The following is a 63488-nucleotide window of genomic DNA, read 5'->3' on the forward strand; positions in this document are numbered from 1 at the left end:
CATGGGAAGAGCTGAAAGTGTTTGGAAAGCTTTCTTCTGAGTATATAACCTCTGTCCGTACGAACTTATAGCAGAAATAGGAAACAGCAACAACAACATACCCAATGTAACCCACAAGTGGGTCTGGGGAAGGTGGTGTGTATGCAGCCTTACTCCTACCTACTAAAGGTAGAAATATTGTTTCCGATAGACCGTCGGTTGAGTAAAGAACTACAACAATTAGTAAGAAAAGGAAATACAGTAGTACAGGAGCCAAAATAGTGGAGAAAAGAATAGTAACAACAACAGATAACAACAATAACCGAAACAATGGAAACAATAGCAGAAATAGAAAGTTGAGGAAAATAAAAGAGGAAAGATGTTCTCTTTTGGTCAGATTAGCAAAAAGAATCTTGCATGGTTAGAGGTGGAAGGGGGGGAGAGAAGTCAAATTGTTCTACGTAATTTTCCCGAAAACATACTCTGTTTGCTTAAAAATGATCTTGTTATTCTGGTTTACATCTGCTAAATAATTCCTTTTCATATTCTCTTGACCTTGTGTCTTTTGTGTGGTGGGTGAGTGACCTGAAATATGGTTTTTAATGGAATTCAATGTGGTACAGGATGATTATTTATCATGATCTGTTGCTGAAGGTTTGACTCGGTGCAAAGTTTTACTCCATTGTTGCTGTTTGCAGGAACTTGGTGTAAAGTTTGATATCTAATGGATAGAAAGGATACTTCTGGATTCGTAAGCGGGGGTGGGATGTGCTCTTTTTGACACATCTAATCTTAGTTTAGCCACTAACTAATTTTTAGGCCGGAAGGCAGGCGACTGTTCTTTTGCAAATTGCAATTGAGATTTGGTTCAATAGGAGTGTTGCATCCTAGCTATTAGGTCATGGACTCCAGATTCCACTATTTGGGGTTTTCTGCAAACCCTTCATTGAATACATCCAAGAGTCTGGGAGACTCCATCCGAGTTAATGGAGCTGGAGCTGAAGGTGCTGATACCACCCTGCAACTTGATTCCGTTGGGTCCTTAATGCCTTTATTCCCTGCCACAAAGGAAATAAAACACAACTGGAGCTTGATTCGTGGATCTATTGATCAGCAAATTGGTTCATCTTTGTGTCTAAGCTTAGGCCGTTCATCAAGTGCCTCGGAAAGTAAGTGGAGTTCAGGCATTGTATGTACCTCAATATCTCCAGCGAAAGAAATTGGTGAGTCCTCGATGGACCTGGAGGTGGACTTTGGTCTTTATCTTGCCAATGATAAGAAACTAAGGCCAAAAAGTTTGATCAACTCCGATCCAAAAGTACTTGATGAAGGGCCTGCAATTGATCTGGAATTGAGTCTTTCCAGTGGTGCTGCTGAATCTGATGTTACCAGTTTGCATCTAACCTCCACTTCACCACAAAGTGTCATAAAGGTGTCACATGGTTTTGGTGGAGCTCTTCAGACTGATGAAGTATCAGCGGTTTCTCATTGGAAGACCAGTAGCATTTTTCATCCGTTAGATGTGCCACAGGACCAAGGGTCTAGTTACTTCTCGAAACAGGTGACAAAAGAAGTTGAGCCATCTTCAGTCTCTCTTGATCCTTCCTCAAGTATAATAACAAATCAAAATAGCTCAGTCACTTGTACTTCTGAAACAAAGAAGCAGCAACGCGGCAGTGGCATCAAACAATGTCAGTTCAAGGATTGTATTAAAGGAGCAAGAGGTGCTTCCGGCTTTTGCATTGCCCATGGTGGAGGACGTAGGTGTCAAAAACCAGACTGCCATAAGGGAGCTGAAGGTCGAACTGCCTTCTGTAAAGCCCATGGTGGTGGTCGGCGGTGTGGATTCCTTGATTGTACCAAGAGTGCAGAAGGACGCACTGGTTTCTGTATTGCACATGGGGGTGGACGCCGTTGCAGTCATGAAGACTGCACCCGTGCTGCCAGAGGGAAGTCCGGATTATGTATTAGACATGGTGGGGGCAAGAGATGCCAGGAAGAAAACTGCATAAGAAGTGCTGAAGGACTCTCTGGCTTTTGCATTTCACATGGAGGTGGTCGGCGGTGTCAATACCCCCAGTGCTCTAAAGGGGCACAAGGAAGCACCATGTTTTGCAAAGGCCATGGGGGTGGGAAACGTTGCACATTTGAAGGGTGCAATAGGGGCGCAGAGGGGAGCACACCTTTCTGTAAGGGTCATGGTGGAGGGAAAAGATGTTCATTTGAAGGAGGTGGGATTTGCCCAAAGAGTGTTCACGGAGGGACTCTCTTCTGTGTTAGACATGGTGGTGGTAAGAGATGTGCCATATCAGAGTGCTCCAAGAGTGCTAGGGGCCGGACAGATTATTGTGTGCGTCATGGTGGTGGTAAAAGATGCAAGTTCATAGACTGTGGAAAAAGTGCTCAGGGTAGCACTGATTTCTGCAAGGCGCATGGCAGCGGAAAAAGATGTTCTTGGGGTCAACCTGATTCCGGATTTGGCCAAATGGATAGTCCTTGTAACTCATTTGCAAAAGGGAAGAGTGGACTTGTTGAATCTCATGTGGAGCAAGACAAACGCGTTCATGGTGGTGGTGATACTCTAGGGGCTGCGATCTTGGACTCAACACCCCTAAATCCCGGGAAGATGAAGGAGATCGATATCATGAACACAGGTTGGAAATATTTTGGATTCAATCAAGCTAGTATGCCAGTAGGTGGAAGCTCATCATCAGTTTCCGAAGGAAGAGTGCACGGAGGAAGTTTGATGGCAATGCTGGCAGGTGGTTCATGCCATACCTTAAACAGCAGCACAGGCACAGTGAATACATCCGTGCCAGGCAAACCTTTTGTAACGCCAAAGAACTGGACGTGAGGTATTTCATTTCGATTGTAATGCTTCGAACTTCTGCAACATTATTTGTGTAATTTCTGTTATATAGCTTGTTCACTATTATGGTTATTGAGAAGCTGTTCTCTGTCATTTGTTTAGTCGGTTTCGACTCGAACTTGATACTGTTAATATATATAGTGGTTATAATGTGCATAGCTGTTTTCTTGTTGCTTTGGTCTTGTAAATATTTTGGAGTAGTATGAGTAACTCATCATAAAGATGTTTCTATAAAACATCATTTGTATACCTAAGTTTTGATTTTGATAACATTGCCATTATTCTGTAGTTGTCATGTTAAGGCTCTGATCTGTCACTTGGATTCTTCAAAAATGTTGATGGATGTGTCAGTTCCTCCAAAAGTAACACATTTTTGGAGGATCTGACACGAATGGGACAACTATCATTACTTTTGGAGGAATCGACACGAATGGGACAACTACTTTGGAGAGTGTCTGTTCATCACTATTTTGTTGACAAGAGATTGCAAATTAAATTGCCAAATATATTAAATTGTATGCAAATTTTATCCCCTCATCCTATTTGAATAAATGACGTTGTTATGGAATAAATTATATGGACTATTCTATTTATTCTTTAACAATAAATAATTTTTTTCCTTGACTGGGAGCTGTTTGATGACATAACTCAGTTTGATTGTTCCTTATTTTACTATTCCTAATTGGCAAGTGGCAACTAGCAAATCAAAGAAGTCATATCTCACAATTATAAAAGTATCAATAAATAATTGCAAAGAATTTTTTTTAAAAAAAAATGATTAAATTATACAAATAAAAATGACTGGAAGGTTTTTTTTTTCTTATTCCTAACTGGCAAGTCAAATAAGTGTTATCTTAAAATTTTATAGGTAGAAAAGGAAACAAATACAAAAAGAAAAAGAAGAAGATTTAAGAATGCAAATAAAAAACATTAGAGGGGTAAATGTGTAGGCATTTGAAGTCGAAATAGGAGAGTACTCATCTTGAAATTGTAGATGTTTAGGACATTTATATCCTTTAAACTTATTTGCGCAATTCTCGTGCGTATGATAATTGCTACAGTTGAAAATTAAAATGCTTTCTTTCTAACCTTCTCGTATTAAAAAAGATTCTTTCAATACTTTGATGTTCATTTCGAATATTAACCAAATTTGTCAACTACTTTCAAGTTCCAAATTTGTCAACTACTTACAAGTTTATCACGATTTTTAACTTAGCTCCCAAAGGTAATCCACCTATAGTCCCTTATAATTTTGTCTTATAATAAGATATAGAAAAACTCCACGCATCATTTTCACTTACATTACAATTCACACTAAAAAAAATTTAAGCATTTTGAATAAGAAGTTGCTAACTATTTCACTATACACTTTGTAGTATAAGAATATCAATTATAATCGAACTTTTTGATATCCTTATTTTGTATAACAATATTTCACTATAATATTTGAATTAATTTCTTATATTATGTTATATTACATGTTCTTTGTAATAACATTTTGATATATCAATAAAAAAATATCCAGTGCAAAAGCTTAATTTTGTCATTTCACCCCATGAGTAAAATGTTAGAGTCTTCAGACCATAGGCCATAAATATCTCTGTGTTTGACTGAACAGTCTTCACAAACTCCAAAAAAGAAAAATGGGCAACTGTAACAGCGTATCTTCCGACCAAGCCGCCACCACTTCCTCCTCTGCCGGCGGTGGCGGCGGCGCCACTTCAGCGCCGTCTACCACCGGTATCAGAATCATCCCTTCCTCACAAACACCACCTCCACGACCATTCTCCGGCATCGGCCGTGTTCTCGGCCGGCCAATGGAGGATGTCCGGTCCATCTACATTTTCGGCGGCGAACTCGGCCGCGGTCAATTCGGAGTCACCTACTTAGTTACTAACAAAAAAACGCGCCATCAGTTCGCGTGCAAGTCAATCGCTTCACGAAAACTCATCAACAAGGACGATGTCGACGACGTCCGCCGTGAAGTTCAGATCATGCATCACCTTACCGGTCACCGGAACATCGTTGAGCTTAAAGGAACTTTTGAGGATAAACATCACGTTCATCTCGTCATGGAACTTTGTGCCGGCGGCGAGCTTTTTGACCGGATAATTGCTAAAGGACACTATTCCGAGCGAGCTGCTGCTGGAGTTTGCCGGCAGATGGTGACTGTTGTTCACAATTGTCATTCTATGGGAGTTATGCATAGGGATTTAAAACCTGAAAATTTCCTGTTTTTGAACTCCGATGAAAGTTCACCATTGAAGGCTACTGATTTTGGACTATCAGTCTTTTTCAAACCAGGTATTATTCGATCACCGATCAATTGCGCCTTAATTTTAAGCTAATTTAGGTCAATTTGAATACTTTTGCTTTGTCCATCACCACTCTGAAAGAAACTAAGCATCAAACAAAGTTTTTAAGGCAGTGTGTGCAAAGGCAGAGCCAGGATTTTTAGCAAGAATAACAACAACAACAACAAACCATTGTAGTCCCATAAGGGGGTCTGAGGAGTGTAAAGTGTACGCGAATATAACCCCTATCTCATAGAGGTAGAGAGGTTGTTTTCAAAAGACTCTCGGCTCGAGTAACGCACATCAGAGTAGTTAAAAGAAAATATACAAGTAAAAAGGACATGGAATATAACAGGGAAATCATAACATAACATTAAAAAAACAGGAGCAATAACAATAACCAACTAATGAGATAATTGGAGCATAGTAAATAGCAAGGATTTACAAAATTGTAAGACAAGCAACTTCAAGAAAAATGTTACTACTGATATGAATGAGGAAACAGTACAACGCATCAAACTACCACCAAATCTATCCTGCCTGAAAAAAGAGATAATGCTCCACTACCTACTAACCTTCTACCCTAATATGCGACCTCCAGAACCTCCTATCTATGGTCATGTCATCGGAAAGTTGGAGTTGAGAATATTTAGCAAGGGGATTTAAAATATGAAAAGTAAGCATATGAAGAAGTCAAGAGCTTTGTTAGATTTTTTTGCTGGACCACTTGTTTACAGCTCTTTGGGATATATTGGTGAGCTATTCAACCTAAAAGCCACTTGTGGCTGCAGGTGATGTGTTCAAAGACCTGGTTGGTAGTGCATATTATGTCGCTCCTGAAGTTCTACGCCGAGAATATGGACCTGAAGCTGATATTTGGAGTGCTGGAGTTATTCTATACATTCTACTCAGTGGTGTTCCACCATTTTATGGAGGTAATTTCATCTGCTACCTCTAGAATTTTAGCATCAGAATTTTCTTAAGCTTCTTCGTCATTATTGATTTCCTTTTCATGTCAGCACCAATAGAACTATGGTGAATTCTTGCATGCACCATATAACATCTTTTTATTTCCTTCATGCTAAAATATGAAGAAGAAATTGAAGAAACATGTCATTCAGGAATTGTAGCAGAATGCACTGGAAATATTAGGAAACACGATGAGATGGCTTAAAAAGTTGAAGAATTTCATACGTATCTTGCAAATATATTTTTACTGCATGTTTTCTCCATTTTTTTCATTTTTTAAAAAATTATTTGAACAGCATTAGCGTGTTCCTCTTGTAATTGCCGTAATGTCACAATATAGAAAAAATTAACTTATATGGTACCTTGCATTAGTTAGTGTTCTCCTTAGTACCTGAGCATCATAGTTTTCCAACTCCATATTTGCAACTGGCTTCCCGTAAAATTAGCAAGGGGATAACTGCTCCAGTAATTAAAACCTCTTCCCATGTCAAACTTGGGGAAGCATATCCTATTTTTAGGCAAATGATTTTTAAGATGTTTTACAAAATTTTGCTGAGCCTTTTGTTTCTAGTGCTGAATAGCTACCAGTTTTCTTTGTACGCAGAGAATGATCAGAGTATCTTTGATGCTGTTCTTCGAGGTCATCTTGATTTTTCATCTGATCCTTGGCCTTCAGTATCGAGTAGCGCTAAAGATCTTGTTAAGAAGATGCTACGATCTGATCCTAGAGAAAGGATTTCTGCAGCTGAAGTCCTAAGTAAGATTCAGCTTTGATCAAATTCTGTCATAATACACTGCAGAATGTCTTTCTTATATAGTCTCTATTTGGTATGATCTGTTATATTTGTAATTATAAGAGGATTACTTTTATTTGTATAGCTGTAGCATCCAGAATTCCTTTAGCTAAGTAATTAGTCTATAAAGTCCAAAAGATTATCCCAATCAGCTATAGTAGCGAGTTTGTACGAAGACCCAAAGATAGTTCACATCTATATTTCAAAACATGGACTTACTCGGATTTTCTTTCAAAGCATCCATGGGTTGTTTTCCTTCCACACATTCCATAGGAGACATGCTTATGCTCATAGAACTCAATTTTTTTTAAGGAATAACTCTGGTCCTTGCGATAACTCCTACTGGTAGGTTCTGGTGCGCATAATTGATGGTTATAATACTTATAATCTCTGGAACGGCCATTTCACACTGTACTATAACTGAATTAAATATTATATGCAAATGCAGATCATCCATGGATGAGAGAAGATGGTGATGCATCTGACAAACCTCTTGACATTGCTGTCTTATCTAGAATGAAACAATTCCGTGCTATGAACAAGCTGAAGAAAGTAGCACTGAAGGTCAGAGCTGTATATTCCATGTTCTAATTCTTAACGAGATAGGAAATTTCTCTCCCTTTCATGTGTTTCCGACAACTGCTCTGATCTTCCGTTTCCCTGAATTTGTAGGTAATTGCTGAAAATCTTTCTGAGGAAGAAATCATTGGCTTGAAGGAAATGTTCAAATCTATAGACACAGATGACAGTGGGACAATTACATTTGAAGAATTGAAAGCTGGTCTTACAAAAATGGGTACAAAGCTTTCTGAGTCAGAAGTCAGGCAGTTGATGGAAGCGGTATTTTCCTGGCCATTCCTTATTTTATGGTTACTGTTCCCTCTCTTTTTAGCTCATATCTCCTTCATGCAATTATTCGTCATGTTCATTTTACAAATTTGGAAGCAGTGGATCACTCGTTGAGATGTAAATTTCTGAGAACTAAAAGCTTCTCGGTGAAGTGCATGAACAAGAGATTTACATAGTCCTGAAGAAACTCTTCATTTTGGTGATGTGTATCTTGCTAAGTGGCGGTATTTCTTACCCATTAGCAAGTCCACAGCTCTAAATGAACTGTGTTTTAATTATTAGATGCTCCTGAAAATGATGTATATGTTCTCAATTCCCTTAAAATCATTTGACATAAAAAATATTTGGCTTCAAAATACCATGAAGATTGCATGCATAGAGTGTACTCATTAATGCATAGTCGATAATACAGATATTTGGTTGTTCTTCCAGGCTGATGTTGATGGAAATGGAACAATTGATTACCTTGAGTTCATAACAGCTACGATGCACATGAATCGCATGGAAAGAGAAGATCACTTGTACAAAGCCTTTGAGTATTTTGACAAGGATAAGAGCGGGTATGAAGCTAACCATCTGACCCCCTACATTGGTTTAACACTTAACTGTTTTCTAATCTTGGTCCCTTTAGGTATATTACGATGGAAGAATTGGAGCATGCGCTGAAGGAATACAACATTACTGATGAAAAAACAATAAAAGAGATCATTGCCGAAGTTGACACAGACAATGTACGGCATCCTTTTCCTTATGCAAGTTTATATGATATTTCTATTTACAACATCTAAACATCTTGTGTTTGAGAGAATTTCTTGTTGGAGAAACAAGGAAAAATACACAACTGTAAATTTAATATTTATTTATAAGCAAGTACAAGTAATGCATGAGTCAGTGCTAGCACTATCCTAAGAAATTATATAAGCAATGTGAAATGTTTCCCTAGGATTAATCAAACTTTCTCTATAAGAGGAGCAGGAACAACAAAATGAATATAATACAAAACCAACAAGTTGCAAAAGAGGGTTATGATAGGATAATGATCCTCTAATAATCATCTATATTGAGATGATATAGATATCTTTGGTCCATTTATAGTGGTGTGTGGCCGTGAATGGTTTCTTTTGGACTGTCATGGATAAATATTTTAAACCAATTGCAGGATGGAAGAATCAATTACGATGAGTTCGCTGCCATGATGAGGAAAGGTAATCCCGATTTTGTCAACAATAGGCGCCGCAGATGAGACACACAAAACTCGTAAAGCACACCTTTTGATTAGCACTGCTGCTCCAGTGAGTTTTTACCAGTGGAACCTCTATAAAGATCCAATTGATGTTCCTTGTTTTAGCTATCTGGGATTGTGAGAGTTTTGGCTCTTCATTCATATCAAACAAAAGAAGTTTCGGCTTTTTGGTTAATTGGCGGTATGAGTTCCTCGTTGGATTGAGGTTCTGATTTGGTGAGTGGTACAAATCTGAAAAAGTATTTAATGTATAGTATACAATTGATAATGCTATGGTATTTGCTTCTTTGGTTCATACTTCAGCCTCTTTGAAACAAATGAAGAGAAGTCCATTTCCCCTCCTCTGTGTGCTTTTGAGCATTGTGTTTCTTGTTCTGGAACTATCAATAATTTTGTTAAGAGGAATGTATTTGTTGTCCCACATTTGGTAACAGTAGTTTATCTCCAATTATGGGTATCCAGGGTGAGTTTGAGTTATATACACTGTCATTGTAGAATCATGAGGTCCCTCAGGTTGCAAAATCACTAGGTGATTTCTTCTTATCTGTCCTAATCTTGGTGGACAGATCTAGTTAGTTGATACTTGTTGCTAGTGAGCTCTCTCACGTCGAATTTCTAGTAGAGGCGAAATCACTCTCATTTGACCTAGTGTTGGTTAACAGAGTTATTTGGTACTTGTTGAGAGGTGATAGGTATCCTTTGGAATTAGTAGAGCAGCATGCAAGTTGGCTCAGACAACACGGTTATTAATATCTCAGATAGTCACTTAACTTAACTGGGAATTGTTTTCTCATAAAGTCACTCAACTTGATTTTTATCTCAAAAGTCACTCAATTATGAACTTTTTTCATAGAAAGTCATTTAACTATGAATGTTATTCTTAGAAACTCACTCAACTATGGATATTTTACTTACAAAATTGCTCAACCATTTATTTTATCTATTTCCCCCAAAAATATTCTCCTATCTCTTTTTTAAAAAAAAACAATCGAATGAAGTGCATGGTTTGATAGGTTTAATTTTGGACTTCGAATTTAACACAAAGACAGTTATATAATGCTCTCAAATTAAACAACAATTTTCAAGTTGAACTGTACAATTTATTGCCAATTTTTTATTTTTTGGAGCAACAAATTAGTAACTGCTTAATTATTACATTACATTTTTGTTCAATAAGATACCAAAGTGGATGATTGACTCATTCCATATGTTGTTAACATCATTAATTAGGTGCTAAAATTATATGTAAATCAAATTATTAGTATTTACTGGTCACTGGTAAAATATTAGATATAATATTCTAAATAATTAATAGTAAAAATATTAGACATAATATAAAAATAATTATGCATCATTACAAATATTGGGACGTCATTACGGACCATAATGTTCTGGTCAGAACCATCTATTATATTATTGATTAATAATAGGAAAGAGAGAAATTGATTTGTATCGTAAAAAGTCCCAATAATTAAGGAAGTATAATGTTAGGATAATTATTAATTATCACTTTTAATGAGATTGTGTATCTGATTATATTTTTTAAAAGATACGGTATATTTATTAAAAAATGGTATTATAAGTAATATTTTTAAATTAGTGGGAATATATGTATTTATGGTATGAAAGTATGTTTATATAGGTAGTTTTTCCTTAATAGTATCCTAATTTTTTCTTACAAATGTAATTCTTAATTTAATTATCTTGCTTAACTAAAAAAAATATAAAGAACGCAGAAAGAGAATAATTTTTGGGGGGAAAAGGGTTAATTATTATATTTTTAACGGATCGGATCAAATGGGTGGACATTAAATAGTTCAAATGGATGTTTATTTAATTTATAATATTTTAATTTTAGTATAGATCTTATATCAATAGAATTTAGTTAAAAAATTAATTAAATAGATTGAGTAAATTTGTAAGTAAAACATCCATAGTTGAATGATTTTTGAGTTAAAAATCAAAGTAGAGTGACTTTCTAAGTACAGCATGGGCTGATTTAAAAATAATACAATAAAAATATAGCTATGTTTTATTTACATAAAAATAATAGCCAAAAGTCATAGAAAGTATACACTAATTATACATTGTAGCTTGTCAAAAGTCATAAAAAATATACACTAAACTACACAATACAATTTATATATACATGAACTATGCATTGACTATATATTATGATGACTCAAAAAACTGAATATAACTTAATCATACAATGAATATATACCGACTATAAAATATAGTTTACATATAATATGAACTATATTCTAATTATATATTATGATACGCTAAAAAAATAAAATAAAATATAATTATACATGAAATAACACAAACAATTTAATCTCGATTAATTCAAAATCACCTTTAACAGTTCTAAAATTTTAAATATGAGATCCTCTCAATATTTCGAGTCTTTGAATATATAATTGTGTTGAAACTATTGATAAAGGGGAAGCAACAAAGAAGAAAGTGTTTACGAGCATCATAAAAGAAGGCCAAATGGCCATATTTTGTAAAATTTGTAAATTGGACTAGGAAATACTAGTAAATAAAGTTTATGGGCTAACATTTTATATAATTTGTCCCTTTTATGGAAAAATTATTTAAATACATAATTTATTAGATCATATTTGATCATATTCTCTAAAATTTCTGATCACTTTAATTTTTTTTCTAAAAATCCCTATTTTACGCAATGTATTGGTCAGATACATCACTTTACACAATGTATTGGTCGTATACGTAACTTTATACAATGTATCTATCGAATACATCATTTTACGCAATGTATCGGGACGTTTTGGAATTTCATCAAATTTAAGAGATTTTTGTAATTTAGAAAAAAATAGAGATATGATAATTAGTTGTTAACACTATAAGATTTGTGTGAAATTCCCTTAAAAAATTGTGCAAGGCTCATTCTAATCTGTCAAAGTTTTCAATTGTCCTACTTTTCCTATTTAGACAAAAAGAAAACTAGTTACGAAAATCTCCGTGTAAAGATTTAATATTTGTTAACAAATTTATTTTTTAAATAGTGTTAATTAAATAAGTTTAAATCATCTTATAATGTATAAAATAAACAAAACATATAAATAATTCTTGTATTCATAATTCCGCTCCTCTTTCTTCCACTTCTTTTGTTGGCTAAAATATGCCCTAATTTCATATGTAACCTAACGGAGCATAAATAAAAGACTTATTATTATAATAAATTTGTCATCTACATTTTTTCTTAAGGAAATTTTATACAAAACTATAATAATTATAATGTCATAAAATAAAATTGTTCAATTCCAACATAAATTTTGAATAAATTTTTTCATCTTCTACTCCTTTCTCCTAAACCATTCGTTTTTCCTAAGCTCCGATCTCACTAAACTAGGTATCTTCATAGAGTTACCTCCTTACTTCAATAATTCAAACTCGAAGGGTAAATATTAAGAATTTTATATATTTTAAGGATATTTTTAATTAGGAAAAAAGATAAAAAATATCCTTAATCTATTGATTTTTTTAAAAAAATACCCTACTTCTATCTTTTGGTCTAAAAATATTCTTCATTTTTTTTGGTTCAAAGATATCCCTCCTTTCATTTTAAATTAGACTTAATTGTTTTAAATATTTTGAGATGAGCTAAATATTAAGAATTTGAACAATAAAAAATTATTCTTTCAAAACAAATAAAAGAATTAATTAGTAATTTTTTTAACTTAATTAAATTGGATCGAAAGTATTTTTAGATGAAAAGGTGAAAGGAAAAATATTTTTGAACCAAAATTAATAATGAATGTATTTTTAGACCAAAACGAGGATGTAGAGTATTTTTGAATTATATATATATAAAAAAAAAACTTAAATCCCAAATTACTATTTTGTCCCTTACCCTGCACCAGTTTCAAAAACAATAGTACAGCAGCTCCTTCTTCTTCTTTTTTTCTGCGCCGTTAAACTCTTCTTCTGCAACTTTTGCTTTAAAAGCTTTGGAATTTCTCTGCAAAATCCATTTTTAGGTCTCTATTTATCTCTTCAAAGCATTGAAATTTGTGGGTTTTAATTCAAAAATATGCCTCGTACTACTACTGTGGAGAGCTCTGGTTGCCCTCCTCTTAGAGCTTTGACGTTTGACATTCTTGGACTTATTAAAGGTAAAGACTTGAGCTTTAATCTATTGTTTTTTCAATCAAAGTTTGCTTCTTTTTTTTCTTGCCAGTAGTATTGTTAGCAACAATCATATGGCTCAAACTAACTTATCTGGGACTGAGTTGTAGTTGTTGATATGCTGAAACTTGGGTTTTCTCATATAAAGATTGTCTCTTTTTGTTTTTTTTATAACCATGGTGTTTGCACCTCGACTAATTCCACAAGTACATGCTACCAGCCATTAGCACAAGGCCATGTTCGTACTAAACACAAATATTGGATACCGGATAACTCTATCTACTCTTTCTTAGACAGAAAGATGTCCCTCTTTTAGCTAGATCGTTTTTTTAGTACTAAGCGGTCGTTTGGTGTGAAGGATAGAGGATAATAATCTCGGAAAAAATGCAGGATTATTTTATTGTGCTTTTTGTTAGGGGTATGAATTAGTTCTGGAATTATTTATCCTACTATTTGTACCAGAATGATGGAATAAGCTATCCCATCTGATATCCCAATCCATGAGTTAACTTTATCTATCCCATCCCCATACCAAATAGCCCCAAGAGTCCTTTTTTTTTTTTTTTTTTTTTTTTTAAAGTTTTTTTGGTGTAGTTATTGAAGGTAAAGATTTGAGTTTTGGTCTATTGTAGTTCTTGGAATAATTTAAGGTAAATATTTGAGATTTTAATCTATTGTTTTTCAATGAAGGTTTGTTCTTTCTCTTTCTATCTTTTTTAGTAATTGTAGCAATAATATCTTGCATCTATGCTGAAAATTGGGTTTTCAGATACAAAGACCGTCCTTTTTTTCCATATTTAATTGTGGTGTCGGGGCCAGTTTGTGTGCATCTGACTAATTTCATAGGGTACTGGGTAACTCTATCCATGAAGGCTTATACAAAAATATGGCCCCTTTTTAGCTAGAAATTTAGTACTAAGAGTTCTATTTTTATAAAAAAAAAAAAACTTGGTGTAGTTGTTGAAGCTAAGGGTGAACAGAAGGAAGCTCCAAAGGTGGTGGAGACATGGGGGGAACCTGATGCTTCAAGGTGTGTGCTTGCGGCGTCACTTGTTGACCGTGAATTTGACCCTGTAAGTTATCTCTGTGAATTTAGTTACTGTAGTCTCTGTTGCACATATATCCTATGATATTGTAAGTAAAAAATCTTTACTCAATGCAGTAGGAAATAATGAAGTTATTTTATTAATTGAAAAAGATCACACAATGAAAATAAAGAAATAGTGAAGTTTTCAAAAGTTGATTGGATGTTCCAGTATAATATTTATTCAGCTGATATGGATGTTCTTTTCATTCACAGCGTTGGTCTTCTTTTTCTTTTATTAAGTAAAAGATTTCAATAGTTACAAAAGTAGTATATCTAAACATGGGGTAACTGTTAGCTCCACTACAAATCTTCAATTTAGAGTAAAGGAACTAACAGAGTTCAAAAAAGTTTCTAGGGAGTCTAAAGGGGACAGATAAGCCCAACTATATACATACATGAGACATCTAACTTTAAAAGATTGGTAGGTAGTTGATGTCCCATCAAAGCACCTTATATTCCTTTCATTCCAAATATTCCAAAACATAGCAGCAGGTATCATCTTTCAGATTTTCTTGATGATGCTATCAACTTCCCAGCAGCTTCTACTTTCAAAGGCATCCCCGATGTTCTGTGGATGATTCATCTAAGCCCAAAAAGTGATATAAGCATGCTCCATAGGTCTAATGCCACTGAGCATTGTAGGAAAAGGTGCCTGTGTGATTCTGCATACTTCAGGCACATACAACATCTCTTTGCAATTTGATACATCCATGCAACTAAGTCGTCTTGTGTCAAACATGCTTCATATAGGGCAGTCCAGCTGAAGCAACATTTCTTGGGAGGTAATTTCACTTTCCATATTGGTTTCCATGGCCAGTGGTCTGTGATTGGATTCTGTGGACCTGACAATTAGTAGGCTGCCTTTACAAAAACTTCTTTCTCTTGCTTCTCCCCATTTGAATTGACCTGGCACTAGGTTGTAGTAACACTGTGAAGTTAGCAAACTGACCAGCTATTAGAGGAGTATGTTCCTTCTAAGGATGATGCTCCATGAATTCCCTTCTCTGTTCTAGTGTATTTTTGAGTCTGTTTCACTGGCTTCTGGAATAGGCTGGGGTCTTCAGTCATTAGAGGAGTATTCCCCAACCACTTTCCCTTCCAGAATTTGATATGGTGACCATATTCTACATTTCTACTGCAAGATAATGGAATTGTTAGAACTCCCATAAATTGCAGATGCTTTTACAGACTCCAACCCCCATATGGTTCTCTTGAAATCTTTGAGCTCCAGTGATTCAGTGCTACATGATTGGCAATCATAACTTCCTTCCATAAGCTTTACTCCTCATGTGTGCATCTCCATAACCACTTCATTAGTAGATATTTATTGTGCAAGGCTAAGTCCCTGATGCCTAAACCATCTATCTTCTTTGGCAATTTCTCAGCATTGGACTTTTGATGTTACTTCCTACTTAACAGGATGAATAGTTCCTTTCATTAACTCAACACTCAAACCAGAAAGAAAAATGTGTAGAAAAGAGAAAGATCATTCCTTTCATGCCTTTGTTCCTTCACAATGGACTTTAGGAGCGACAGCTCGCATGAACTATGGATATTACGTACTCTACTGTATGTAAACATGTCTTTCAATTGTGCAAGTTAAATTCCACTCAACATGCCACTGTGAATTATCTTGCTAATCATAGTTCAAATTTAGCATGGATGTAATAAAGGATTTTTTGAAAATATTTAATCAGTGTAAATGCAGTATAAGGTATTATAATGAACTTAGATATTTGTCTTCAAGTGGTTGTGTAGTCCTTGGGTGTTTGCTGCTATAAATGTACTTCCAAAATGAGGCATTTGACTTTTTTCTTTTGGTTTGTTGTAGCTACTAGGTGTAGCAAGGAAAAGCGGCAAGGTGAGGCTGTATGTTTGATCAAAGTTAAGATAATATGAAGCCATGTATTTTTTTTTGAGTGTTGAGCCTTATTTTTGCACCCTTACTGCTTTATACTGCAGATTGAGGTTCTTAGTCCTGTCAATGGAGATGTTCGTGCATCCATTTCAATTGAAAGTCAAAATCATCCAGGATCGGCTGATAATTCTATTGTTGGTTTGCATTTATTCAAAGGAGAAAGATTGGGCTCATCATCAAGGTATTATCTTTTCCTGCTTTAGTATGAGCAGGAAATGTCTAATTAATCACCTTAGTTATCTTATGGAATAAGCAACTAGTAGAAGTAGACATATTGTTAGACTCTTCCTACGATTACACCCTAGCAGAGTGCAAATGGCAAGTTGAATGGTCTGGTTATTCTTAATGATATTCGGGCTTCTACCCAGCAGAGTCTTCCATAACAGAACTTTTCAAAATGTGGGTTGAAAGACCACTTGTGTAGGTCGGGGTTGAGAATTAGGGGCCCGCACCCTACCCCGTCAGCCTAAGCCTCGATTGCACCTCAGACACGCCTGATTCAGATATACTAAGAACTAGGACACACATCTCTTACACATTAAGATGCCATAACTCGACTATCCAAGTCGTAAGTACGAACCACTCAATGAAGAATCTCAAGCCAAACTAGATCAGGTTCAGCACTTGGATTAAAGAATGTTGCTCAATATCTTGGCCCTTCTCCTTGGCGATTCAAATATTTAAATACTTATTTTCTCAAATGCTTACTAGACTATCCTGATTTATGTGCTATTTGCTCGTGAATTGGCATATTCCTGAAATTGTTTGGCTTTTAGATGGGATGTGGTGTGGTTGTGATGTCCATATATACTAACGAGGGACAGCATGTTGTCTTTATTTGCTGTACATATGAGGAAGAGGAAAAAAAGTACAATGCAACAGGTTATCTTCCCTTAAACTAGCCAAATGTTATTGCTATTTCTGATGTTAGTGCATGTTAGCAAGATCCTTGGCTAGCTTATGGGGGACAGAATATGAGACAAATGTGGATGTTTTATTACTCCTGTGATGCAGCCCAAACATGAACCTAACATGGAATAAGAGTTGATACCCTCTTATCTCATTTTGGCTATCCATGAACTGAGCAACCTCTTATGAATATCCCTACACAAATGTAGTTAATAAACTTCTGAACTGTGCCTAGAAGATAGAGATATAGTTGATGGTTACCTGATTATCATTTCATAACCATAGTATCACATTATTGATGGTAGTGATCGGAACATTTTGTGCTTGAAAATAGTTACTAACTACTGGTTAGTGACTAGCTTTGTGAGTGGTGTGCTTGCAATGTATTGGCCTCCATGTGGCTTGGAAGATGAAGCTTGCTTGGACATCTGGCATACATTTATGAGGAACTTTCCCCGGATTAAATTAGGCTTGTTTTCTGATATTCTTTCTTATACATGTATAGGTCATGCAACCTGCTTACATGCACAAGCAAAGGACAAGCAAACATGACTTATGTTAAAATGTCCAAATCACTTGAAGATTCTGGTGGTGAAAGTACTCAAACAACGTGGAATGTTTGTGGTTCAGGCAGTATTTTGTGCTCTAAGGTAGATGGAGATGAAAGCTATGCTCTGTTTGGTGGGTGAGTAATCGTGAATACAGGGTTCTGGGATATAACATTGATGGCGGGAATAGCAAGCTAATGAATCTTTTTTTGATATAACAGGAAGGGTGTTGAGGTTAATATCTGGGATCTGAACCAGTGTGCTAAAGTTTGGTCTGCAAAATCTGTGAGTTTCACCATCATTCTCTTTGGTGTTTTTCTGTGTAACAAAATAATGACTGTTCTTAGTTGTACTTCAAGAATTTGACACATTGCATCCTTATTCCAGCCAGCCAAAAACAGCCTCGGCATATTCACCCCAACTTGGTTTACATCTGCAACTTTCTTATGCAAAGATGATCACCGCAAATTTGTTGCAGGCACTAATAGTCACCAGGTATTTTTTTCTTAGCTAATTCGTTGGCTAGAATAAGCATGATCTTTTTTCTTTTGTATCAAGAGGGTAATTTTGGTGCAATGGCTTCATAGTTCCTTTTTCTAAGAAGAGCTTCATGTAGTTTTCCTTATAAAAATTACAAGGAAATTTAGGCCACTTTGGTGCAATGGCTTCATAGTTCCTTTTGACTAACGCATCTAAAAATTATCTGGCATTTCTTAGGCCATAAGAAAAATTTAGGCCACTTTTTTCTTGTAGTGTGTGGATGGAGATGGAGAGGAGGAGAGGTGGGTTCTAGAATAACCCAATAAAGGTGCCAAATAGGTGAGCTGATTCAAGTGTTGGATGTGCTTATAACTTTCGGCTCTCAAAAGTCGGAACACTACAAAATTCCGTATGTTCTACACCAGTCAATTTCAGTTCTGAAATGAATTTGGCCAGCCTACTAGTCCATTTGAACCATTTTCCTTCCTTTCATTTCTCTCTTCCTACATGCTGCCATTTTTTTTGCTCCAGAATCGGTAACCACTTGTGCTGTGTCATTACCTGATTCCAACCACCATCCTCTTATCTCATTATTAACTACTGAGACCCTAACTCTTACCCAGTACTAGTACACTCAAATCTCTAGCAGTGGGAAAGAAGTCTCAATGGGGGTGGAGATCCACTCAATTGCCTTGTGTAATCTGCCAAAATAAACAGGCTCAGCTAATCTTGAACTTCAGCCCACATCCTCACCTTGCAAATCCTACTGTTCTTATTCCCTAGAAGTTTTCTGGTTACATAGATATAAAGTGTCTGGATTTCTTCAGATTCCAAAATGTTGTACCATCTTTTACGCTAGAATGCTCTTTTGCTCCTTTCAGCAGTTGCCGGTTGGTACATCTTGAAGTTAATGGAAAGAAGTCTATTCTTTTTAATTGCAATTGGTTTGTTTAAATAGCATAATTGCTTTCAGCCTATTAAAGACTAAAATTGATCCATATAAGATCCACATGTACCCGTTCTGTTAAGTATCTTCACCTGCGGAGCCTTATTAGGTTTTCTCAAATTATTATGATATGACTCATTTTGAGTCTTAAATTTGTTGTTGATTTACCTGTCAAAAGAAATTATTGCTGATTAAACTATGTCTGTACCAACTTGGTAATTTGTAGGTGCGTCTTTATGATATTTCTGCTCAGAGAAGGCCTGTTGTTTCATTTGATTTTCGTGAGACCCCTATTAAAGCTGTGGCTGAGGATGTAGATGGACATACGATATACATAGGAAATGGGTCTGGCGATCTTGCTTCTTTTGACATCCGCACAGGTAAACGGCTGTCTCACTATAGTTATTGTTGTTTGTGCTATTCGTTATACTAATCTTCATATATCATACTTTATTATTTGAGGAAAAAGAGTACATTGAAAAGTGCAAGACATCCTTAAACCAATAGTCAGACTTTTAAAAAATTATTGAAGATATTGCTATAAGAAATTTATGATTGTGCATGTACCACATTGTTTCTATCCAAGTCTAAGTGTGTTCTCTCATTTGATTCTGGCACGGAACTTGTGTCGTTTATGAAACTAAGCCAACTCATGTACGTATGTACGTGGTGAACAGAATACATAAGTTCATTCTTGTGTTTCTTCTAGGAATAAGATTTTGTGGTTAACTTGACCACTGTACTTTGTATGTATATGAGCTCGTCATGTGTAAGAATATCTAATGCAGGTTATGATTTCAGTTTCACATAAGAAGTTCCACGCAGACAAAGATATTGTCTATCAGTATTATTGATGAATTTCTGCTGTTGTTTTAGTTCTTAGCTTTTACTCTTGCATTTCTTTCAAACCATTTTCTGGAAAACATTTTTTTTTGATCTGAGGGTCTATCGAAAATAGCCTCTCTACCCCAAAAGGTAGGGGTAAGGTCTGCATACACTCCACCCTCCCCACGCTCCATACACTCCACCCTCCCCACGCTCCTGGACATGATTCTTGTTCTTTATGATAGTTAAACTCGTAAGTTCATGTAGTGATTCAGATGTCTAGACTCATTTAATTCATTTTGTTATGGATCTCACGCTTCAAGTGCATCTTTTTGTTGTAGGGAAACTTTTGGGATCCTTCTTGGGGAAATGTTCAGGAAGTATAAGATCCATAGTTAAGCATCCAGAGCTTCCAATTATAGCTTCATGTGGTGAGTATTTAAAATCACAGTTGGCTTCTTTATATCGTGATGCACTTCGTCGGAGGTCCATGTATATATAGCAGTTTTGATCTCGATGTATGTTTCTTAAGATTTGTTGTATGAAGATATAATCTCATAATAGAAAATCTGAAGCTTTTTAAACCTCTTTCAAATTGTTTTAGCTCTGGAATTTTGGATCACACGTCTCTTTATAGAACTGAAGTTATGTTTCTTCTATTTTGTTCCTCACAAGCTATTAACTTGAATAGGATTGGACAGCTATTTACGCATTTGGGATGTCAAGTCACGACAACTTCTGTCTGCGGTATGTTGTTTATCTATACTGTAGCTTTTTAAGAACTGAATGGACAATCCAATAGACAGCTACATTTCTGAGCTACTGCTTCGAGAAATGAGTGACTGTTGATGATCCTCTCTTTTCAAAATTCAGTGAATTTCAATATTTTTCAACTTAAACTCAAATATGACGATGTCTCTTTGTGATGGTTCAACTCTTAGGTCCGTCTGAGTTTAAAAAGTCAAGATACCATATAGAAGTATAGACTACAATTTCCGGTCCTTCCACATTAGACTAAATTTAAACTGAGCTTTTGTAAGGTTTCTAGATATTCTTTTGTAATTTTGTCAAAAATAATCATGAATTCGTAACACTTCCTTTGTGCATCTTTTGGTGAAGATAATTGTTTTGTCTAACACAATATGGCGTTTCCTAGACGTAGTCCTTCCGCCTAATGTGATGATAATTATTGAGTTCAATTCTTAATGTGCTTCAACACACATCTATTTCTTCCCTCTTGCATATTACAAAGAAATACTTAGCGGGTGCGCTTAAAGACATTCAAGGTTTAACATGTGCTGCTTACCCATCACTAGTGTCATGTATTTAGGATCAAGAGTACAACAAAACAACCACATACCCTGTGAAATCCCACAGGTGGAGTCTAGGGTGGGTAGAGTGTACGCAGACCTAACCTACCTCGTGGAGGTAGAGAGGCTGCTTCCGAAAGACCCTCGGCTCAAGCAACACATATCGAAGTAGATTTAAAAGAAGTATTTAGGATCAAGAGTGTGGAGTAAAAAAATTCTTTAATGTGAATTTGGATGAGTATTCCTTGTATTTTTAAAAGCTAGAATCTTTGGCTGTTAATAACAGAGAATGAAATGAATTTATTCTTCCATGGTAACGGTTGGGGTAGATCGAGGGGCCAGCATAAAAATAGTTGAACTATGAACAAAGGATTCGTATTTCAAATAGCCAACCTTTAACTGATTTGTGATTATGCATAATTGATGAATGATGAATGCACGTCTTAATTTATCTTAAATCGGTAGAAGAAAGGACTCTCAAGTACTTAACAGCTAAAATGTGGATGCAGGTTTTCTTGAAGCAGCATCTCAACAGTGTTGTATTCGATTCAAAATTCTCTACAAGAGGTATGCTTTTCGTTTCCTTGTTTGCCTTCTTTTATGGCCGAAAGAAAAAGTTCCTTTTCAGGGTACTCTGGGAACAGATCCAGTGGAGCCTGTAGCTTTGGACCCCCGACATTGTGGCTATGAACCACGGCATTGGGGGTTCAAAATACTCCTCGCCCACAATCGGCCCAAAAGGGAAGTACCTTCCCCTCTGGGGGTAGGAAAATCATGATCAGATAGCAAACCAAAAGCTAGGGAACTTGAGTGTGGGTCTTTTGTCGAAATGGAATGACTATTCTTTTTTCTTCTTATTTGCTATTTATCGTGAATGGGGACTTTATTTTTTGTTTTACGCCCAACTATCCTAACAGTAAGTTATCATTATGCTTGTTCAGAAGCTCAGGTACCTCCTCAGCAACAAGATACAGATGAAACATTACAGACGGAAGAAGAGGAAGAGGAAGAGGAAGAGAAGACTGTTAAACGCAAGAAGGCATCAAAAGAACACAGCGGAAGCAAGAAACTGAAGACCAAGAAAAAAAGTAAAAGGTCGAAAGGAGACAGTAACGACATTGCCTAATTGTTTTGCTTTCCAGAATCCCTTATTATCGATCACATCTCTAATGCACGAGTTCAGCTAAGAGGAATACCACAACATACACTAGAACATGGTGAGATGCTTAGTGTGAATTCATGACATGGCTGCATTCGTCCAAGTTAGAAGAACTCGGGAACACGAGTTGAGTTCTTTGTTAAATATAAGCTTAGCTAGTTGAAGGCATACAACAACAATTATGACTCGATCCCAAACAGGTTGGGGTCGGCTTTCTGAATCCTGATTGTCCATGTGCTCCAATTAGCTTAGGTCACATTTCAATATTGTGAAGAACTGAAATACAAATATCCATTAATGCTTGCATATGTTTTAACAATTTTGAAGTTTGTTTAAGGAAAAATTACATTAGTTCAAAAGTAGTGATGTTGTTTTTCTCATTTTGGTGAAAATATTTTTGTTTAAAAAACATTTTCAGACTTGTGTACGAGATACTACCGGTACCGTGGGACGAATGAGATACTTTCATTCTTAATCGTAAAGCTAGGAATTAAGACAAAACCTTCAAAGGGTATAGTGGGATGAAAGAGACCCCTACACACTTGACTAGAGGTTTCGGTTCAAGTCCTTGGAAATGGAGCAACTATTTGCAAGGAGTGTTTATCTCGCTTTTCCCTATCGAATCAAGTACCTGATAATTATTTAAAAAAATAAAAAAACTTATGACAACCCAAGTTAACGAGATCTCTTCACCTTTAGTAATAGAGGTTTTGGTTAAGTTTTTAATAGAAAAATCATAAACAGCAAACACTTTCCTCTTTAATGGATCTTTTGCAACAAGAATCAACATTAGTCGAGCCAAAAAATATCGGATACTATAAGATTGTACCGAAATATAATAGATTAATAGTTGTAGTTGTGAGAAATTGATTAAAGTATAAAATAAAAATAGGAAAAGAATTGTCAGAAGTGGGATTTGAACCCACGCCCTCTTACGAAGACCAGAACTTGAGTCTGGCGCCTTAGACCACTCGGCCATCCTGACAAGATTGATAAGTTTAATCTCGATTAAGGTATAAAACATATACAAAATATAAGACTTTTTGTAAAATCTCTTTAAATGAAAAGATAATAAAAAAGAAGATAAAAACTTTGAGGAAAAAGGATATGACTTTTTTTTTCTATATGTTCTTTTTCATGAAATAATTTCTCAAATAAAGAAGATAAGTAATTAAATAACAAGTTGTATAAATAAGGAATTAGTCAAGATTACTCGTGTACCATAAAGAATGTGGTTAGATGGTTGGAATTATTTCATCCTTATAAGTTAGAGGTTTTGATATCACTTGTCAATCATTTTAAAATCAAATGTTTCCCTTTTTTGTCTCTTTGAGTGCATATTTATATTTATGCAGAACTAATGCTAATATATAATCCGTTTATAATAATGGAAGTTATAATTTGGTACTTTCTAATTAAAAAAACACTCAATTAATTAAATCCCAGTATATAGGAGACAAAAAAGATAAAGTCCTTACATATATCACTCCTATCATAATCTCAACTAAGTATACTACATAATATAATAATTAAACTCAAATATCTTATCCATATATAATAGTCAAAATTTCACAGCTCCAACTATAGTATCACATGTTCTAATTCTAAAAACAAACGCTTCAAAATCAAATCAATACCACTGAATCCACGTAACTAAAGAGAAACTTTCCTCTCACATTCAATATCCTTAACATCTTGCCTTTGTAAATCTACCACCATATTACAATTCATCCTTATATCAACACTCTTCTTAATCACACCTAAATTAACCTTTCCATTAATATTTGTGGACATACTTACCGGCAATTCCCCCGCTATCAAATCACTCGTTAATCGAGGAATCACGATTAATTTTTCAACCATAACCATGACTTTCACGTTCATACTAAACGTCCGTCGAGCCCTAGCAGACCCTCGTGGAAGCATGGCTTCCGCGATGATTCTATCGCTATAAATCAAACTAGCAGTCGCAGGCTTAAACTTAAACGACACCGCATTAGGATTTTTAATAGACATATCAGCAGAAACTGTAATATTCATATTGGTTTGAAGATTGGAACTACTAGTAAGGGAACTCAACCCCTCGAATCGGATCGAGTTCATCCTTATCGTTGGATCTTTCACCTTGAAAACCGTGAGAGCAAGGATCAAGATGACGATACCTATAATTATCGTCGTGATACCACAACAACCACAACATTTTATACACCTCCTCCTACGACGTTGCTTCTTTGATAACTGTATACTGGATGTAGACGTGTAATTAACACCTTCTTCATTTTCGATGTGTATACGATGAGATGGTGCCAAAGGACGAACTTGATCTCTAGATGAATTTGGAGATTGTGGTGGAGACATTTTTTTAGAGATTTTATCAATTGGAAGATTGATACTTTATTTTGTGTACTATGATATGAAAGGATGCATTTATTATTTATATGACTATAGTGTATGTATTAATTAAATTAACCGCGTTAGCACGACTTTGAATATGGACTTAATGTGGGACATGTGATGTAATTGTGTTGAAATTTTTTTATCGTCTTTTTTCCTTTTAAATAATAAATTTATTATATTTAGTACTAATAATTATATATATAATAGTCATGGAAGCTTCTCCTTGTGAATTATTATCATATTTGCCAAAATAAAATACATTATGGATTTATTTATATTATAATAATTGCATCCTATATTGAAGCTTCTATATATCTTTGCAACATATAGGTGATGGCATGAGCGAAGCTAGAGTGGTGAAAATAAAGGTGGATTCAGATGTAAGATTATATCTAATTAGTACATATTTATATGTTTATATTTCGTATAAAAGTTGTTGATTCAGATAAATTTGTAGTTAGAGGCTATATTTCTGAGCGGAAGATAGTATATCAAAACTTCATGAATAGAAAATTTTCATTGCCACTAAGTTAAGGAGCTCAAATTTTCGAATAACTTTTTTAAGAGGTTTGTTGTTGCACAATATCGACTTTCTCCAAAAAGAAGAAGAATTATTTTTAAAAAGAAGAGTATCTTATTGTTATATTCATATTCATATCATGAAATATTGACTTGAAGATGCAAAATTAGTTATCAATAAGAAAGTACTTCTAAGAAAAAAATATTGGAGAGCTAGCAACAACAAAACTTTTACCTGGTCTTGTACTTTTTTTCTCATTAATTATTCAAAAAATTGTGCCCATGAAACTGGAATTAATTAATTAATTAATTAACTTTCTTTATAACATGGGTAAGAAATAGACTAATTAATTACTCTTACAGACTTTTGATGCAACTAAAATTAAAAAAGGTAAGACTTGAGTGATTTGAAAATTCTAGGTGGTGTGCTATATACTAGAAACTAGAAAATTATAACATTTTAATCCCTTAATTGTCAAAATTAACATGCTACGACTCCAATAATAAGTGGAAATATACAAAATAAGAACAAATAACAACAATAACAATAACATATTTGATGTAGTACCACAAATAAGGTTCGAAAAGGATAGAATGTACACATACTTTTTTTTTTAAGTAGAAAGACTATTTTCGACAAATCTTCGATTAAAAGAATGTAATCAAAACACAATTTTTTTAAAAATAATAGAAAGGAATATATATATACACACGTTATAGCCGATTATTTGGACCTTAAAAAAGAATATATGAAGCACCTGTTATTAGCCGTTCTATCATACTATGTAGCCATGACTTTCTATACTTTAATGTGAATTAGTGTTAGAGTTTAGAAATTTTATCAAGAGATTAACAAATAATAAAAAAGTAAATATGCGAAGAAGTCAAAAATAAAATACTATATAAACAAAAGTAATAACTTTGATGTAAATGTAACCGCTATTTTTAAGTATATAATCTATTTAGGTTCATGATGTAAATGTAATCGCTATTTTTAAGTATTAATAGATGATGAACCATGATTTGAAGTGTATGTATTTTATGATTATAATTTTTTTAAAAAGTAACTGGATTTAAAGTAATATATATACAAAAATAATAAACTTCTTAAGATAACTACAGATTTAAAACTTATCAGATTTTGATTTTTTTTTTTTTTTTTTTTTACCGTGGTTTCCGGGCGTCGCTTTGCGAACCCGACTAGCTGTACCCACCGGGTCCCGCTGTTTCAAGGCGGGTCCACCACGGTTAGTTCCACGGGGCCCTGGAGACGCGGCCGGTTTGTAATGCCTCCAGTGGCCCTGCTGGGGCTCGAACCGGCGACCTGAAGGACTTTGTCCCAGGCCTTTACCAGCTGAGCTACCCGTCAGGATTTTGATTTTGATTCATAAGTTATATGTCAATTCCGCCTCATATAAGTTACACATTAAAAAGGTGCATTGGGATTTTCTCACTTTACCACCTATTTGTGAAATTATTTATAAGAAAAATAAATTATACATATAGGGAGTAAAATAAAGTTTTTACAAATTAAGTTATTCGATTTAATGAATATCTACATATAAGCCTCATAAATTATGATGTTCATAATCTTGAAAAAATACAATTTATTAAGTAAGAGCAGTTACTTCATTAATCTGTCTAAAGAATAAAGAGTACAAACTTACTATTATTGAAAGATTTTTTCTTAGAGGAAAATCATCTATGAAAGAAAGTACTTATTAGACAATTTTATCTCATTGGTCCAATTAAGATTGCTTACTTCAATTCTCAACATGTCTATTTTGATTATGCGGATGACCTAGAATGTAATCATATCTTATTCAAGGAGTACCTTTGAAAATTCATTCAAATTTCAATTCTCAAGAGTCTATTTTTTGGTGTGCTTTTCTTCTAGAAAGCCAATGTAGTAGGGGTGCCGTGGGTTCATTTGAACTTAATATTTTTGATGCAATATATAAATTTAGCATAAAATTAATTAAAATTATTATGTTTGAACCTATAATTTTACAAACACAATAAATTTAATACTTAAAATTCCAAAATTTGAAATTAAAAGGCTAAAATCATGAATTAGTCTTTAAAAACAGAAAAGCTATTATTTCCTCTCCATCCTAGGATTCTTTTTCCATTAACGCTTGATAGCAAAAAAAAATTGAGTTAATGAGAGATAAAAGAAATAAAATTAACATATATATAATATATTTGATCCCAAATGTGGATTTAAAGTTTTTTAATAAGTTAATACGAATAAGTAAAATATATTAGTCATTACTCGGCGTGCAATACTTAGTTTTGAGTCTTATTAATTTAGATTTGTGTCAGAAACTCTTGTTTTGAGAGGTAGAACTGTCATATTAAAGACGATTCTATTATTGAGGCTCAAACTCAAAAACTTTAAATATATATAGGTAAATGTTACAAATCCATTTAATTGTGTGGATGTTTCTTTTCAATCTACACCTAACACAATGCCCCATTTAATGTATCACTTAAAGAGCTTTTAACGTATTTGCTTAACATTGTAAACGAGTGATTTCTTCATCCTATAAAAGGGTATGCTTCACCCTTGTGAAAGATAACACTTGAAGAGATTTATACTTTTTATCACTATTTTGTCTCCCTATATTGTTTAGTATTCTTATATTTTCTTCTTGTTTTACAACACGTTATCAGCACGAGTCTCTAACCAATTAAAACCTACTTAATTCGGAATTATCTTTTTTCCTAAAAGTTAATCAACTTTCTTTTAGAGTCAAGTATGCATTTATGTGTTTATAACATCTCTAATAGGACTTGCATAAATCTTTGATCTATATAACTTATTTTAGGTATTATTATGATACTTTACTAGACATAATAATCAATACGTTATACGTTTCAGATTTATATTTTATGTTGTTTATATGCTACTAACTTATAACTCTAAATTAAATATTAGGGAATATGATAACATGCTAGTTACAAGACTTGTAAGTATTTTCTTGTCATAAATCTATGATAAATATTTGTGTGCCATAAATAAGAATAGTATTATATTAAATATGACTTGAAAATTTTATAAAAGTTGACGTTAATAGCTATATTGAAACTAGTAATAAATATTGTAAAATAATTAGAACATAGATTAAATTTATCATTTCATACTTTATGAGTTTAGATTTTTCGTAACATTTCATGTTCATATATATAATATATTTTATACTAATTCCTAATCATTTGAAACATTAATTTATCTTTTATTATAAAGATATCAACATCATGTTATTAACTCAACTATTTAATGATAGTTTTCATCATGTCGAATTTGCCAAAGCTTGAATTTGTGGCACTTGACATTTCTAAAAAAAACTATTTGTCATGGGTACTTGATGCTGAAATTAACCTTACCGCTAAGGGTCTTGGTGATAGTATAATAGAAGGAAATAAAGTATTAAGTCAGGATAAAGCGAAAGCTATGATTTTTCTTCATCATCATCTTGATGAAAACCTGAAGGTTGAATACTTAACAGTGAAAGATTCACTTGAATTGTGGGTAAGTTTGAAAGGGAGATATGACCACCTCAAGGCAACGGTATTGCCAAGGGCTCGTTATGAGTGGATGCACTTATGGTTTCAAGATTATAAAAACGTAATTAAGTATAACTCTGTTGTATTTAGAATCACTTCCCAATTAAAATTTCGTGGGGAAGTTATAAAAGATGAGGACATGTTGGAAAAGACACTAACTACTTTCCATGCATCCAATATGATATTACAGCAGCAATACCGTGAAAAAGGTTTTAAAAAATACTCTGAATTAATCTCATGGCTTCTGGTGGCTGAGCAACATAATGACCTTTTAATGAAAAATCATGAAGCCCGTTCCGTTGGAAGTGCTCCATTACCGGAGGCACACGGCCAGTCTGAAATAAGACAAAATAATCGGGGCCATGATAATGTGTGTGGGCGTGGCAAAGGCAAAAGACGATATAATAATCGTCGAGGTGGCGGTTATAACAAAAGGGAGAACAATATAGGTTCTCAAAATAATCCGTCAAAAGGAAAGGTGATCACTGTCATCGTTGTGGCCTTAAAGGTCACTGAAAAAATGAATGTCGGGTACCTGAGCATTTTGTCAGGTTTTATCAAAATTCCTTTAAAAGGAAAGGAAATAAAGGTGGTCCTTCCTCTTCTAATGCCCCAGTAGAGTCACATTTGACTCTCAAAGATGATGCTCAGGCAGGGTCTTCTAAAAAATATGATGAGAATATTGAGGCAAGTTTAGCATTGAAAGATGATGTTATTGATGGGCTCGATGATATTACACATTTGGAAGCTGAAGACTTCTTTGAGGATCACAATTGAAGATTGATAATTGAACTGGGAAATGAATAATGTTGTTATGCGTTTTTAATGTCTTACTTAAAGTTTATGTACTTAAATTTTCTTTTGTTAAATTTCGTACTTCTTATTATGTATTTTTATTTTTATGAAGATAAATAAAATTTCCCAGTCTTCAGTTGGATCCAAGATGAGTAATAGAAATATGTGTCTTCTGGACAGTGCCACAATTCTTACAATACTAAGAGAAAATAAATATTTCTCTCATTTGATTATGAATAAGGCATATGTTAATACAATATCCAGTAGTACAAAGTTGATTGAGGGCTCAGGAAGAGCAGCCTTATTACTACCTGGAGGAACATTATTGGAAATTAATAATGCATTGTATTGTAGTAAGTTTCAAAAAAACTTGTTAAGTTTCAAGGTCATTCGCCAAAATGGCTATCATGTTGAAACTGCAAATGAAGGAAAAATGGAATACCTTTATATTACTACGATAAATGCGAAGAAGAAAACTGTGCATGAAAAATTGCATGCACTTTCTTCTGGGTTGTACCATACAAATATTAGTACGGTTGAATCACATGCCGTAGTAAACAAAAGGTTTACTAGTTTTAATGATTTTATCATTTGGCATGACCGATTGGGCCATCCTGGTTATAATTTGATACGCAGAATAATTGAGAATTCACATGGGCATACTTTGGAGAACCAAAACGTTCTTCAATCAAAGGAATTCTCGTGTGCTGCTTGTTCACAAGGAAAGTTGGTTTCCAAACCATCAACGACTAAGGTTGGAGTGGGAATCTCCCGCATTTCTGGAGCGGATACAGAGTGATATATGTGGGCATATTCACCCTGCATCTGGACCATTTAAATATTATATGGTCTTGATAGATGCATCTACAAGATAGTCTCATGTATGCTTATTATCAACTCGCAATATGACTTTTGCGAGGTTGTTGGCTCAAATAATAAGGTTAAAAGCATAATTTCCATATTAAGCAATAAAAATAATTCGTCTTGATAATGCTGATGAGTTTTCATCTCAAACATTTAATGATTATTCTTTGTCCACTGGAATAACAGTTGAACATCCGGTTGCACATGTTTATACTCAAAATGGTTTAGCAGAGTCATTGATTAAACGCCTTTATTGATAGCTAAACCATTGTTGATGAGGCCAAAGTTGCATGTTTCGATTTGGGGGCATGCTATTTTGCATGCAGCGACACTTGTGCGCATAAGGCCAACCAGTTATCATGACATCTCCCCATTACAATTAGTTTTTTGGTCAGGAGCCAAACATTTCCCATCTTAGTATCTTTGGTTGTGCGGTATATGTTCCAATTGCTCCACAACAACGCACAAAGATGGGTCCCCAAAGAAGGTTGGGGATATATATTGGGTATGAATCTCGTTTTATTATAAAATATTTGAAACCTAGAACTGGAGATTATTTACGGCAAGTTTGCTGATTGTCATTTTAATGAATCAGTATACCCAACATTAGGGGGAGAACAAAAGCAGTTGGGAAATGAGATAGATTGGAATTCACTTTCACTGTCTCATTTAGACCCTCAGACAAATCAATGTGAGCAAGAAGTTCAAAAGATAATTTATTTGCAGATTATTGCAAATCACCTGCCGGATGCATTTACTAACCTTCCACGGGTTACTAAATCATATGTCCCACCTGCTAATTCTTAAGTTTGAATTGATGTCCCGATAAGACAAAATGTTAAGTCAAATGAGTCTGGACCACGCTTAAAACGTGGTAGACCAATTGGTTCCAAGGATAAAAATCCTCGAAAAAAGAAAGGAATAAATTATCAAGATGATCATAATATAAAGGCAATTGCTCATGAAAAGCTCCGAGACATAATAAATTATGACACCACAGAAAAGGTCCATGTACCTGTAACTAATGAGAATGAGAAAATCTCTACAAATTATGTCTCGACAAGAAAAATGTGGAATCAAAATAATATTGTGGTGGATAATATTTTTGCCTATAATGTTGCAGTTGAAATAATGCAACAAGATGAGGATTTAGAACCAAGATCTGTCAATGAATGCAGACAGAGAAGTGATTGGTCAAAATGGAAGGAAGCAATTCAAATCGAATTGGCTTCACTTGAAAAATGTGAAGTTTTTGGACCAATAGTCCGAACACCTGAATGTGTCAAGCCAGTGGGGCACAAATGGGTTTTTGTGAGAAAACGCAATGAAAATGGTAAAGTCGTAAGACATAAAGCAAGACTTGTGGCACAAGGAATTTCTCAAAGGCCTGACATTGATTATGAGGAGACGTATTTTCTTGTGGTATATGCAATTACCTTCAGGTATCTAATAAATATGACAGTTCATGAAACGCTTGAAATGCATCTAATGGACGTTGTCATAGCCTATTTATATGGCTCACTAAACCATAATATTTTTATGAAAATCCCTGAAGCACTCAAAGTGCCTGAAGCATATAAAAATTCAAAAGAAAGTTGTTCAATAAAGCTTCAAAAATTCTTATATGGATTGAAACAATCAGGGCGAATGTGTTATAATCGTCTTAGTGAATACTTGCTAAAGAAAAGGTATAAGAATGACCCTATTTGTCCTTGTATTTTTATACGAAGGTCAAAATCTGAATTTGTAATAATATCTGTTTATGTTGATGACTTGAACATTTTGCAGTAAGTTTATTGGCGAGATTCAGCTCATGTCCAACAAGAAGACATTGAAAATATGTTAAACATATATTCAGTTATCTTCAAGGAACAATTGATATGAGATTGTTGTATTCTAATGCATCCAAGTTAGAAATGATCGGTTATGCAGATGCTGGCTATTTGTCTGACCCATATAAAGCTCGATCTCAGACATGCTATTTATTCACATATTGAGGTACATCTATATCATGGCGTTCGATGAAGCAAACAATAATTGCTACTTCTTCAAATCATGCAGAGATAATAGCCATTCATGAAGCCAGTCGAGAGTGTGTATGGTTGAGATCAATGACTCAACACATTTTGCAATTATGCGATCTTTCTGTGCAAACAAAGACTCCAACAATATTGTATGAAGATAATGCTGCTTGCATAGCTCAATTAAAGAGAGGATATATCAAAGGAGACCGAACAAAGCATATTTCACCTAAGTTCTTTTTCACACATGATCTTCAACAAAATGGTGAGATAAATGTTCAACAGATTCGTTCGAGTGATAATCTTGCAGATTTATTCACTAAGACATTGCCAACGTCAACATTTGAGAAGTAAAGATATGAGATTGAAATGTGTCGTCTCCAAGATATCAAATAAAGTTTTCATTAGGGGGAGTAAAATACGCGTTGTACTCTTTTTCCCTTAACCAAGGTTTTGTCCCGTTGGATTTTCCTGGTAAGATTTTTAATGAGGCAGCACTCCAGGCGTATTACAAGATGTGTGTACTCTTTTTCTTTTACTAGGTTTTTTCCCACTGGGTTTTTCCTAGTAAGGTTTTAACGAGGCACATTATCTATAAACATCCAAGGGGGAGTGTTACAAATCCATTTCATTGTATGGATGTTTCTTTTCAATCTACACCTAACGTAATGTCCCATTTAATGTATCACTTAAAGAGCTTCTAACGTATTTGCTTAACATTGTAAACGAGTGATTTCTTCATCCTATAAAAGAGTATGCTTCACCCTTGTGAAAGATAACACTTGAAGAGATTTATACTATTCATCACTATTTTTTCTCCCTATATTGTTTAGTATTCTTATATTTTCCTCTTGATTTACAATAGTAAAAGAGTACTTATTACCCATCAATTTCTTTTAGCAATCGTTGTATTTATACTCTCCCACCCCCACCTCCCATAATAACCCCACCCCACCTCGCATAATAAAATTTATCTATGATTTGTTTATATCGCCCATAAAAATAACATTTATCTATGATTTGTCTATACCGTCCATAAAAATTATCAATTAATGGGGTTACTTAAAAGTGTGATTCCCGAGTAAGTGTGCATGTATATTACTCGTGAACAGATTTGTATTTGAGGAAACAAACAAATTTCATTTCAGAAATAAAAATTATAGGGAAAAAAGATAAATTTACCCCCGAACTATTGTAAATGGTATGCAGATATCCTTCGTCATACTTTTAGGATATTAGTGTCCCTATCAGCTAAAAACTAGAGCATGTATACCCCTTATACGATGGTAATAGCTTTGATATCTATTCAACGTATCCAAAAGTAACTATATAATAACACGAAGGACAAAAGGCTTCGTATTTTTCAATGATGAAGTTTATTTTCCAATAGAAAAATACAGCTTCAAGCAATACTTTTCAATAAGCAAGTATATATAGTGGCAAAGAAGAAGTAAAATGAATTGAAAATTTATAAATTACTCACTCTGTTCTTAATACTTGTCTACTTTTAAATTAACATATTTATTAAAAAAACAATAATTGATATAATAAGTTTACCATTTTACCCCTATTAATTATGAAGTAGATGAATTAAAAAACTCAAGATTTTCTAAAATTTCAACTTTTTTCAAAGTAATTAAGGACAAATGTAGTATTAAAATTAATAAAAAGAAGAATGATTCCACCTTTCAATAGGATGAAAACTCATCACCTTTTGCATAATACTTTACTATCTAGAGAAAATTTGATGAAAGAACAGTTGCATGTTTCACAATTAATAAACTTATTTTTATAATATAACAATAATTAATTGAAAAACCATTACATATTCACAATTTAAAAGATATTTATTCTCATAATATAACATATAGGGGAAGCTATAACATTTGTAAAAATAGGGAAAAGACACAATAGTTGAAAAATACAGTTTAGTGGGATATTTTGTTACAGATTTTTAAGAATATAAACAAAACAAAATAAAATAAAAAATTTGAGAAGACAGAGATATAGATGGTTACTTCATCTCTCTTAGATTCTCGATTTATTAAATACATTTTCAATTTCAAAAGTTAATTTTAGATAATAAAACTTATATATATTGATCATTTAAAATTATTATTAAAACACATACTGTAAAGAAAAAAAAAAGTTTGAAATTATAAAAGCGGCCAGTAATTAAATTGGGTCAGAGAGCAGTGAGCAGTACGAACAGAACAGAAAAAGTTCAGTAGTAGTGTGAGAGAAGATCGAAATATGGCCGGAGCGACGGCGAACTCTTTTCCGGCGACCGGCGTTAACGTCGGAGCCAATATGACGAGCGCGTACGTAAACTCAGTCCGAATCTCCGTCGCTGCTACTCGATTTGCAACGCTGCTATGTAATCAGCCCCAAATTGATGCTCAGGAGATCGTTCAACCCTGCCTCTCACTTGCAAGGTACCAATTTGTTTCATTCTCGAATCTTCTTTGGCGGAAAATATTACTTACGCTACTTCTGTATTTGCTATGGTAATTTTTTTTTCTTCTGTAGTTACTAGGGTTTGTAGTAGCTTGTTTAATGTGTTTTGATTGTCACTATTTTGTTGCTCTTATTTAAGTAAGTTTGAATTTCGATAACATCAATAAAAATGGTGGTGAAGTAGTAAATACGTCTTCATCTTTAATTAGATTTCTTCGGTTTGATTTTTCTTAAGTACGAAATAGTCTTTGTTAGAAAGTATTTTATCTTCAATGTGAAATTTTCTAGAATGAATTTAAATTTAATTACACTCCAATATATTTATCGAACGGCGGATGAGAAATAAAAAGCTTCATTAATATGGCTAAAGAGTGTAAGCTTACTATTGGGAGTTTTTTTTTTTATAGAGGAAACCATCTAAGCACCTATGAAAATTCTGAAATGAATTGTGCATTTTAAACTTGAAGAATCTATTTTGTTAGTAGGTCGTAGATTCATTTGAACTTACTATTTTTGATATAAAATATAAATTTATATATAAAAAATAAATAAAATTACGATAAATATTAAGATTGAACATATAATTTTACAAATACAAGAAATCTAATACTAAAAATTCCAAAATTTAAAATAAAAGCTAAAATTCTAAATTCAGTCTTTAAAAACACAAAAGGATATTGTTTCCTATTCATCCTTGGGTCCTTTTTCCATTTCTTTGTTAAAAACATGGCACTTGCTAGCATATTTATGAGGTAATGAGAGAGATGGAAAAAGATATATATTTAAAATTCACAATAATTATATACTAACGAAAATTTTCCAATTAAATTATATATCTTGCAAAAGTTAAAATAAACAATCAATAATAAGAATTTCCTGGTTGCCCTTTGTAAAATAAATAAATATTAAAAATGAAATTACATTATTAACAATCTCATATAACAAGTGCGCTATTACTTAACTGGCGAAGTGTTCACACCTTTCACTCCAATAATGGAGTTTCGAATTTCCCTATCCCCTCTTTCCAAAGAAACTGAAAAATCGGCTTAAATAGGAATTAGTTGATAATTAAACAAACTATAGAACATAGTTATGTTGTAAAATTCTTCTAAAATAAGTTAATAATATTATATATATATATATTCCAAAAATAATTTTAAGAATCTATATATTGCAACCAGCTATTTAGATATTTTTTTCATTTTCTTAAAAAGATGTATACTTATCCCCTGGTCCTTGTGTATGCAGTATGCCTAAGATACATGTACATAATTAATTAGTGTATCTTTTTTTTCTAAATTTTTTTTTTCTTGCTTCATTATCCTATTAGTTATTCCATATTAATTACATTTTGAAAGTTAATTTTAGTTTGTTAACTTGGATATAAATAAAATTTTATAATAATAACATATATAGTGAAATTTTATTAAGTTGGGAGGATAGAGCATATACTTATTGTCTGTTTGACATTGCAACTAAAAACTGCTTATTTTTAGAAGCATTTTTTTAAAATGGCTTTTTAATAAAGTACATTTGAAAAAAAACAATTTGTATTTGACTATTTCATTTGAAAAGTGCTTTTGATAAACAAATCATGTTTGACTAATTTTTTTTTTAAAAAAATGCTTTTGAGCGACAAATTACGAAAAATGGTAAGTATCAATGCACTTTTGATATTAAGATTGTTTCTCTCCATTAGAAAATTTTTAATTAAAATTTTATTTTAATTAAATTAAAATATACGTATTCAAATTTTCAATCAGTATTATACATAAATAAATAAATAAAATATTAACATGATGACTTAAATATAATTCAAAATATAAAAAAAAAAAAATTAAAAACCATTCCGCAAATTAAATTACTTTATATAAAAAATTCACTACAAAATAAATAAAGTCCTTCATATTTTTAATCCTACAAAAATGTTGTTGTTACATTTGTTTCTGATTTTGTAAAATAAAACGTAGAATTTAATATAAAATAATAATAATATATAAGCATAAAATAATAATAAAATTATTATTTAAAAATAAAAAATAAAAAATAAAAAATAAACTCTTGAATAAAACTTTACCAAATCTATGAGATATGCTAATTAATTAATAAGAGATATATTGGTAAATATGTATATATGAAAGGATATTTTAGTCTTCAAGAAATTAATTTCCGCTTCTACTTCTATTTTTTTTAAGAAGCAGTAATTTTTTATTTTTTCCCAACCATAGAAAAACCGCCAAACACTAATTTTTTCGAAATAAGTGATTTTTCGCAAAAAAAGAAAACACTTTTGACCTCTCAACAACAATGTCAAATAGACTCTTTAAGGAGATAGAGAAATTATATTCGAAAAATGCTAAAGTGCATCAAACTCAATCAAAAGAAAAGAAAATAATGAACAAAGCATAAAAGTAGTGTAAAATCTAAAAGGAAATTTTTTATAAGTCAGTGATCATATAAAAAATTATTAAAGCACATTAAAAAATTATTGTAAAAAAGAAAAACAAAAAACTCAATATTATAAAGATGGTAGTAAATTGGAACAGAGCACTTATTCACAGTGGAACTGTTTCGACAAAACCGAAAAGTTCACTGTGAGAGAAGAAGAGCGAAACATGGCCGGAGCGACGGTGAACTCCATCCCAGCGACCGGCGTTAACGCCGGAGTTGGCAGAGGAGCCAATATGACAGGCGCGTCATACGTAAATTCGTTCCGAATCTCCGCCGTAGCTGACCGATTAGCTAAGCATGTGTGTAATCAGCCCAAAATTGATCCTCAGGAGTTCGTTCACCTCTGCCTATCACTTGCAAGGTTCCATTTTTTTCCTTCTCGAACCTTATTTGGCCGGAAATAATCGATATGCTACCTCTGTAATTGTTATTGTTTTTCCCCCTGATTTTGTACCTGCGCTTATAGTTGTTAGGTTTTGATGTGTAGGTTTTTAGCCCTCGTTTGTTCAATTAAGTGTCAGTTTTTACTTGATTTCGCATTTTACATTGAATTGTTTAGGGTATCTACTCTGCTTAGCATTTATTTTTTCCCCTCATTTGTCTTTGAAATTCTAGCTTGCTTTGTTCTTCATCTCAACTAATTCTATGTGATACCTGCAACCTCCCATTAGGTACTAGGTCCACTAAGGCTAGGACAGATGCGAAGAAATCACTTTAGTATTTTTTTTTTTGTTTCTGCTGAGGTTTGAACCTTAGACTTCAGGGTTCTCAACCCACTTCGTTGACCACTAGGCCATACCCTTGTGAGTTAAAGGCTAAAGCTCGAAGGAAAACAACCAAAAAAGAAGAAAAAGATGGAGCCCATCACTCATGCCTGCAGTATTAAGACACAGATTAGGACAATCATGTCTAAGACCAATAGCAACAAAAAGGAAAGCCATCAAAGAGTATGGTACCGTGACCGTGGAAGAAGAACCATTGAGTCCCGCAGTTAAGAATGACAATTGAATCCCACGGACTATTGAACAATACCATTAGGTTATTAGACACAGTAATACTGCAGCAACAAGAAGTTGGGACACAAAAAATCCTAATTTAGGGTTTAAGAAGTTAATCTGAACGAACAATTGTTATGCAAATGGGAAAAACCAGTATATGCCCGCGAACGAAAAAGGAAGACAAAGAAATATTGTAGCTTTGAATCTTGTTAACTGGGAAAGTTCTTTCTTCTGTTGATGTTTTCTCTGCGTTGGGCGTACTGAAAACTGGAGGTGTTAGCGCAAGATCTGGTTTGAAACGTTTTCTCAGAATTTTGAAACCGGTGCTTTGACTGTCTCCTTTTTATCAGGAGCAATAATTGACCTTTAATTTTTAGATTTGATAATTGATTAAACTGAATTAGATCGGAAGAAAAAGACCAAAAATCTGAGTAAATAGATAATTGCATTTCCTGATCTATTGTGACGCAACATCACCAGGCCCATGTTTTCTTTATATATATAAGGTGGGAAGAATCTAAGTCAAAAGTTGGATTACGAAAATACCCCTTATCTACTAATTTATTTCGTTTTAAAAAATTACTTTTTCATTTAAAATCAACTCCATAACTACACCCCTTCATTTTCATAACTTATATTCATAATATTCATTAATCTTATGCCTTTAACTCACACATTATCTTAAATCAATATTATTTTCTACTTTTTAGCTTTGATCAGTTAAAAGAACTTTTCATTTTCTTTAACCTTCTATAAAATAAATAGTTTTAGGCTTTTAGCCTCTGGGCCATTGTCAAATTGTTATATGCTTCCTTTTTAAAAATATCCAATATATGACCCTTCGGGGTGGCCCAGTGGTTTGGGCTTAGTACTTCCATGTTGGAGGTCTCAAGTTCGAAGCCCCTTGCCAGCGAAAGCAAGGGGTTTGCCTTCTGGGTCGAGCTCGTCGCACCGGTCTTGCCTAGTGCGGGTTACCTCTCCTATGTGGTTTGCGAGCTATTGCATAGGAGCGGGGTTTTACCCTGTGCGCACCCAAAGGGTAGCGGCTGCGAGTTTCCCTTGTCATAAATAAAAAATAAATATCCAATATATGGCGTATTCTTAGCACTTTCAACAACAAAGGTATATTCTTATTATATTAGTTTCTTAGACCTTTGCTTTGCTCTTAATAATTTTTGTTCTTTGTTGTTCATTGCTTGCGTTTTCCTTCTACTTTGTTTTATATCATGTGACTTATTTTGCTCGGTCATTTTTTGGAATTCTCACATCTGCTTAATCTTTTCATACCCTTTTCTATTATTTTTTTAAAATCGTACTAATTAGCATAGAATACACATGCAACGCACGTGTTCGAGAACTAGTGTGTGTGTGTATATATATATATATATGTGTGTGTGTGTGTGTGTGTGTGTGTGAATACAGGGATAGATAGATTAGCTTGTTATCAGCAAGAGCAACACATTCATCATGCAAAATAGTTTTATTTCCTCCATCTTTCAAAATCCTGCTGTTAAATTGGGAATATGAGTTCTGTTACTTTTATCAAAAAAATAAAATAAAATTGGGAATATGAGTTCCACAGTTATCAAAAAAAGGAGGAGGAACGTGAGTCTGTCTCTTTCTTGTTCATGGTGTCAAATTAGCTAGGGAAGTGGTAGTGGTGATTTTTAACTCATTTTCTTTTCTGTATTGTGTCCCTTTCTAGAGTGCAGAGAAGGGACACATAGTCTATGTTTCTTTATCATGTTAACTGTTCTTGATTGATTGATCTTTGATTAATGCAGAGGCATTGATTTTGCCATTGCAAACCGGGAGGTCCCAAATAGAGCTCAAGATTTACCTTTACTGGTGAAACAGGTACTCTTGTAACACGAAGTCGATTTCATCATATTGCATTAACTTCATTGATCTGATTATGAGTTGTGTAGCATAAAACATTAATGTTATATCAGGAAATAGGTGAAGTGTCATTGTCAATTGTGTTCACTTTTAGGAACCCAAACTCTCCTAACAACAAATCTGTAAACTTCCAAATGCAATACAGAAATAGGAACAACACCTCAACTGTAATTTACCAACACCAACATATAAAATAAGTCTTACAAATAGCAAATAGAGGATACTTCTAACAACCAAGGTATTTTGAGGAACCTTAACCTCCAAATCTGCCAGAGAAAATCCTACCAAACGACTGACTATCTTTTCTTCTTCCTAGTACTATTTATCACAAAATAACTACCTAAAATGCTAGGTAACTACTAGAAATACATACACATAATAATTAATAAATAAAATAGTTACATTTAAGCCTTATTTTCACCCTTCTTCATGCGGATATAGACCCTATTAATAGCAGGTATAACAATACCCGTCCCAACGAGTTTCACCTTGTCCTCAAGGTGAAATTGAGGAAACTGTGCATCAATGACTTCATAGGATTCCCAGGTGCTAAGTCCTTCCACTTAATTAACACCTCTTGGAGCCATTCAAGAGTACGACAATCTACTACACCTTCAGGTTGCACTTGCATTTCAAGTTCTTCAGATAAGAAAGGAGGGAGTTGCTGAATTGGAGTAGAATCCTCTACTGCACGCTTTTGCCAAGAAACATGAAATATTGGATGGACCCATGAATGAGGGGGTAAATCTAGGCGATAAGCAACTTCACCAATTTTATTCAAGATAGTATATGTCCCATAATAACGAGGACTTAACTTCTGATTAACCTTTTTAGCAAGTGAGCGAAGTTTGAAAGGTTGCACGCGAAGATAAACCAAACCACCAGGCTGAAACACAACTTCATGGCGCTTAGCATCAACATAAACTTTCATTTGAGCTTGAGCATGGGTCAAATTAGCTTTGAGTTCATCTAAAATAGTGTTGCGAGCCATAAGCTGCTGATTAACCTCTTCTACAACAGAAATTTTATCAGTGAAACGCGACAAAGAGGGAGGACCTTGCCCATATAAAGCTCTAAAAGGGGTCATCTGGGTAGAAGTAGAACCATGGTAAGTGGTATTGAACCAAAATTCAGCCCAAGGAATTCTTGGCCATTTTTTTTGGATGTGCCCCTGCAAAACAACGTAAATAAGTCTCCAAAGAGCGGTTAACAACCTCAGTTTGACCATCTATTTGAGGGTGATAACCTGAGCTCAATTTGAGACTAGTATCGGGCAACTTGAACAATTCTTGCCAAATTGGCTGGCAAAAACCTGGTCTCGATCAGACACAATCGATTTGGGAAAACCATGCAGACGTACAATCTCACGAACAAATAGCGCATCAACACTCTTTGCTGTATATGGATGAGATAAGAGGAGAAAATGACTATATTTAGTGAAACGGTCCACCACAACAAGTATAGTATCATGTCCCATTGCTTTTGGTAACCTCTGATGAAATCCATAGAAATATCAATCCAAACTTGAGTAGGAATAGGTAATGGTCGCAGCAAGCTAGCGGGACTAAGGGCTTCCTACTTGTTCTGCTTGCAAACTTCACAACTAGCCACAAAGTTCTGTCATTCCTTTTGATTCCACTCCAATACAACACTTGTGAAATGCGCTTGTATGTCCGGAAAAGATGGAGTGTCCACCTGTAGGTGAGGAGTGAAATTCCTGAAGGAGCATGGGAATATGTAATGACGAACGGGGAATCACCAACCGACTTTTGAAAAATAGGCAGCCATTTTTTAGAACACAATTCAATCGTGAAGCTGGATCTTGAAGCAAATCTATTAATGTTCTAATTGAGCTGTGGATTGCTACAATTAGTTGGCTGATTGCAATCCATGTGATCTGTATAGTTCGCTTATGCAAAGAATGTATACTCTTTAATCCCTATTATATGAAATTGCTTATATAGTCCATAGTTTCCTATCTGTGACGATATACCTTTTTATCAAATGAATAACTGAAACTTAAGTTCTTTTTTCTTCTTCTAAATTCATGGCATCGTGTAGGTATGCAGAATCCCCTGTGATACGTTACTGCTAGCACATGTCATGGTCCTTATGATTTCTGTCAAGGTAATTCCTAGGCACTCGACTTTATGGGATAATTTTGAATGAATGCATGTTTTGCTGGCTTCCGCAATCACAAACGTTGCAAGTGATGTTTCAGCTTTCATTTCTGCAAAAAATAGATTACCAAGTCAAGTTATCTGGTTGTTTTATTGATATAATATTTTTTTTTTTTTTGAGAATGGTAAGTTGTTTTATTGATATAATATTCATGGATGTTAGGTTTAGAGGTTAAGTTTAATTTGGTTAAAAGATTCGATTAGAAATGATCACATTAGAGACAGAGTGGATGTAGCATTTTATAGAGGAAAAAATGAGAGAATGTTGCTTGAGATGGTTTGATCATGTGTTGTGTAGATGCCAAAAGACCCAAATCCATAGGTACGATACCGTGTAGATTTCTAAATGTTACCTTCTCAAAAAAATAATAATTGAATGTACTGAAAAGGGATGAGGTAGATGCAAAATTGCATGAGAAAAAAATGTATTAAAAGATGGCAGTCATTCTATCTTTAATAAAGGAAATTTTATTAGTAACATTCAAGACCAAGCTAGTACTGAATCGGAACAACCATTGCAGCACAGAGAATCCTTTTAAACCTGCAAGGATTCCAGAAAGTCTAAACTTACATCAGAATCAGTTCAAAAACAACATTACACTACTTAAATATTGAATACAATACATCTGCTTGCAACTGAATAGATGTTTTCCTGGTTTCCATCAAAGCATCTTCATTTCCTGCCGAGCCAAATTTTCCATGCTATGCATAATGGGGATAGTCATCCATATCTTCTATTGTTGCTTCCTCATTCTCTAACTTCTCCAACTACAGAGAACTTGTCTGATGTTTGCTGACATAGCCAATTGAACTCCGCATAAGTTAAGAAACATGCACCAGATCTGCAAGACTGTTGTCTCCTCAAAATTTCTTGGAGCCTTGGCAATTTCCTCCGGCGCACCAAGGGGAATCTCCTTTCTGCTAGTCCCACCTTCTTGCTCCATTTTTCTCCAAACCCTCAATTTCTTGTTCAAATTGCTATCGCTACTTGGATTAACTAAAAAAGAATACAATGGAACGAAAGAGATCCATATACTACCTGTGGATTAAGGTTTATTTGTTTTTTCTTGGATTAAGGTTTATTGTTGTTCGTACACTTATATTAAGGGCTCGTTTGGGCTTTACATATTTTGCTTTTTGCAATTTTTTCCCCAAAAACATTGGATATACATTGTGATCAATTGTTTTACTCCAACTTGGAAGTTGAGTTTATCAAGTATCATTTTTTCAAGTAAATTTCCCCCTCACAAAACTTTTACCATTTTGAAATGCATGTCTAGACACAACTTCAAATACTACATTTTCTAAAATTATTACCAAATTCATGTCCAAACTTGTCTACTAAGTCCTGGTAAGGGTAAGTGTAGATGTAGAGAACCTCTAATTTTGAAGAACCTTAATTTGCTACTCCCTCTGTCCCAATTTATGTGACTTGCTTTCTTTTTTAGTTAGTCCCAAAAAGAATGACACATTTCTATATTAAGTAACAATTTAAATATAAAATGTCTATTTTACCCTTAATGAAATGATTTACAGCCACACAAATTTCTATTATTCATTTTGGACCACAAGTTTTAAAAGTCTTTCTTTCTTAAACTCCGTGCCGAGTCAAACTATCTCACATAAAATGGGACGGAGGGTTTATAAAACACAATTTACTTGCATATTTCGGGATGAAATGGGTCCAAATAGAGGAGTTGCAGTGCAGGGATAGAAGCTTGTGTTTTTTTTTTTAAATTGTTGGAGGGGTAGAAGCTTATGGGTTGTGGCCCAAGTGTTAAGAAACTCCGATTCATATTAGTTATTGCCAAACCCAACTTGTTTAGGATTGAGCTTTAGTTGATTGATTGGTCGGATAAAAGAGTTCCACCTCCAATGAAATTCTCCCGTGCATTGGCTCGAGTTGTTCTATTTTCCACTATTGTGAATGACATAACCTGCGAAGTTCTAAGCCTAGGGCGGTGCTCTTTTTATTAAACTATATGGTGTTTTACAGGATATACTTAAGCTTACTGATTACCACTTTGCATGCATTAAATATGCTTGTTATTGGCACTTCCCGCAATTTCTTTATTGACCAGGTTCTTTATTTGATAGAATGCTTGTCATAGTGGGTGGTTTACGGAGAAAGATGCCAAGGAACTTTGTGATCTTGCAAACGAGGTGGATAAACTTGCTGGTTTGCTATGTCATTTAGCTATCTCGCTTCTTTTAATTGATGTTTCATTGATTTTTTCTTCCTTTTCTGTTTGCATGTTCAGATTTCCAGCAGCTTCTGCACCACATTAGATTTTAACACTGAACCAAGCAGTTCTTCAACAATTATTTCGACGATAATGTCAAGGTAGGCATCTTTTCCTGCAGTGAAATCTTAATTTTTGAATCTTTCATTCTATGGTGTATGGCTCAACTTACCTCAGATTACTATTTGCTTTATATACCAAAGATTAGTTTTCGTAAAGAATATTTGTGGTTTAATTGTACAGTTGTTCAAAAATCTTGCAGCTAAAGAATCTTGTATTTTCTCCCCTTTCTTATTGGTTGATTATTACTGCTACTCACAGTATCGTTTTGCCAATTCATTTAAGTAAAATATTGTAACACTGAACGCTAATGCCCAACATGTGAAAGTAACAAATCTCATTCTTTCGTAAAGGAAAAGGGTGTTCTGTTAAGACCGTGGAGGTTGTATTTTTTATGCTACACTCTAAAGCTTAAAATTGCATGCAAGAGGGTTTTTTTTAATTTTAATTTTTTAATTACAGTGAATTTTGACCCTTGGGCCAGATTTTACAGTGACATGTATATCTCGTGGCTTTCTTCCACTGTTCAGTTAGAGGTCGAATTTTTCATTGATGAGCCTACTTGGTTAGTACAGTTATTTTCATTGGAACATGTGCATAACTACATTTCAATCTTTTGTTTGTTTGCGGATTGACAGATTTTATCCACGGCTGAAAATGGGTCAGATAGTTTCTTTCTTGGAGGCCAAGGTATTAATTTAAAACACATCCCCCTAGTGGTGGCCTGTGAGCTAGTGTAATTATATTGCTGGTGATATTGATGCCACATTTTTTGCAATCTTGTAGCCTGGATTTGGTGCCTATGTGAATGATTTCCAGATAACAAAGAATATGAACCTTTCTGAAGGAGAGAAAGTGGTAAGAGAACTCCTAGATAATTACAATAAATCATATTTATATATCTTTTTTTCCTTTGCGGCAGGTAGGTAAGACTCTCGGTCTTTATTGAGGACATTATGTGCGCCCTCGTTATCTGTATTTTGTTATTCATCAGTTTGTTGCTTTCTTGACTTCTTATTTTTCATTCCAGCAATGCATCAAAATTGGAAACCTTGATTACCTCTGGAAAATATTGCTCATTTTTATGTTTCCTTTTATCTGCAGAGACTATTTGTTGCACAAATAGATAATCTGGAGACCTCACTATGTCTTGTAACGCCTCCTCAAGTGAAGTATGAAGTGTTTTAGTTTTTACTGATTGAAATGGCTTTGGCATATTGACTTTGACATTTGGCAGGTTAAATTACTCTGACAATTCTAATTGCCATTAATGCCACTTCTGCAGCTTTCTTCTAAATGGGACTCCCGTCGGAAGGAGGACTAATGTGTCAATGGTCCGTTACCGCTAAAACTTTGCAGATGTGTTAGTATAGGGACGTCTTGTGTCTTACTGGGACTCAAATTACCTAAAGTTATGTTTCTTTTGCTAGGACCCTGGACCTCAGCTTCCATCTCCTGTACCTCATATGCTTAAATTTGGAACAAATCTTCTTCAAGCCGTGGGCCAATTTAACGGTGTGTTTGAAGATATATTCCAGTTTTTTTTAAACAAATGTAATGATATGACACTTGGGCCTAACTCAGCCCCAAAAACTAGCTTATGAGGAGAGGATTTCCCAAGTCTATATAAGGAGAGAATTCCCCAAATGATATGGGACTCTAAGCCACTCTAACAGAAACTGAATAGTACTAACTCTTTTCTGTGCTTATTATGAAGGAAATTATATCATAGCTGTTGCCTTCATGAGTGAGATTTCTACCCCTGTTCAGGCCACACTCCCTGATTACGAGCAGGCTCCTGTTTCTTCTGTTGATCCAGGTTTGTTCTTATTCTATGTTTCACCTTTTTTTTAGTCTTTTTACATGGAGTTTGTTACTTGTTACCCACTTGACTAGATGTATAGTTCAAGTTTTCCATTCCCACCATCCTCCAATGAGAAGTCTGAAGAGACCTCCTTATAAGGAGAAATGATTAATATGCTGTTTCATTAATGCAGATTCTGAGATTATTGAGGGGCCATCAAGAATTTCTCTGAATTGCCCTATAAGGTATGCTTTTCCAAGCTTTGTTGCTTCGGAGTTTGACAAGGTTATCTTTATGAAGTGGCTTTTGTTATCTTGACATGTGTGTAATTTTTTTCCTTTTCCCTGTACTCCTTGTGCATGATTAGCTTCATTCTTGATGATGATAGTAAAAAAATGCAAATTTCTGTTTTCCTATTTGTTTTCTTTCCACCCCTTATCATCTCAAAACTCAGAATGACACTGCTCTTTGTGCTTTCTTCTGTGAAGAGATGACTGCCATCTTGGTACCCTCAGTTATTAGAGGTTGGTAAGAACCAACACACACACAAAAGTAAGGAAGAAAGAGAAGTGCTCTTTTGAGCAGAGTTACTTTAGTCTATATATACCTTAAGGTTTTTATGGTTTCAGGACAATTATCTCCATTTGTCTTGAACCCTAGACTTCCTAACGAATAAGGACTAGCATAATCCCCTCCCCTTCCATTCTGGAACATACTTAGGGTTTACGAAACTTTGGTGTGTGGATTAGGAATGATGGGGAAGACATGATTGAGATAAGGTACTTCCTGTCATGATTATAAGCATATTTTATATGCGTCAGCATAATTTATTTTAAGTAAGGTTGCATTGGTCAATTCATCTAAGATAGTTGGCCATCAATTTGAGAGGGGTTGTATCTCCTCATATTTCGGAACAAACCAAATCCGTTTCACTTCATTCTTCCCCGAGCGGGAATATGTTGCTAACAATATTATAAAAGAAAGGGCTTATTGCCCCTTATGGTAAACACCTTACTGAACCCATGTAGTTGTAATCAACCTTGGGAGCCCATGTATATTTACCTCACTTACCACCCTCTGCCCCAAAAGATACGCACCTTTCTTTTCGTGATGCTGGCTGTTGTGTTACATTGCTGATTACTTTTTGTTTGCCTTTACAGCTTTAAGCGTATTAAAACTCCAGTAAAAGGACATTCTTGCAAACATCTTCAGGTGCATGCCTTTTTGCGTGATCCAAAATAAATTATTATCTGATCTCTCATGCCAGAGTATAGTATAGCTCACATACATGTTAAAAACTTACCTCTACTTTTCCTCTTTCATTTGTTTTTATTTAAGGTCTTTAATCTGTTAGAAATATGGATGTGGCTGATCCTCCAAAAGACGTCTAATGATCTAATATATAGGTTCCTCAGAAAATTTCTAGAAGATTGTGTAGTCATTAGCATTGGTAGATGTTTTACATCAAGAAAATCTTAGCAAGAAGCTTCATGGGTGCACTTATTTAGAGCCTGTTTGGATTGACTTAAAAGTTGGTCAAACCTACTTTTAAGTTATTTTTAGCTTTTGAGAGTATTTGACAAATTTAAAAATAACATAAAATAAGTTTAAAATGACTTAAAATAAGTTAAAAGTCAAAAGTAGGACTCTCCTTACTTTTTTTTTTTTGGACTTAAAAGTCATTTATGTTTGGACTTTAAAAAGTTACTTTTTAAAAGCCACTTTTTAAAGCCAATCCAAACGGGCTCTTTGTCAATTTTTCTTCACTGTTATTCCCTACCCTTACCGGTTTGCACTGTTCGTGTTTTTCTTGGCAGTGTTTTGATTTTGACAACTATATTGACATAAATTCAAGGAGACCATCGTGGCGTTGTCCTCATTGTAATCAACATGTGTGTTTCACTGATATTCATATTGATCAAGATATGTTCAAGGCAAGTGGCATGCTGTATTATACTTACCAGAAATTACCTATCTAGAAGTAACATTTTTTTTCTTCTAAAGGTTTTGAAAGAGGTGAGTGAGGATGTCACAGATGTCATGATCTCGTCAGATGGTTCATGGAAGGCAATCATGGAAAGTGATGACTATTCTGAAAAGCCCAGGGATAAAACCCCTGAAATTGCTCAAGATAGTCCACGTAGAGGTTCTGATGGTCCTTCAAATGCTCCCGGTGATGTTTTAGATCTTACTGACATAGATGATGACATGAATCCTGCTGAAACTGAAGACAGCAAAAATTTTCCTACGAACATTCAAATGCAATCTAATGTTCAGAAAACAACAGCTGTGAATAATCCAAGTGAAATCAATCAGACAGGTGCTCCTGATATGACGGATGATTTCTGGTCAAGAATCTATTTGTCCTCGTGTGGAATAGGGACATCTAGTTCTTGGTCCAGTATGCAAACTGGCAGTGCTTCTGAGCCTGCTAGAACCGACTTGGTCCAGTTGCCTGTCTTCACAGATGCAATATCTCCCGCTTTCAACACTGAGGGAAATGCTTTTATTCCAACCTCTATACTCGACAGTGGACTATCTTCTTCCAATTTGCTGCAGCTGCAGTTACAACAGTTCCAATTTGGGAACTCTGCACTCAGCAATGAATATGGAAGGTTTCCAACTGCAGCCAGGCCTGCAAACAGAACTCCTGTTGCAGTTCAGGCCCTTCCAGCCCAGATGAACACTCCTGTTCCTCAGCAGAGACAACAAAGCACAATGAATCCCTTGTTCCATGCTGGTCCTTCAGCAGCTACTCAGGATTTGCCTATTGCGTCATTGGATGGTTCCAATCTAAGAAGTGAATTGGAGAGACATTCCTTTTCTGACTTGGACCTGGTTCAGGCACGCACGACCTCATCAGTATTACCACAGAAGGTGAGTGCACAGGTGTAATTTTTTGGTTATATTTTGAAGTTCTGACTAAAATATGATTCAAGTCTTTCTTTGCTGGTTTTGGTCTCTTGAGACGTTCCTTTATCTGTGATTGTTGAAGCATTGTGTGTGCTCTGGTATGAGAAGACCATCACCTGTCTGTATAGGGTGTGTTTGCTTCCATTTTCTAGGAGTTCCTTGACCACCTAACTTTGCATGTTTTGCTTGGTATCACAGAATTTCTCCTTTTGAGGCTGCTTATAATGTTTCCAACTTCCCGTGCATGTCTTTATTCTGTCTATTGTCTATGGCTTCTAACTTCCTGCGCTTCTGCATATGTCTTTATTCTGTCTATTCTCAATGGCTTCTAATTATCCTTTTTCTTTCTGCTAGCGTTCTCTTCCTCATGTTCAACCATCTCAACATTCTGTTGGCCGTCAAACTCCTAGCATGAGAACACCCTATTCAATGAGCCAGTCTCAAGGTCCGACCCAATCAGCTACTTGGGATAGATGGGAAGCCCTGAAGCAAGGAAGTTCACAAGTTGGTGTTAATCGGGCACTTGCTGGTGGACAACACACCCGAGTTGTCACAACTCAGCAAACCACACAAGTGGTGAGACCTGTTTACTCTCCTAGAACTGTGTCTCCACTCCCAGGTAGTGCTGACAGGTTCAGGACACCATTGGCCCCGGACCAGAGGGGTAGTACAGGAGGCACGACACCAGTCACAAGGACAGATATTTCCATGGATCCCCAGCTAGATCCAAACTGGCGGCCTACAGGCCGTATGCGTGGAAGCCTTTCAGGACGAGCTTATTCTGAAGCACTGCAACAGTTCATACTTAAGCCAACACAGCAAGCTCAAGCTCAAGCTGCCAGACCATCTATTCCACCTAATCTTTCACCCCAACTGCAAGTCCTTTTGGCTAATAGAGGTGCTCATAGTACGCAGCCAGTGAACTTTCCATCTACAGCTCCTGCCAATGCATCTGATATTTCAGGCATTTTACCCGAGCGCTCCTCAGGAATGCAGTAGAACTAGGACATGTTTGTTGGCGACTGTATTTATCGTCTCAAATTTTGCTTCCATGGTCACTTTACAGTACAGATACCTTGACCCAGTGTTATATTACACGTAGATAGGGGAAAATGCCGTTCTTTCTTTTGTAAATTCCAATCCGAAGTGATGCTCAACTCCCATCTAACAAGCAACAGTTTGACACTACTCTAGTGTGACAAAAAGTAGTCTCTGAGTTTGTTATTATAGTAGGTAATATTTAATGACCATGTGTGGAATTTTTCTATTGTAATTCAACATGTTTGACATATAATATATCATGAAAACTCAGGTTTCTACTAAAATAGAATCATTTAAATGAATGATCCTTTCCCACCAGTAGCCCAAAGCCATTATCAGAATTCAGTAGTGCCCCTTTTGTAGCTGATTTTCTGGCAATTGCCTGCCATCCCTCTTTAAAATGGCAGCCTAACCTAGCCCTAAGCAAACTGCGGGCTAGGAAAGGCCACCCTTGTTTTTCTTCTTTCTAATGAAAGTCGTCGTTGTTTCGGATGGACCCATAAAATTTGGGACCCAAAAGAGTTGGTGGAACAAATTTAAGAAAATCAATGGACTAAATATAATCGAAAAAATCAAAAGATTTTGAATTTTTGTTTTGTGATCCCAAAATGTAAAAATGCTGACATGAACCATGACGAAGCAATGAGTATTGGTCTCATCCCGTTTTAGATGGACCCACCAAGTTTGGAGTCCAGAAGAGTCTGATTTTTAGCATTTAGGGGTCATAAAATCGAAGTTCAAAACCTTTCTCACCTTTTCGGGTGTGTGTCGAATATGAAACTGGGAAAATCACTTTATTCTTGTTGAGTAGTCCTAAAATACTGACAAAAGTGATGTGGATCATGGTGATGCTATAAGGATTGTTCTCTAGATTATAACAGACAATCATGTAAAGGTTTCGGTAAAAAAACTGTCAAGAAAACATATCACCAAAAAAATCATGGACCAACACATACGAAAAACAGAGAAAATCACGTACTTCCAATTGAGTTGCCCCTAAATGCTAAGAAAAGTAGCGTGAATTATGGTGAGGCTATAGGTATTGTTTCCAAGGTCATTACGCATGGTCCTATAATTATAAATGTTATTGATAAAATAATGTCTGAAAGCCATATTATCAATAAATTCATGGACTAATACATATGAAAAACTGAGAAAATTGTCTAATTCTTGTCGAGTGACACCTAAATGCTAAAAAAGTGGAGTTGATCATGGTGAAGCTATAGATGTTGTTCCCCAGGTCATTATGGATGGTCCTATAATGGTTTTGCAAAAAAAAAAAAATCAAAAGTCATTTAACAAAACAAATTATGAACAAACACACTCTGAAAAGTGAGAAAATTGTCTAATTCCTATTGAGTGATCACTAATTGCTAAAAGATGTGTCGTCGATCATGGCGAGGTTATAGATATTGTTCCCGAAGTCATTACAGATGGTTCTGTAAAAGTTTTGGAAAAAAAATGCCTAGAAGCTGTATCACCAAAAAATTCATGGACTAACACACATGAAAAATTGATTTTTTTTTCTAATTCATGTTGAATTAGGCGATTGTCTCAGTTTTTCGTGTGTGTTGGTTCATAAATTTTCTGTTGATATGACTTTCGGGTATTTTTTTTGCCAAAATCTTTACAAGGTCATCCGCAATGACCCGAGAAACAAAGCCTATAGTCTCACAATGATCCACTTCATATTCTTTTAACATTTAGGGACGACTCAACAAAAATTATGTGATTTTTTTCAGTTTTTTGAGTGTTACTCCATAATTTTTTAGAAATATCATTGCCAACTCTCTTTTGGTCAAATATTTTTAGATACATCTATAATGACATGGGGTACAATACCTAGCCTCAATGATCCACTTCATTTTTTAAAACATTTAGGGTGTGTTTGGTATGAAGGAAAATGTTTTCCTAGAAAATGTTTTCCTGGAAAACAAGTTGATTTTTGACTTATTTTCTCATGTTTGGTTAGTGAGTAGAAAATATTTTTCGGAAAAGATTTTTAGTGTTTGACTTATGAATGAAAAATATTTTTGAGAAATATCTTTTATTTTTAACTAGAGTAGAAAATAATTTTTGAAATTTAAATTTTTTTAAAAAAATAAACTTAAATTTTTTTTGGGGTGGGGGCTGGTAGGGGGGGTGGGGTGGGTGGGGGGAGGGGGGGGGTCAAGGGTTGGGGTGAAAAAATAAAATTTTGAAGTTGAAAGTATTTTTTAAAAACGAACTTAAATTATTATTTTTTTTGGGGGGGGGGGGGTGCTGGTAGGGTGGGTGGGGTGCCGGGGGTGGGTAGGGGTGAAAAAAATTAAATTTTGAAATTGAAAATATTTTTGAAAAACAAACTTAAAAATTATTTTTTGGGGGTGGGGTGGGGTGGGGTGGGGGGTCGAGGATAGGGGTGAGAAAATGAAATTTTGAAATTGAAAATATTTTTTTGGGAGGGGTGGGTGTAGGGGTGAAGGTGGGGTAATAAAAATAAGCTTTAAATTTTTATTTTTTTTGGGGGGTAGTTGGGGGGCTGGTTTGAGGGTAGGGACAAAATAAATTAATTTTTTCAACAAAAAAGTAATTGAAATTTGAAGTTGAAAGAGAGGTTTGGAAAATTTCATTTTTTCAATTTCAAAATGCAGTCATAAGGTAGGGCTAGTAGTCATAATGTTTCAAAATATTACGGACCTGCCCTATTTGGCCTTAATTTTATTTTTTTGCGTCATTCGTAATGATCTGATAAATCATATACATAGCCTATACATAAACCACACCACTTTTTATAACATTGAGGAGTCACAAAATAGAAATTCTGGATTTTTTTAGTTCATGTGTATTAGTCGTTCATGAACTTTTGGAAATATTATTCACCGACTTTGTTCAGTCAATTTTTTTAAAACCATCCATAAAGACCTAATATACGTAGGACGCCAAATAGGACATGAATTGTCATATAGATTGCCACGTAGGATGCGTATGTTTATTTATTTAACTTTATTCAAATTTTAGTATCTACTTATATACAACCAAAGTTGAAGGGCATATATCCCAGTTGAGATCACGATAAATGACCCATTTATGTACTATGCCATTGACATATATCTATCTATCTATATATATATATATATATATATATATATATATATATATATAATGTACATTTTGATCATATTGATAAACTAAATAGCTGAAGATTATATTTACACCAATTTCACATCAAGAGATCAATAACAACGTAACAAATTAACAATCCTACAAATAAGGTCTGAAGAAGGAGATGCGCAAGTAACCTTACCTCACTATTATTTTAATCAATTCGAATAAAACATATCAAAATCAAATATAAAACTACAATAAAGAAATAAAATAAATAGGTAACCTAAAAACAAAACCAAAAAAGGAAAAAACAGAGAGTATAAAACAAGGACCTTTTGCCAACAATATTTAGCCCCCAACCCAACAATATATATATATATATTTGTGCTCTCTTTAAAGAGTGGCATTGTTCTCTGGATTCTTCCCATTTTGGGTGCTATGGGGTCAATGTTTGGTGAATGGCCTTCAATTGACCCTCACAATTTCAGCCAGCTTCGCCCTTCTGATCCCTCCACTCCTTCTGTAAGGACCCTTTTCATTTTTTTCAATTCTTTTTTTTTTTGATGTAGAACTTCAATCTTGATTTTTTTGAGCACCCTTTTCTCCATTCAATCTGTTTTTGAATTTTACTGTTTTTTTTTAGCTGATTTATGTTCGACCCATTTTTTTCTGATAGCAAAAAGATGCATTCTTGGGATAATTTTAGCTGATTTGTGTTCCTGAATGGAGCAGAATGAAATCCAGCAAATTTGGGACTGAAATGTAGTTGATTATTTGGGGGTGTATTTGAAAAATTCTTGATCTTTTCAAGTTAGAATTTCTATTTGGAGAAACTTTGATTTGTGTTAAGAGATCAATTGTTTAGTATTTGAAATGAAATGGGTTCGAATGGATCAGAATGAATATGTATATATAGGGAGAGAATTCATATAGCTGAAGTGTTGAACCTAGCTAATTTGGGATTGAGATGTACTCCCTCCGTTTTGATTTGTTTGTCTTACTTTCCTTTTTAGTTCGTTTGAAAAAGAACGTCTCTTTACTTTTTGTCAGCTCTTTAATTTCAACTTTCAAGAGTAGAAGGCATTTTGGTATATTCTACATATGTTGAGTTTAAGTCTACTTTACTTTCGTAAACAACGTGTCAAGTCAAAATTAGACAAACAAATTGAAAAAGAGGGAGTATTAGTTAATTGACTGTCGTTTTTTGCATGCTTATGTGGTGTTGTGTTACTAAAGCTAGCATAAAATACTCCTATTTAGGCTTAAGGCTGATGTTTCAGTTTGAGAATGTTTTCTGATGTAATGATGTTTGATTTGCAAATGTGCTATAGGGTTACCATAATGGTGCATAATCTATAAAAGAGTAATATTTAAGCTATATGTAATTTAATGCGGATTTTGTATTAAGTGGATTCTAGTTTTGGTGCATTAACTTCTATCAGATAGATGGCATATACATATATCAATGCCTGTAGAGATCTCATATTACTTCAAGCAACAATGTGGATCATTATTAATCGAAAAAATGAAACAACAAGAAGAATTGAGTACAATCTATGTAGCTGTCTTATTGATGGTTTGGCGGTGTCTAGGTGTAATTTGTCGCTTATGTGAGACTTAATTGCATGCTACGCTCAGATTTGCGTAAACAATCCCTCTTTGCTAGTGTAGACTCACACCACGTGGCATTTGCTGCCATAATACATAGTACACTAGCTTAATGATAACCACGTATTAGATTGTTATCTATTATGGCGTTGATTATAAGAATGCACTGCTTATGTTACTGTTATTTCAGTTACTCTTACTTCTGAGCGCAGATTGATAAATGTGTAGGAGAGGAATCAGAAAACAATAATATTCTACGACTTTGTAAAAAAGATATGTAATACTTGTTTCAATGTGTTTTTACTATCTGTTGCTTCATTTTTCTTTGTATCTTGATATTTTACTGTCATCTTTTTCTTCCCTCCCCAGACACGACTTGTGGGATTCCATTGGGTATGTTGTTGTTGTTGTGGGGTATAACATGTTAGTAAGAAATGTCTTACTCTCAAGAGAAGCGGAAAAAAGAAGCCTTTTCGGCTCATGTGTTACCATAATAACATTTTCATTAACTGATACAACTTTTTTCCTTTTTTGAGTTCCTTCTTACCTTTTCTCATTGTGCTGCTTGGCTCCTTGAATATGATCCCATTGATCCTTCGGCTTTCAAGCCTCAAGAAGCAATTGAAGACCTCATCTTCATCCCCCGTTATGTCGACCAATCGTGTACCTCGTTTTAATGCATTTCTTTTGATCCACGCTGAAGCTACCACCTTTAATCTTTTATCTGTGGTGGTTAATTTAATTGCTTGGAGAGAAGTGAGAAGGTTGATTTTCTTCTAGTGGTGACAGTCTTTTTCTCAGTGGTGCCATGCTTTGCTTCTATTTACAGCATTCACTTTAATTCCTCTAGAACCGTGTATGTTACAGCACTAGGTTTATGATTTATCTTGTGAGCTTTTGATGTAGAAGAGCTGCAAGTTATTTGAAGCATCTATTCTCCACAATAAACTTTTTCCCAATTATTGTCGTGTATACAGTCTGGTCTCCCTATTTCCTTGCCCTTTCCCCCCTTTCTGGTAGTTACAACATATGTTGCTCAGACTCTTCAAAAATATTGCCGCATCCGTGTCGGATACTCCAAAAATGTTGTAACTACTTTTGAAGTATTCGACACACGTTCGTTGATATTTCTGAAGAGTCCGAGCAACATAGGCTAAAACAAAAGTAAGGAATGTAAATATAGTAGAGTGTTTAAAGATAAAGTTACTTGGATAACTCATACATTGAAGCTCATTATGTCTCCAAAGGAGTTGTCGTGAAGCTGAATTTGTGAAGTTACTTACTACTTACTATAATGGTTTCCTATAATAATCGGCTTGAGGGACTCTCGTCACTGGAAGTCATGCCTGGGCAAGAGTAGTACTAGGATGGATGACCCCCAAGGAAGTCCTTGTGTTGCATCGTTGCTTTGAATGGCATGATAAGTAAAGTGAACTAACATTTGAAATCTGCATATGCACTTCAAAATCTCTTTGAAAATGATTATAGCATTACATAAGTGTTCCATGATGAAGTTATTTGTTGGTAAACCTTTTGTAATTTGGCTTTTAGTAGCTGAGCCTGAAACGATCACTCTGTTTCTTTTTCTCCAGTTTCGAGGATACTAGTTATTTTATTTTTCCACTTATCTAATCCTGTGTTCTTTCTTTTTTCTAGAGAATGACACCCGTGACTTATCGCCCTACTCATGATAGGACTCTTCCTCCACCAAATCAAGGTAAATCAAGCAAATGATTCTTTTTGTTTCTTAGACATCTTTTGATATCACAATTTACATTTATCTATTAGTTACTCTTAACCTCCACCTTTATCAGGTATTTGAATTATATATGTTTGACTGGAATCCTTGAGCCGAGGGTCTGTCAGAAATAGCCTCTCTACCTTCCAAGGTAGGGGTAGGGTCTCTATACACTCTACCCTCCTCAGACCCCACTTGTGGGATTACATTGAGCATGTTATTGTTGTATATATTTGACTAGAATACTAACCTCCCACCCTTCCTCCCTGAGTAATTGGTGATTGAAATAACTTTAGCTCAGCTGCTGTTATTGGTTATTCTTATGAGTTGGTCTTTAGAATTAAGCCAGTCATCTCTTGAGGATTTGAACTTCAGTTTATTCACTTTAGAAGTTGTTTCAACCTCAAATCATTTTGTGTCGCAATAAAAGCATTGGGCATGGATCAATAAGGATGCTAATTGGCAATGAGTTGTACATGAGTAGCAGAATAAAGCACCCCTAGTTGCTAGTTTTGGATTTTTCGCCCTTTGCTTCTGGCTTTGGTGAAGGTAAAATAGTTACCTCTCCTATGTGGTTTGCGAGCTATTGCATAGGAGCGGGGGTTTTACCCTGTGCGCACCCAAAGGGTAGCGGCTGCGGGTTTCCCTTGTCATAAAAAAAAAAAACATAGTCTAAAAAGTTAAGTAAATAGATTGGTGAATCAGGTAAGGCACTACTAAAGCCTCTATTCCCATTTTTGGGTGATAAAACTCTTAGCTTTCAGCAAGCTAGGTGCATAAGCTTTTTTTATTACATAAAAGATTCCAAGAAATGCATGCAGGGTAGAGCTCGGCAGAGGGTTCGAGAATAGGGTAGGGTAGGGTCCTTAAGATTCAATAAGAAAGAGTATGCCTTTAAAGCAAATAATGCAGCTCTTCTCTTTCCTCGTATGGCTATATTTAATTCAAAACTCCTGTAAATGTGTGTTAACAAGTCACAATTTGTCATGTTCATCTCCATTCCCTTTTAGGAAATTGTGGTTTAATTCTTTCGGATAATAGTATAATTATCTTGCCCCATTACCACATCTCTATACTCGACTAAGAATGATTTCAAATGCACTAGGATAAACTACGTTTCAATAGCTTTAAGAAGCATCATCTTATGTAAGATCCTATTACTGTAAAGGAAAAAAAAGGAATTCTCTTTGGTTGTAACATTTGGTAAATATAGTATCAATAGCCATATAAAGTACATTCATGTTATTGGTATTAAACTTTTATGAGGATGCACATATTCGTGAGCCGAGGGTCTATCAAAAACAACTTCTCTACCTTTGAAGGTATGGGTAAGTTGCGTACACACCACCCTCCCCAGACCTAATCATGAAAATCTAATGTAATGCGCAAGTTTGTTTGTCAGTTTACTTTCTCATGCTTCATCGTCAATCTGTTCTCTTTTTCTTTATTGAATCTCGATTAATCAGATAAGGGGAAGTATACTAGATATGAATTGTGTGAGCTTAAAACTTTTGCACTTAAGCTATGCTTATTTCTAACTCAGCATATACTAATGACCTGCATTTGCATTTCCAGTTATTAGTTCAGAAGCCAAAAATATACTTCTGAGACACCTAGAGCAGCGTGCTGACGAGAAGGTCAGTATTCATTTTGATCGACATTTATTCCTTCTTTCGATGAATATTTGGCAATTTGTAATTGTGTTATATTGTGAGGATTCATCTTAAAGTGACTAGTTTTACGATGGCTATCAACCTATTGCAATGTTTCTCCTTTATCCAGTCTTGTGACCGACAATATGAGCAAACTCACACATAATCAATGAGGATTCGTATAACCAACCCTAGCTTCCTTGGGATTGAGGTGTTGTTGTTGTGAAATGCGTTCTATCCCTTTACGGTTAAAATGCTTTTTTTGTGTTGCAGTTGAGACCAAAGCGAGCTGCGGCTGAAAATCTGGCACCCGAGCATGGATCGAAGCATCTTAAGGTATCCAACTGAGATGCTTTTCTTTTTGGTGCTACCCCCGGGCGGGAAGAAGATGAGGTAATGCGAAGTGTGGCGGTTGCAAACAGGACGATACACAACTTGGTTTTAGAAGATTAACTAACTTATATATAGGTTAAAATCTTCTGGTTTTCTGCATATTTCTGTAAATATTGCTGTAATGATGCAGATGCATGTTGTTGTAAAACTATGAAGAGCTTGTTTGTCAGTAGTCATATAGCAAATGAGATGTACACTAGAGAAAATGTTGTTGGGTGAGGTTTCTCTGCATGAGTGTTGATAAATGTTTCCTGCGGAGGTTTTATCGGAAACAACCTCCCTACTTTGTGATCCTCGAAAACAACCTCTCTACGTTGTGATCTCGAGTTAAATAATTAAAGATTTTGGGTTTGATATCTAGGAATGAACCTCTTTACTTAATTCAAAATCTATTACTTCACTTATTCAATGAGTTTCTTTAGCATGTATACCATCAAATCTTTTTACAACGTTCTCTATAATAACATTTTTTATTATAACAATTGAAGTTTTGAAATTGTTTTTTCATATTATGTTCTATCATATATTTTCTAATCTCTAGAACATTATTTTGTTATAATAACTAAAAAAAATATTCAGACAAATAACGATATTACAAAGATTATTGTCATATAAACATATTTGTATTAAAAACATATTCAAAATTTGCACTATTCGAATTTAGAATCCTACTTATGTTTATTGGATTCAAAATCTATTATTTTACTAATTCAATAATGGGGATAGCAAGTGATATGATCAAACTTTTGTATAATGATATTTTGTTATAATGATCAATTTTTTAAAAATTGATTTCTCATGTTATGTTATTTATTCTAGATAACATCATTTTGTTATAATAACCAAAAAAAAAAATTTACAATTCAAAGAAGGCTCAGTCAATTTGTTTGATAATCAGAGACATCATTAGTACTTTCTCATCTATTTCTCATTGGCTGCTAATTAATTAACTAATTGCTTATCATATTAATTAATTAATTAATTAATTAAGCTATATTTCCCTTTTCCCCACACACACATATGGTCCTATCATTTTTCTTAGTCAATTTTTTTTTTCTGTCTAATCTTAGAAATTGAACAAAGTATTATAAGTTCCACTACTGTTAATCCTATTTTTTATTTTTTATTTTGTATTACCATATGGTCTTTGGACATCTCATCAATAATGAATATAATGTTTGACGAGACTAAATAAATTCACATTAAGTTATGTGAGAATTTGTACATTATTTCATGCGAAATAAAATATTAAATATGAGTACGTGTACTAGCAATTACACGAAAGATAAAAATATTGATAGACAAAAAACGCTAACGTTACAAAATAAATTGGCTAAGTTGAATCTATCGTTAAATATCCAGTAGCTAACATAAGTTTTTGATAATTCATCATTAAATAAGATTAGCAACATATATACATCATTTTATCCTCTCCAAACTCCACTGGTGAGATTATATTAAATATGTTGTTATGGTGGTAAACTATACATATTATAATATTAATTCCTTTCTTGTATTATTACTCATCGTGTAACATTCTTTTCTATTTTTTTTTTAATTTTTTATTCAATATTTAATATTTATATCAAGGTTCGATTAAATTTAAATTCGTGTGTTAAAGTTTACATTGTGAACCAAATGACTTTTAATGGCTGGAAATAGTGACTAATACATGTAACATGTTGTGATATGAAGAATTGACCAAGGAATGGTTGTGGAAATAAAGGCCTAATTAATTCTTGAAAGCAACATGTGAGTAATTGACCTAAGATATTAATAGTCCTAGAAATTATTTAAAGATTATTCTAAAATAATTTCCAACATTAATTTTCCAAAATAGTTAAATTTCTGACTGAGATTTTACAAATGTTGATTTTCAACTTTCAGGGCAAAGTAGGGCTACATTTATTCATATATTGACTTGACTAGAAACCAAAGTTCAAACTATGAATTTTTGACTGTTCGATATCTGAAATTTACTAGTTCGAAATATTTGAATTTGTGTTGAATCCGTAATCCACCGAGGGATAATGCGTTTTCTATCCGGAAGTTGTCGATTTCCAAGACTTGAATTGAATCCACATTAAAATTTCACTCATATTTGATGTTTATATTAAATCATTCTAATTCACGATTACCTTATAAATTAAGGTGAGAATATGAATTAATCAATTATTATGATTTAGTGATATAAGTGTATCTCAAGACATGTAGTTATGTATTTGTTGGGTCACTTAAACTCGAAACATTTGATTAAGCATGAATGAATGTACGTAAGCTTCAAGCAGTGTCATGTGACACACCATACCACATTAGGTAACAATATAATAAAGAAAACGACACAACTTGTCATTTAATGATTTATTCATTTACTCACTTCTTCAAGGAAATATTGATTTCAGTTATGAAAAATTATAATATCAATTATTCCACCAAAATCGTTGACGGTCAAACTTTGCATATTTAGAAAGTGAAACCCAAACAATTTAACTTGATTAGAGTATCATAAAGTAAAAGCCATCCACATGTTTGACCATTTTCTCCTCTTAAATAAATATATTATTATTTTTCTATAATTTTTTGATTTTTTTTTATGGTTTTGGTACAAATTCAATGAATGAATAAAAATCTTTCTTGCTTATGAATCACATGTTTCACTTTTTTTCTTCACTTGCGTATACTGCAAATATTCCTTTTTCTTCTAATATTTGGTCAATAATAAAAAATTTCTCATGTTAATATTTATGAGAATATTTGACCAAATATTTTCTAATTTAGTGACTATTTGATATTTTAAATAAAAATAAATCACTTAATTAAAATCATGTCTACACTGTATTAATTCCATGTTCTCCAAAACTAAAAAATTGATTGGTTGACCAAGTAATTTGACTGAATAAAATTTAAATTCTCAAATAGTTAAACAATTTTTATGAATATCCATGATAATATAGTTGACCACTATAGGCCAAATTCCAAACATAAAAAAAATGAATAAGTTTAACTTTTATATATCGATAACGTAATAAAATTTTATATTGCTACTTCGAAAAAATTATAGGTAACATATTAATAGATCAATCACATGCGTCAAGGATCCTCATAAAAGGTTACTTTATAAATAAATAAAAATATTATACATCAATATATATATATCACCTTAACATAACAGAACTACAAGTTTAAACACATGAGTGACGATCTTGGAATTTTTGCTTTTTACTTTTTTATCATAATTTAATTTCTGGCTCTGCCACTAGATTGTAATGTGGTGATAGTGGATAGAATATCTTAAAAGATCATATTTATGAGAATCTTAAAGTCATGAACAATATTTTAATAATTTTAAGACTCCACATAAAAAAACAAGTGCTTCATGAATTTTGATCGAAATTTCTTCATACATTTAAGGAAAAAAAGTTAGGTATTAAGCTATGATTAGTCAATTTAATAACGAGTAAATACAATGAATATAGAGAATTAGAATTGCAAATGAGATAAATGAAAAATGAATTTTAAATCACATTTTATTTCTTTCTACTTAAAAACAAACAATTCAACGTGTAATGTATGGCTCCAATTAATTCAATTTCTAACTGTATGCTTTAAGCAAAAAAAAAAAAAAAACATAGCACGTGTATTGATAACCACTAGTTTTTTTTTAAAAAAAAGAAGAAGTTAAAATAAAAAACTAGTTCCATTTGTTCACTCCCCTAAGTCAAAATATAATAATTTATAAAAATAAAATTAGTAAAAAATATGTTTGGTTTTTTGTTTTGGAATTAATTGATAATCTCAGAATTATTTATACTATGATTATAGTATTATATAATAATCTCAAGATTATTAATCACGAGATAAAACAACAAAATAACACATTTGCCCTTCTCCAATTTTTATCTCACAAATAATTTTATTATTTGTAAACTTTTTAGAAGGTATATTCCTGTAAACTTATATATTCTTGTGGACCACTACACGTACATAAGAACGGATTAGATAGCGTTTAGGAGTTTCATTCGAATTGCTTTAAATAGAAAATTACATTATTTATAAATGATTAGAATTACTTTATTTATATATATATATATAGTAGATATACTTATATTTTTTTTAACTTCTTCGTATATTTAATTTTAATAAATTTTTTAATTCCACCATATACATACGTATGTTGCAATTTTGGATAGAAACAAATTTATTCTCTATATCATGTAAATATTATAGACGCAATATTAATTTGGAGATAAGGTACGATTTCCTATTTTTGTCTATTAATTTTGAAACACACGATCCTACTTAGATTTTGACTAAAATCTATACAACATAGTTTTTCAACAAATGCAATCAACACAAACTTGAATATCCTTCTAGGTCCTTTCCTCACTGTGGATCATGGGCCAATACAAAACATGTTTTTCTTAAAGGCGTGTAAGGTGATGTGACTTTGTATTGATATAT

At 34.0% G+C, this 63488-nt stretch overlaps 7 protein-coding genes and 1 non-coding gene across 9 annotated transcripts in view; 6 read left to right on the forward strand and 2 right to left on the reverse strand.

The window, feature by feature from the left end:
- Positions 1 to 3102, forward strand: part of LOC125814500 (uncharacterized) — a 3860-nt gene extending 758 nt beyond the window's left edge. Inside the window, exon 2 of one of the 2 annotated variants that reach the window (XM_049493954.1) lies at positions 603 to 3102. In XM_049493954.1, the coding sequence (XP_049349911.1) occupies positions 881 to 2833 (1953 nt within the window). In that variant the 5' untranslated portion in view covers positions 603 to 880 and the 3' untranslated portion in view covers positions 2834 to 3102. The remainder of the gene's footprint in view (positions 1 to 602) is intronic. The other variant, XM_049493953.1, reaches the window with a different exon arrangement.
- Positions 3103 to 4426: 1324 nt separating this feature from the next.
- On the forward strand, positions 4427 to 9474 carry LOC125814503 (calcium-dependent protein kinase 1). The gene is made up of 8 exons (XM_049493956.1): positions 4427 to 5152; positions 5934 to 6077; positions 6716 to 6868; positions 7354 to 7469; positions 7578 to 7745; positions 8187 to 8314; positions 8386 to 8485; positions 8914 to 9474. Exons 1-8 carry the CDS (start codon positions 4492 to 4494, stop codon positions 8995 to 8997), a joined length of 1554 nt encoding a protein of 517 aa, XP_049349913.1. The 5' UTR covers positions 4427 to 4491; the 3' UTR covers positions 8998 to 9474.
- A 3450-nt stretch (positions 9475 to 12924) lies between these two features.
- On the forward strand, positions 12925 to 22696 carry LOC125814506 (uncharacterized). Its single transcript, XM_049493959.1, has 12 exons — positions 12925 to 13142; positions 14113 to 14228; positions 16074 to 16103; positions 16205 to 16341; positions 17575 to 17754; positions 17839 to 17902; positions 18005 to 18112; positions 19270 to 19423; positions 20210 to 20299; positions 20560 to 20615; positions 21688 to 21745; positions 22120 to 22696. The coding sequence occupies exons 1-12, from the start codon at positions 13061 to 13063 to the stop codon at positions 22302 to 22304; spliced, it is 1260 nt and encodes a 419-aa protein (XP_049349916.1). The 5' UTR covers positions 12925 to 13060; the 3' UTR covers positions 22305 to 22696.
- Positions 22697 to 23238: 542 nt separating this feature from the next.
- TRNAL-CAA (transfer RNA leucine (anticodon CAA)) lies at positions 23239 to 23322 on the reverse strand. Its single transcript has one exon. It is a non-coding gene; the product is annotated as a tRNA-Leu (tRNA).
- Positions 23323 to 23990: 668 nt separating this feature from the next.
- On the reverse strand, positions 23991 to 24739 carry LOC125814518 (uncharacterized). The gene has a single exon (XM_049493970.1). The coding sequence runs from the start codon at positions 24693 to 24695 to the stop codon at positions 23991 to 23993; it is 705 nt and encodes a 234-aa protein (XP_049349927.1). The 5' UTR covers positions 24696 to 24739.
- Positions 24740 to 28551: 3812 nt separating this feature from the next.
- Positions 28552 to 29600, forward strand: LOC125814731 (uncharacterized). Its single transcript, XM_049494193.1, has 2 exons — positions 28552 to 29354; positions 29399 to 29600. The coding sequence occupies exons 1-2, from the start codon at positions 28552 to 28554 to the stop codon at positions 29598 to 29600; spliced, it is 1005 nt and encodes a 334-aa protein (XP_049350150.1).
- Positions 29601 to 37518: 7918 nt separating this feature from the next.
- LOC125814496 (E4 SUMO-protein ligase PIAL2) lies at positions 37519 to 50833 on the forward strand. The gene is made up of 16 exons (XM_049493948.1): positions 37519 to 37772; positions 40194 to 40266; positions 42370 to 42435; positions 44586 to 44651; positions 44750 to 44832; positions 45430 to 45481; positions 45578 to 45649; positions 45896 to 45963; positions 46077 to 46125; positions 46222 to 46306; positions 46509 to 46610; positions 46789 to 46840; positions 47756 to 47807; positions 48413 to 48529; positions 48600 to 49472; positions 49863 to 50833. The coding sequence occupies exons 1-16, from the start codon at positions 37576 to 37578 to the stop codon at positions 50505 to 50507; spliced, it is 2652 nt and encodes an 883-aa protein (XP_049349905.1). The 5' UTR covers positions 37519 to 37575; the 3' UTR covers positions 50508 to 50833.
- A 3179-nt stretch (positions 50834 to 54012) lies between these two features.
- Positions 54013 to 59226, forward strand: LOC125814525 (DET1- and DDB1-associated protein 1). Its single transcript, XM_049493976.1, has 4 exons — positions 54013 to 54158; positions 56901 to 56961; positions 58558 to 58619; positions 58908 to 59226. The coding sequence occupies exons 1-4, from the start codon at positions 54075 to 54077 to the stop codon at positions 58980 to 58982; spliced, it is 282 nt and encodes a 93-aa protein (XP_049349933.1). The 5' UTR covers positions 54013 to 54074; the 3' UTR covers positions 58983 to 59226.
- The last annotated feature ends 4262 nt before the right edge of the window (positions 59227 to 63488 follow it).

The sequence above is a fragment of the Solanum verrucosum genome, unplaced genomic scaffold, assembly GCF_900185275.1.
Source record: "Solanum verrucosum unplaced genomic scaffold, falcon-dt-bn FXZP01000268.1, whole genome shotgun sequence".
Lineage (NCBI taxonomy): Eukaryota > Viridiplantae > Streptophyta > Magnoliopsida > Solanales > Solanaceae > Solanum > Solanum verrucosum.

Bases quoted from the DNA above. Each gene is read 5' to 3' on its own strand.
- LOC125814525 (XM_049493976.1), top strand. From the start codon at position 54,075: ATGGGGTCAATGTTTGGTGAATGGCCTTCAATTGACCCTCACAATTTC. The intron at 54,159-56,900 runs GTAAGGACCCTT...TCTTTTTTCTAG, and splicing joins CTGATCCCTCCACTCCTTCT to AGAATGACACCCGTGACTTA. The intron at 56,962-58,557 runs GTAAATCAAGCA...TTGCATTTCCAG, and splicing joins TCTTCCTCCACCAAATCAAG to TTATTAGTTCAGAAGCCAAA.
- LOC125814503 (XM_049493956.1), top strand. From the start codon at position 4,492: ATGGGCAACTGTAACAGCGTATCTTCCGACCAAGCCGCCACCACTTCC. The intron at 5,153-5,933 runs GTATTATTCGAT...TTGTGGCTGCAG, and splicing joins ATCAGTCTTTTTCAAACCAG to GTGATGTGTTCAAAGACCTG. The intron at 8,486-8,913 runs GTACGGCATCCT...AACCAATTGCAG, and splicing joins CCGAAGTTGACACAGACAAT to GATGGAAGAATCAATTACGA.
- LOC125814731 (XM_049494193.1), top strand. From the start codon at position 28,552: ATGTCGAATTTGCCAAAGCTTGAATTTGTGGCACTTGACATTTCTAAA. The intron at 29,355-29,398 runs GTACCTGAGCAT...TTCCTTTAAAAG, and splicing joins ACTGAAAAAATGAATGTCGG to GAAAGGAAATAAAGGTGGTC.
- LOC125814496 (XM_049493948.1), top strand. From the start codon at position 37,576: ATGGCCGGAGCGACGGTGAACTCCATCCCAGCGACCGGCGTTAACGCC. The intron at 45,964-46,076 runs GTATGAAGTGTT...CCACTTCTGCAG, and splicing joins GTAACGCCTCCTCAAGTGAA to CTTTCTTCTAAATGGGACTC. The intron at 46,841-47,755 runs GTATGCTTTTCC...TTGCCTTTACAG, and splicing joins TCTCTGAATTGCCCTATAAG to CTTTAAGCGTATTAAAACTC.
- LOC125814518 (XM_049493970.1), bottom strand. From the start codon at position 24,695: ATGTCTCCACCACAATCTCCAAATTCATCTAGAGATCAAGTTCGTCCT.
- LOC125814506 (XM_049493959.1), top strand. From the start codon at position 13,061: ATGCCTCGTACTACTACTGTGGAGAGCTCTGGTTGCCCTCCTCTTAGA. The intron at 17,755-17,838 runs GTGAGTAATCGT...TTGATATAACAG, and splicing joins AGCTATGCTCTGTTTGGTGG to GAAGGGTGTTGAGGTTAATA. The intron at 17,903-18,004 runs GTGAGTTTCACC...TCCTTATTCCAG, and splicing joins AAGTTTGGTCTGCAAAATCT to CCAGCCAAAAACAGCCTCGG.